This window comes from Zingiber officinale, chromosome 11A, assembly GCF_018446385.1.
Source record: "Zingiber officinale cultivar Zhangliang chromosome 11A, Zo_v1.1, whole genome shotgun sequence".
In the NCBI taxonomy this organism is placed as follows: domain Eukaryota; kingdom Viridiplantae; phylum Streptophyta; class Magnoliopsida; order Zingiberales; family Zingiberaceae; genus Zingiber; species Zingiber officinale.
The window spans coordinates 3053405-3119446 of NC_056006.1; the positions used below are offsets into that span (position 1 = coordinate 3053405).

General features: G+C 39.2%; 3 protein-coding genes across 3 annotated transcripts; 2 read left to right on the top strand and 1 right to left on the bottom strand.

Annotated features, from left to right (window-relative positions):
* The first annotated feature begins 15695 nt into the window (after positions 1-15695).
* On the top strand, positions 15696-16850 carry LOC122031737 (23 kDa jasmonate-induced protein-like). The gene is made up of 2 exons (XM_042590836.1): positions 15696-16215; positions 16295-16850. Exons 1-2 carry the CDS (start codon positions 15772-15774, stop codon positions 16583-16585), a joined length of 735 nt encoding a protein of 244 aa, XP_042446770.1. The 5' UTR covers positions 15696-15771; the 3' UTR covers positions 16586-16850.
* A 19825-nt stretch (positions 16851-36675) lies between these two features.
* LOC122032088 lies at positions 36676-38224 on the bottom strand. The gene is made up of 2 exons (XM_042591339.1): positions 37622-38224; positions 36676-37454 (listed from the first exon to the last, which is right to left on the bottom strand). The coding sequence occupies exons 1-2, from the start codon at positions 38155-38157 to the stop codon at positions 37334-37336; spliced, it is 657 nt and encodes a 218-aa protein (XP_042447273.1). The 5' UTR covers positions 38158-38224; the 3' UTR covers positions 36676-37333.
* A 1275-nt stretch (positions 38225-39499) lies between these two features.
* LOC122031954 (23 kDa jasmonate-induced protein-like) lies at positions 39500-40662 on the top strand. The gene is made up of 2 exons (XM_042591184.1): positions 39500-40017; positions 40099-40662. Exons 1-2 carry the CDS (start codon positions 39574-39576, stop codon positions 40387-40389), a joined length of 735 nt encoding a protein of 244 aa, XP_042447118.1. The 5' UTR covers positions 39500-39573; the 3' UTR covers positions 40390-40662.
* Positions 40663-66042: the final 25380 nt, after the last annotated feature.

Consider the following 66042-nt stretch of genomic DNA (forward strand, 5'->3'; position numbering starts at 1 on the left):
AGAAGGACGGCATGAGAGAGAGCCGACGGGCTCAGTGCTTTTGAGGGATGAGGTGCTGCGGAAGAGTACACTGGTGAATGAGAAGGGAGCGTGCAGTTTTTTTGAGGGAGAGAAGCTGGAGCAGAAGATTGCTCGAGGAACAAAAGATGCAGCTAGCGAGAAAGTCAACATGGGAGAAAGCCGACGGGCTCTGTGCGTCTGAGGGATGAAAAGCTATGGAAGAGTATGCTGGTGGACGAGAAGGAAGCACGCGAAAATTCTGAGGGACTAGAAGCCGGAGCGGAAGATTGCTCAAGAAGAAGGCCGGAAGTTAGGTTCTAGTGAGCCATATTCTGGATGGCTGAAATCACCCAAGAGAGCGGAGCCAAAGTGGAAGACCCAGACCGATGCAAGTATTACCGGAGCAGGAGACCAGGACCAAAAGTCAACAGAATGTTAACATTCAGGTTTGGGACGCCCGGACCAGGCCGGGGCGCCCGGACCTGGTCGGGGCTCTTGGAATTGGTCTGGGGCGCCTGGACTCCGGGCGCCCAGAACCGAGAAATTAACTGTTCACGACATGGCACATCCCGTTGCGACAGGGATAGAACTCTATCCCCTTCCAGGTGCCTGGAACCATTCCAGGCACCCCGAGCAGGGCTATATAAGCAGCTCTGCTCCCAGAAGCTAAACAACAACAAGAGAGATAGAAACAACACTTGTAAACACTTCATTTTCTGTTTATCTTTGTCATTGTGAGCTTTCATTATTGTAAAGAGGCTTCTCCGCCTAAAGGAGAGATTAGTCTGCGTTAACTTCCTTGGATTAACAACCTCCCCGGTTGTATCCAAGTAAAATCTCGGTGCCTCTTTTCTTTTAGTCTTTTTATTATTCTTATGCAAGTGTTTGATTTAATCGAGTTGTAAAGTCGAGGAAGGTATTTTTGTGTAAGGCTATTCACCCCCCCCTCTAGCCGGCTGCCAAGGGTCTTAACAAGTGGTATCAAAGCCTAACAGTTTCAGGAGGACTAACTGTCGAACGAAACACATGAGATGGTCGGACCGAGCATTTACCCACCGAAGTTCAGGGGAATTCATGAGCTGGAAAATGAAAATAGAGGTATTCTTTAAAAATAATTTTGAATTACTATTAATAATGAAATTCGATTTTGCAGCACCCAAAGGTAAAGAAGAATGCCAATGGATAAAGAAAGAACAAGTTGACTTCGTGACAAACGACAAAGTAGAATTCCACCTGCTGAGCATCTTACCGCCACAAGAAGTCAACCGGATCGGTGTCTACGAATCAGCAAAGGAGCTTTGGGAGAAGTTCCTTATGCTACACGAAGGGACATTCGAAGCGAAGCTCGTGAGATAGGATCTGCTAAGGAACTAGTTAAGTAACATAAAATTGGAAGCAGAAGAAACCTTTGCACATCTTCACTCGAGAATGACGGAACTCATCACTGGACTTACGAATCTCGGAGAAAAGGTAAGCAACTGAGATTTGCTAAGGTACGCGCTTAATGTTTTTCCTAGAACTATCAGACTTGGGTCCAGTCAGTCGACTATCAGCCTCTTTTGACTAGACTTGAAGGGGAGGTTAGTGATACAGAGTGTCACAAATGTACCCAGATATGATGTGGTAATCAAAGTCAAGGTGATGTAGTAGTCAAAGTCAAGGCGAGGTGGAATTCCAAGTCAAGGGGAGGTAGCAGTTAAAGGGTCACTCTCAACAAGGCATGGCTCCTCGCCCAACGCTAAAGCCCTCAGAATAAGGATGGTCGGCCCAGCGGCCGGTCGAACCAAAGGGGGACCTAATGCTCTCCTCCTGCATTATGACACCTAGTATATATTTGACCAGCCATTATCCGATCGAGTTTAAGGGATAGCTGGTCTACCATAAGGATGGTCGTCTAGACGATAGGCTGGATTTAGAGGACCCAACTCTTCGCTTAGTATGTCTTGTTGGTGCAGGGAGCACCAGACGATCGAACCTAGGTTTTGATTATGGCAAAGGGTCCAAAGTTAAGTTGTCTTGTGATCTAACAAGATTAATTGAGTTTGTAGGAAAAATCCTAAGTATTCTTAAGCATAAGTCCTAGTGGATTCTAGGCAGGTGGAAACCCTAGGGGGTGGTAACCCTAGGTGATGAAAAGTCCTAGCTGTGGTTAGGCAGGTGGAAACCCCTAGGGGGTGGTAACCCTAGGTCCTAGGGGGTGGTAATCCTAGGCGAAAAGTTATGGCGGGTCGAGCGCTTCGTGCAAAATCCTAGAGTCAGGGACTCTAGGTTGAAATCCTGGTGGTTGCGGACTCGGTGGAAGTTTGGACGGGTCATGGAGCGGACGTCCAGCATGAAGACCGGAAGCCTTGGGCGCTGAGCAAAAGTCCAGTCAGTCTGGAGGACCGATCTGGCAACACGTAACTTCTCCTGAGAGGAGTAGGTGATGATGCATTCCCCAAAGAGGAAACAGTAAGCGTCAGTTCGACCTAGAGTTTCGACGAAACTTAAAGTCAGAACCGGACAGTCAAAGGATGTCAAATCTCATATTATATATATAGTTTTATGCCTGAACTAACTTTATTTTACAGAAAATAAAGGGTTGGAAAGCTGGTCCGGGCGCCGGGAGATGGTCCGGGCTCTCGGAGTCGGTCCAGGCGCTCAGAACTCAAAAGTTATTGCCAAGCTGATGTGGAGCACATGGAGTGGCCAAGCCACGTAGTCCGGGCACCTGAAACAGCCTATAAAAGCAGCTTCAACTAGGAGCTTAAAAACAACATTCAGAACGACTTCTGCTCTTGTGCGCTGATCAGAAAATGCCTCCTTGACGCCCTAACACTGCTCCAACGGCCTAGAACAAGAATCTTCAGATCTGTAGTTGTCGGTATTCTTTATTTTACAGTCGTTTTAATATTGTAAGTTCATTCTTGTACTTATTTGGAACTGATAGTGGATTTCCCATCGAACGCACTCTCACGTGCAGGCCTTGGAGTAGGAGTCGCCACAGGCTCCAAACCAAGTAACTCTTGGTGTTTGCGATTGTTTAGTTGTTTTCATTTTCCGCTGCATTTTTACTCGAAACGAACGAATTAGCCACGAGCGCTATTCACTCCCCCTCTAGCGCTTTACGATCCTACATGTATTTCTACATATGGTTGGTTGACCCAACAATTGACCAAACTTATGGTTCTTCTTATATACCAATTCTACCTCATGAGCCTGTTAGGAATAAAGTCGGTCAGGCATAATTTCAGGCCAGCATATTGTTGATCGAGTATGCAAAGTAGCTCTTCACTATGCTCTCCTTCATAATAGCCGGTCAGGAATATCCCAGGTGGATTTACATAATTTAACATTCTTATCTCCTAATTTTACGTGGGGTAGCCCGTGCAGCTCTCATTGCATATCCGACTGGATATAAGCACTGACTAGAATTTTTAGGATAGTTCCCCATCAAAATCAAATATCCCAAGAGTTGGTCAGGAATAATGTTGGTCAGGCATAAAGCCGATCGAGCATAATTTCAGACAGGCATATAAGTAGTTGAATATGTGAAGCAACTCTCCACTATGCTCTCCTTCATAACAGCCAGTCAGGAATATCCCAGGCAGATTTTGACATCGAGCAGAATATATATATTATTCTAGGGTGTGAAGTTACAGAAGGATTAACAAGAAAATAAGAGGGATTATAAGAGAGAAGTAACACAAAAAAAGGAATAGTTGAAATTATGCTTAAACCTATTATGAAATCAAGAGCGCAAAGAAAAAGAAATATAGCTATAACGTGGCTTAAGTGAATTAAACCCATTAATTCAATATCTAAATAACTTATCCTAAATATCATCTAAGCATAGGTTTATATAGCTCTCAAAACACTCAAAAATATTTAAACAGAAAAAATAATCAACTAGACTTATTCCCTAAGATTTAGGATAAATTAACTAACAAGACTTATTTTCTAAAATTTAGGATAAATTAATTAACAAGACTTGTTTCTCTAAGATTTAGGATAAAATTAAATATAATTTTAAAAACAAACTAAACTTAATTAATGGATAACTATTTTAAAAAAATCTAATTTGGATCCCCTCTTGCATCAGTCTCTTGGAGTTGAAGAGAACTCGTCCTCGAGTTTAAGGTGGGTGTATTCGGCTCCAAAGCATAATGACTTAGGTGTTTTACATTAAAAACATCAGAAGTTTTTAAATGACTAAGAAGTCACAACCTGTAGATATTGTCATTAATCTTTTCTAGTATCTCACAAGTTCCAATCTTCCGATCTTTGACCTTATTGTATTCATCAATAGGGAAACTATCACGAGTTAATGCAACCCAAACCATATCACCAACATCAAAAAGAACCTAATGTCTATATCGATCTGCCCTGATCTTGTACTCGATGTTGCTTTCCTGAATAGTCTGCTTAACCTGCTCATGAATAACCCGAAGATGCTCGTCCATCTCCTCAACCCTAGGTTAGCTTGTCCTGGACACGAAATATGGACTAAATCTAGTACCCCAGATGAGTTTCATCCATAAACAACTTTGAAAGGACTCAAACAGTGATCCTCTTCTTTGATCTATTGTATGCAAATTTTGCTTGAGGTAAAACCAGATCTCATTACTTCGGTTTGGTTCTTGTGAGACATCTCAGATGATTTTCTAAGCTTTGGTCTGACCATCTATTTGAGGGTGATAGACGTTGCTGAAGTTTAGATTTATCCCTAGCTTTCCATAAAGTCTTCCAAAATTGACTGACAAATTTAGTATCACGATCTGAAGTAATAGTTTGAGGAATACCATATAAAAGCACAATCTCTTTGAAGAAGAGGGTGGTAATCCAAATAGCATCCATAGTTTTTCTGCACGCCACAAAGTGAGCCATCTTGTAGAATTGGTCCACCACCACTAGAATAGAATCTACGGTCTGTTTTGTGTGGGGTAATCACAATATGAAATCCATGCTAACCTTGCACCAAGGAGCTTTGGGAATTAGTAAGAGAGAATACAAACCAACATTAGTTAGGGTTCCCTTAGATTGATAACAGACAAAGCAACAGTCCATGAAATGAGCTACGTCAGTAGTTAGCTTGGTCCAATAGAAGTCGGCAGAGATGAGGGCTAATGTCTTATCTCGACTGAAGTGTCCTTCGTTATACAATTCATTGATAATGTGATACCTTAAGGAACATTCCAGAATATATAATTGTAGTCCACGAAATAGATAACCATTGTACAGAATAAAATCATTGCGAAGCCCATTAGTTAGCCCGTGATATATCTTGTTTAAGGAGGGATTAGCAACATACATCTCTGAGAAACATCCAAAGCCATTAAACCTAATGCTCATGGTAGTAAGTAGGGAGGAACGACGGCTTAGAGCATCTACAACACGATTGAGACTCCCGGCTTGATGTTTTAGCATGAAGGTGAACTCCTACAAGTATTTTACCCACTTGGTGTGTTGACTACTCAACTTGTGTTGGTCGTTGATGTACTTCAAAGCATCATGATTAGTGAACAAGATCAATTCCTTCTGTACAAGATAATGATGTTAATGTTTCAAGGATTGCATAATAGCGTAGAATTCCAGGTCATAAGTAGAGTAATTTTTCTTGGCACCAGATAGTTTCTTGCTAAAAAAGGCAATAGGGTGTCCCAAGTGACTTAGAACACCACCAATGCCAATACTAGATGTGTCACAGTTTACTTCGAATAATTTGTTGAAATCTGAAAGTACTAGAATGGGTGCTTCGGTCATCTCTTGCTTCTCCAATTGAAAACTAATCGTAGCCGCTTCAGTCAACTTGAACTCGCGCCCCTTGAGACACTCGGTGATAGGAGCAATTAAGGCTCTAAAATTCCTGACAAATTGGCAGTAGAAAGAGGCCAATCCATGAAAACTTTGGACGTCGTTAATAGTTTTTAGCTATGGTCACTCTAAGATTGTGTCTATCTTTGATGGATCTACACAAACACCATCGGTAGACACTATAAATCCAAGAAACAAAATTGAGGTCATGAAGAAAGAACACTTCCTATTGTTGATGAGTAAGTGTTCATCCTTTAGCTTCTTAAAAATAGTGCGGAGGTGATCAAGGTGCAAAGGCCGTGTCAGATTATAAATGAGGATGTCGTCAAAGTATACAACCATAAATCTTCCCATGAAAGGTTTCAAGATCTGATGCATGAATCTCATGAATGTACTGGGTGCATTGGACAATTCAAAAGAAATGACCATCCACTTGTACAACCATGTTGTGTCTTGAAGGCAGTCTTCCATTCATCTACAGGCTTGATTTGAATATGGTGGTATCCACTCCTAAGATAGATCTTGAAGATCTTTGAACCAAAAAGTTGATCCAACATGTCATCTAAGTGAGGAATCAGAAATTTATACTTCACCGTGATTTTATTGATGGCTCTGCTATCAATATGCATGTCCCACGAACCGTCTTTCTTTGACACGAGTAGGGCAGGGACTGCACAAGAGCTCATACTCTCATGAATATGTAGGATCAAAGGCGTGCTAGAAGGGGGTTGAATAGCATGCGTTGCTTTATTTACTCGTTTATAAAAACATACAGAATACACAGTGGAATAAAGAATGAAAAGACAAGCAACGCTAACACGCTTTCTTTTACTTGGTTCGGAGTCTGTGGCAACTCCTACTCCAAGGCCCGCGATCGTTGATCGCTTTCGTTGGGAAATCACTGTAGATTCAAAAATTGAGTACAAGTACAAATATGAAGCTTACAAGTATTTCTCAAAATTAAACTTGCTACTGACGACTTGGAGAAATAGAACTTCTAGCTTGATCATCATCGGAGCAGCATTTAGACATTTTCAGAGTGCTCGCAAGAGCTCAAGTTGTTCTTCATGAATTGTTGTTTTGAAGTGCTAGTCGAGGCTCCTTTTTATAGTCGAGCTTGACCTAATCCAGATCCCCTAATCTCGGGATCAGGTTTGACCCACCGTCGATTGATCGACCGATCCTGCCTAAATTGTTCTGCCTCCCGGTTCTTCTGCTTGGATAGAGTTTCTTCATTCAATCGACCGATCTCGTCGTTCAGTTGACCGATCCCCAGCTCATCTGGTCCGATCAACTCGGCTCGACCACGTCACCGCTTATCCTCAGTTCAGTCGAGCAATCTCGAGATTCGATCGACCGATCCCCTGGTCGAACCTGGTCCATTCATTGGAACTCTGATCTTGCTGCTTGGAGGTTCGGTCGACTGAACCGAACGTTTGGTCGACTGATCCCGGTCGAATCTAACCTTGCATAATGTGTTAGTCTCCTGCAAAATAGAGTTAGCACATAGCAGATAATATGTAAATAAATAACTTTGACAGCTTTCGGACTGTCCAATTCTGACTTCGGATTTCCTCTTGAAACCTTAGGTCGAACCGACACCTACTATTCCCTCTACGGGGAACGTGTCTTCACCTACTCCTCTCAAGAGAAGTTACCTGTTACCAGACCGGTCCTCCAGATCCACTAGACTTTTGCTCAGCGCCCGATGCTTCAGGACTTTCTGCTAAACGCCCGCTCCACGATTCGTTCAGTCTTCCACCTAGTCCGCGTCCACTAAGACTTTCACCTAGAGTTCCCGACTCTAGGGTTTTACCCAAAGTGCTCGATTCACCAAGACTTTCCTCCTAGGGTTACTACCCCCTAGGGTTTTCCACCTACCTAACTGCAGCTAGTACTTTTCATCACCTAGGTTTATCGCCCCCTAAGACCTAGGGTTACCACCCCTAGGGGTTTTCCACTTACCTAGGATCCACTAGGACTTTTGCCTAAGAACACTTAGGACTTTTCCTACAAGCTCAATCAACCTTGTTAGATAACAAGACAACTTAGCTTTGGACCCTTTGACATAATCAAAACACAGGTTCGATCGTCTGGTACTCCCTGCATCAACAATCTCCCCCTTTTTGATTATGGTAACCTGGTTCAAAGTTAAGTAAAATACAACAACAATTAAAAGAATTTTAGCATGAGCATAAATGCAATAAGTTATAAAAAAAACTCCCTTATGCTCCTCCTTTCATAAAAATTATGTTTTAATTCTTAACTTTGACTTTTGTCTCCCCCTTTGACAGAAATCAAAAAGAAAATAAGTAGAGAGAAGGTTGTTTGTCAAGTAAAAATAGTAAAAATATTACTTTATTTAACTTTAAGCTCCCCCTGAAGGGTAGCACTTACTTGAAAAAAAATATTGGCAAAGTTCAAAGTTTTGAAAGTAGACTTTAATCAAGAAGAAGGACTAACTTAGCTAATTTTTAAGCTTTGAAAGTGACTTAGGGTTTACCAAAAAACTTAGCTAGATTTAAGCTTTGAAAGTGACTTAGCTTTTAAAAAAACTTAGCAAAACTTAGCTTTTAAAAGGATTTTGATAAACACTTAGGTATGAAAAAAAAAATTGATAAAAACTTAGCTTTAAAAGGAATTCCATGTAAAAATACTTAGCTAAGAAGATGATTCCTTTAAAAATAAACTTTATCAAATACTTAGCTTTATTAAAACTTAGTTAAGTACTTAGCTTCTAAAAAAGATTTTGATAAAAAGCGTAGTTAAGTACTTAGCTTAAATGATATTTTCATAAAAGCATAGTTAAGTACTTATCTTGAAAAATACTTAGCTTAAAAAAAATGATAACACTTAGCCTTTAAAAAGGTTTTTAGATAAAAAGCATAGTTAAGTATTTTTTTCACAAACTTAAAACTTTTTTAAAAGTATTTGAACTTGTTTTTTCAAATAAGGTTTATTTTCAAAAATAGATAAAAACTTAACTTCCTTTTTCAAAAAAAAACTTTGAAATTTTGAAAAACAAAAATAAAAATTAATGACTTAACCTTCCTTTCACTCCCCCTTAATTAATGCCAAAAATGTTTGAGGGTCCTAGAGTCCAAGCATGAGAGATAAACATAAAAGTTATTATCTATTATCCTAATTTTCCATCTCACTCATTCTATGTTATCAAGCATGTTCAGCTTATGAGTGTGTGTGAGACGAAGTTAAGTTAAATTGATTTTATCTTTAACTTTTAAAAATATTGAAGTATATTTCAAAAATTTGGATTTCAAAAATTCTAAATTTGAGATTTTAAAATATAAATTTGAATGAGTTTGAATTTCAAATTTTGGAATATAAGTTTGAATTTTGAATAAGTTCAAATTTCAAATTTTAAAATATAAGTTTGAAATTAAAATTTAAAGATTAATTAGCATTTGGAAATAATTAAAATTTTGAAGGTTAATTATAATTTGAAAATTAATTAGATTCTAAAAATAATTAAGATTTTGAAATTAATTAAGATTTTGAATTATGATTTTGAAATCAATTAAGATTTTGAATTATGATTTTGAAATTAAATTAATTAAGATTTTGAAATTAATTATGATTTTGAATTATGATTTTAGTTTAAAATTAATTAAATAATTAAGATTTTAAAATTACTTAAAATTTAATTGAGTTAACTTAATTAAATTAAGTTTAATTAATTTTGGTTTGGTTAACTACTTTTTTTTAAAAAAACTAGGTCCATCTCACCTTTTGCTAGATTTTTAATCAGGGAACCTTAATAGTTTTGTTAGATGGTTAATTTAATCTTCAATTTAAATTCAAATTTAAGGATTGATCAACATTTGAATTAGACTAAGGTTTAACAGTTAGCCAATTAAATATTTATTTCAATAATTGACTTTTAGCTCTGGCGAGGCACTAGACCTTCTTGGGTATTGGATCATCAACCACTTCTAGACAAAGCCTTTTAAAGAAATTAAATTTTTAATTTTCTTCCTGAAAATTCTAGGTCTAATTAGTCAAGTGTAGATCAAGCCTAAGTCCTTATCTACCCTAGTCTAAGCATGAATAAAAAGTAGTAAATCAAATATCAGATAATTATATTTTATGATAAAAATGGTCTTTTTATTAGCCCCCCTGAATCATAGCCTCGATAAGGTCTATCAAGGTAATGAATTTGATCCTTGGGGATCCAATATTGATCAAGTCCAACTTGATTAGTTAGGTTATACTTGAGGACCCATGCTTGGACTAAGTTCTATTTGAGCGTTTTACCAGAGACAAATAAGATCTGAATTTATGTTTAGTCTTATATCCAAGTCCAGTTAGATTGTATACGACCCTTTGTTTTCCAAGAATTAGGTTAAGGTTCTTAGAACCCAAAGTGAACCATTCCAACGTGTCCTTAAGTCCTTTAACTTGAGTTTTCAAGTTGAAATTTTCTTCCTCAAGTTGTTAGACATGGGTTGAACTTCCATTTTGAACTGGCTCAGTCAAAGGACTTAGGTTAGTCTCCTCCTTAAGAATTGTTACCTCCTTTTAGAGTGACTTGACTCTGAGGTTGGATTTTGCCAACTTTCTTAACTAATATGAAACTAAATTTTGTAATTCATCAATTTTAGTACCATAAATTAGAGAACTTACAATATTGTTTGGCCCTTCAGAAATGGATACGGATCTGTGGCTTCTTTCGGACTGTGTTTCCGATTTGGCTCCGATTTCTGATTTGGATTCTGTTTCGGCAATGTATGCTTATACTGGTAGAGCAAGAAAGCTTGCTTTCTCGTGTTCTTCGTCGGAATCTTCAGAGGACTCGAACCGCATTACTTTCAAGGCCTTCCTTCTTCGTTGCTTCTGGTTTGGACACTCCGGTTTGTAGTGTCCCTTCTGATTGCAGCCGTAGCAGGTAACTCTAGATTTGGCCTTCGTGTTCGATTGAGTCACCCTCTTTTTTTTGCACATTTTTTGTACTAATTTTATGAGCTCGGTAGTAATTTCATCGTCTTCTGAGTCTGATTCATCTTCGGACTTGGGTTCGGTTCGGCGCTTGATTTTTGGTTCCCGTGTTCTGCTTGTTCCTGGAATCAAAGCAATACTTTTCTCGGCTGAGCGTACATTAATCTGTTCGTGTAACTCAAAATTAGAAAATAATTCATCTAATCTAATAATTGAAAGATCCTTGGATACTTTATAAGCATCTATCATTGATGCCCACAAGGTATTCCTTGAAAAAATATTCAGCGCGTACCTGATGGCATCGCGATTCTCTAATTTTTGTTCAATCGCGTGGAGGTCGTTCAGTAGATCTTGAATCCGGGCATGTAGTTGACTTACTGATTCTTCATCTTACATTTTTATATTATATAATCTATTTAATATTAAGTCTCATTTACTTACCTTCATGTTGAAAGTGCCCTCGTGCAGCTCGATCAATTTTTCCCACAACTCCTTTGCACTGTTGAAGGGACCAACCTGGTTCAGCTCTTCTTTGGTTAGGCTGCATTAAAGAGTTGGTGTTGCTTTTGCATAGACTTCAATTTTCTTGCGAGTTGGTGCATCCCATTTGTCGCAGGGGACAAGTGCTCCGGTGTTGTCAACTGGTAGGGAGAATCCTGTTTGAATGATGATTCACATCTTTACCTTTGTCTTCTGATAGTACTTCATTCTGTCCTTCCAGTAGCCGAAGTCTTCACCAGAGAAAAGAGGCGGATGAGCTGTGTTGTAGCCTTCTTGGTGGGCCATTCAAACAGGAATCTCGCACACAAAAAAAAACCAATGTTCTAAGACTTGGTCTTGGATTAATAGTGCGGGAGAAAAAATAAAAATATTATTTCATCAATTTTTAAAAAATAAAATATTAATAAAATAAAAAATAGTATTTCAAATTTGGTTAAATGTGATATTTTGTCAATACTAATAAATGGTGAAGAGCCGAAAATAATTTTTTCAAAAACAGTTTTGGAGGAAAAAAATGAAAAGCGTAGGATCGAAGACGATATATAAAAAATGATATATAAAAAAAGACCCCCTTTGCTCGATTGGTGGTTTCACCAATTCAAAGCGGCCTGACTCTGATACCAATTGTAGGATCGAAGATGTGCTAGAGGGGGGGTGAATAGCACGCGTTGATTTTTTACTCGTTTCGAAAAACACACAGAATATGCAGTGGAATAAAGAATGAAAAGACAAGCAACGCTAACACGCTTTCTTTTACTTGGTTCAGAGCCTGTGGCGACTCCTACTCCAAGGTATGCGATCGTTGATCACTTTTGTTGGACAACCACTATAGATTAAGAAATTGAGTACAAGTACAAATATGAAGGTTACAAATATTGCTCAAAATTAAACTTGTTATTGACGACTTGGAGAAATAGAACTTCTAGCTTGATCGTTGTCAGAGCAGCGTTTAGGCATTTCTGGAGTGCGCGCAAGAGCTCAAGTTATTCTTCAAGAATTGGTGTTTTGAAGTGATGATCGAGGCTCCTTTTTATAGCCAAGCTTGACTTGATCTAGATCCCTTGATCTCGGGATCAGGTTTGACCCGCCGTCGATCGGTCAACCGATCCTCCTGATCGGTCGATCGATCCCGCCTGAATCAATCTGCCTCCCGATTCTGCTGCTCTGATAGAGTTTCTTCATTCGGTCGACCAATTCCGTCGTTCAGTCGACCGATCCCTAGCTCATCTGGTCTGATCAACTGGGATCGACCACATCACCGCTTATCCTCGGTTCGGTCGACCGATCTCGAGATTGAGTCGACCAATCCCCTGGTCGAACCCGATCCATTCGTTGGAACTCTGATCTTGCTACTTGGAGATTAAGTCGACTGAACCGAACGTTGGGTCGACCAATCCCTATCGAATCTAACCCTGCACAAAGTGTTAGTCTCCTATAAAACAAAGTTAGCACATAGCAGATAATATGTAAATAAATAATTTTGACAGCCTTCGGACTGTCTGGTTCTGACTTCGGATTTCCTCCGGAAAGTGTAGGTCGAACCGAGACCTACTGTTCCCTCTAGGGGAACGCGTCCTCACCTACTCGTCTCAGGAGAAGTTACCTGTTGCTAGACCGGTCCTCCAGACCGACTGAACTTTTGCTCAGCGTCTTATGCTTCAGGACTTTCTGTTGAACTCCTGCTCCACGACCCGTTCAGTCTTCCACCTGGTCCACGACCACCAGGACTTTCACCTAGAGTCCCTGACTCTAAGGTGTTGCCTAAAGTGCTCGACCCGCCAAGACTTTCCGCCTAGGGTTACCACCCCCTAGGATTTTCCACCTGCCTAATCACAGCTGGGACTTTTCATCACATAGGCTTACCGCCCCTAGGACCTAGAGTTACACCCCCAAGGGTTTTCCACTTGCCAAGGATCCATTAAAAATTTTTCCTAAAAACACTTAGGATTTTTTCTGCAAGCTCAATTAACCTTGTTAGATAACAAAACAATTTAACTTTGGACCTTTTGACATTATCAAAACACAGGTTCAATCGTCTGGTGCTCCTTGCACCAACAGAATATAGCCTCATCTCAATAGCTCCATAACTTGTCATTGTAGTTCTTCAACATCCTTAGGGCTAAGACGGTATGCTGGTCGGTTGGGTCTTAATGAGATCTAATACCAACTAACCCTGAACAGAATATGTATATTATTCTAGAGCGTGAAGTTACAAAGGGATTAACAAGAAAACAAGAGAGAAGTAACACGCCAAAAAAAAAAAGAATAACTAAAATTAGGCTTAAACCTATTATGAAATCAAGAGTGCAAAGAAAAAGAGATATAGTCATAACCTGACTTAACGGAAATTAATTGATTCAATATCAAAATAACTTATCCTAAACATCATCTAAGCATAGGTTTATATAGCTCTCAAAATCCTCAACAAAATCTAAAAGGAAAAAATAACCAACTAGACTTATTCCCTAAGATTTAAGATAAATTAACTAACATGACTTATTCTCTAAAATTTAGAATAAATTAACTAACAAGACTTGGTTCGTTAAGATTTAGGATAAAATTAAATATAATTAAAAAATAACTAAACTTAATTAACGGATAACTACTTTTAAAAAAAATCAAATTTGAATCCCCTCCTACATCATATTTACATAACAGCTCTCCACTATGCTCTTTCGTTACTCGTGTGCATCCTTTTTCATAACTAATGTCATTAATGAGACGGTTAAAGGAATATGCAATCAGAATGTGTCAGTTAAGGAAAATTATAGAGTTACTTTCGAGGGAGATAACATTGAATGCCTTCACAAGAGCCTAAGAATATTCTCTGACAAACTGTTGCTATTCTCTGACAAGTTGTTGTGATTCTCTCACAGTGTTGTCTCCTGAGTATATCCTGACTGGGCACTTAGCCGATAGATCACATCTTGCATAAGCAGAATATTGAGTATAGTAAGGTGTTCGACCTTAAGGTTGCTCGGGTATATGTCGAATGATATAGATATGATTATATAAATAGGGAACCGAGCCCCCTAGGTCCGAGCGGTTTTATGATCGACAGACCTTGAGCGGGGATGCTCGCTTATGAAGAATGGGGAACTGAGCCCCGAGAGGTTTGATCGATGCCTTCAACTTGTCATCCTTGTATTCAGAAGCTTGTCCTTGAAGTGATATCTTGAGCTCTAGGAATTTGATCGGACCTCTTCTGAGAGCTTCCTTGTATATGTGTACCTTGCAGAGGTAAGGAGGCTGAGCCCTGTAACCTTGGTCAGCTTTATACCTAGCCGCCATATATATGAGGGCAGGAGAACGAATGGACAATGAAAACCCACACGTCAGACCGATTGTATATGGAGCTGTACTATGAAAGTGGAAAACCGATTTCCTAAGGTTTAGACGAATATATCCTTGGCCCGACCGGTCTTATGACAGGTCGGTCCTTTCTTCAACTCGAGCGGATTGAATCTGAGCGGAGGGTGGACTGTCGAATATACATTGAGTGTTGGCAGCGAAGTAAGACACTGGGTCCCCATGCCCAACTGGCTCTAGGGCCAGTCGTCCTCCGATCGGGAGTCATAATTTTGGGCGAGGAGGCAAGTCCTATTGAGAGTGACCCTTTGACTGCCACCTCCCCTTAACTTAACCGTCATCTCACCTAAATTTTGACTGCCACGTCATATCTGGATCCGTTCGTAACATCTGGTATCATTGGGTTTCTGGACGGCCAGCCGTATGTGCTTCCCGATTTATTCTGTTAGTCAGTGAAAAACCTCCGTGGAACCAAATTGATCATCTAAGACTTAACGTTACCCCGCCTTGTTATTATTATTTTTTATTCACGACATTGCACGTTTATTTTGTTTCTTTCCATTATTATTTTCCCGTTCAATTATTTGTCCTCCATTTCATTTATTTATCAGCCGGTGGTTCGATCCTTGGCAGTTTCTTAATTTGTCACGTATCATAATTATTGGAGCATAAGATTAATTAAGTTTGTTTCGCTATCAGCTAGCTAGTAGCCTACGGTTCCTCTATAATTAATGATGAAAACATTGTACTTTATTTTATATCCAAGAAAGAATAATATTTAAGAAAATTAGCCAGCTTTTACTTCTATGGCTAAGTTTTGGATTCAATATACTTTTTTTTTATATATATATCAATATGGGATTTTATAAGTCTTATCTTGTTAATTGTCGGCGGTCTTTGGTCTACATTATTGGTAGAAGTTGTTTCCTTTTTCAATTCTTTATCAGTAAGTGATCTCACGTTTTTCCCATGTTAATTATTTATCAGTAAATGGTCCTTCCATTTCAATTGTTTTTGAAGTTGCCGCGTTTAATTATATTATATTTGATTATATTACCCATTATCAAATATATCCTAATTAATTGAGCATCCAAGGAGTTTAGCTAAGTTATGATCTGATTCCTCTATAAATACACGATCGATCGATGTTGCATACAAACTATAACAGAAAAAAAAACATTTTCTCTATCTTATTGTTGAGATATAGAATTAAGCATGGCGACCAACGTGTTTGGGAATCCAGTGACGGACGACACGGTGAGACTAATTTTTCCGAATATCACTGAAATCACCGCCCGACACAGAGCAGAAGTGGCTTTGCAGTATATGAACGCAGAGGAGAAAGCGACGAACGTGAGTCGCTTTGTGCACAACCTGAAGGAGGCTTACGGTACGGGAACCTCGACGCTTGGCATGATTTACAATGCCACCGGAGGTAACCTATCATTCGTTCTCAATCACACTTGGGAAGGTGCTGTCTGGCGATCCCCTTACCCTCAAGTCATTCAAAATGGGCAATGGGCTGGATTTCTTCACGTCCGCGGTAGGCTCATGGGTCCTTCCAAAGAAGCTATTGTGTACAGAGGGGTGAACAACGACGGAGCCGGCCGTGATTGGATGCTGGCTTGGAACACATCCCGCATGAATTATCAGAATCGCGTGAGTATATATATATATATAAGCGATAAATTTTCAACTAATTAAGATTAATATTCATTCTTAATGATCGTTAATGCAGGTGTACGCTGAAATCCATACGGCCGGTGGTTTTGGTTCGGCGAACTGGAACGCCATTGATAGTAAGATGGATAGTCAAACGAATAATTACTCTACCACCGCGCTCGGAGGCTTCGCCAGTGCGTCAATTGGCGCAGGCAGCTCACCGGAATTTGTGGGAATCTTGTCCCTGGAAGGTTTGGGATCTGATTTTATGGCGATGGCCAGTGATGTTAGCGTCGTCTCGCAGTCGCTTGATTCCAAGTATGTGGATGATGTTGAAGGAGCCGATGATGAAGCTTCTGCTGAATAATGAAGTTACCACCTTGTGGCTGGCTGGCTGATTACAAGCACTACTATATTCCTAAGAAAATAAAATAATAAGAATGATAATAATCATAAAGCACTTGAGCAGTACTGTTAATTAATTAATTATGTGTGTTGTGTTTGGAAGGAGATGATAGTGTGGTGTGTATCCGAATAATTAACATGCTTCTTCTTGTTGCATGTACCTTTCGATTCTTATATTAGTAAAATGAAAACACCTCCGATCCTCTGATCTGTGTGAATTTTTTCAATGGGCAGTATTAAATTGGTCAATTTTCAAAAAAAAAAAAAAAATTCTTTCTAAAATATTTTGCTTAATCAAGCTAAATATGTAAGTTTAATTACATTATAAATTTAATAAACAAAAACTATATAAATTAACCTGCAAGTTTTAATTAATTACTTGCTACCATGCATGTTGTTTAGGCTAACGAACGGTACCTGATAAAAGTAATTAAGAAAATTATATATACACTCTCTTTAATTTCTAGATTAAGGCAATGGATAATTAAAGACTGTTTCATTTTATAGTTAGTGTCCACGACTATGTGTTTTATATATGTAACGTTTATTACATCTCAATCTATGATATATGTTTGAAATATAAATGATTAAGGATATTAGAAAGGCTTATGAATGTTTAATAATGTTTCATATAAGAATTAGGCCAGAGTATGCCGTTTTTTCAAAGAAAAAACCTGTATGGTTAGTGGCTCTCCTGAATGAGTTAGTATGTCATTTTCCCAAGAGAGACAAGGGGACAAACTACCAAAGCATTATCATTATCTAACGATCGGGAAATATGCAGGGTCAACTAACCTAGAAGATCACGTCCTCAAGTTTGATAATGCCGTCCTCCTTCACCAATATACATATGGCATAAAATGTCGAGTGTTTCTTACTACACTTTTTAGCTTGGCATAGAGGTGGTTAGACGATTGTCGACTAAATCCATTGGTTGTTTTAAGGATTTCTACAAGACTTTTCTTCATCACTTCTCCAGAAGTTGATGGTACCATAAAACTGCCTTAAGCCTCTTTTTGCTCAAACAGGGGCCTAAAGAGACGCTTAGGGTCTACATTAAGAAGTTCAATCAGGTAGCCATGGATGTCCCTTTGGTTATCCCAGAAATTTTGGTGAGCGTATTTTCTCAGGACCTCACCGACGGTGATTTTTTTCGTTCCGTGATCAGGAAGCCCCCCAGAGACCTTGACCATCTACTCGACCAAGCAACCGAGTATATTAATGTAGAAGTAGCACAGTTTGCTTGGAACAAGGAGGTCACTGCACCTGCTCGCTCTCAACTCCAAAGCGTCGAGCGCTGCCTCCTCCTCTCCCTCATAAGGGGCCTCGAGCGGGTCCTCCCCCAAGTCACCCAAAGCCACGACCTCAAGATGTGCAACATGTGGAGGCCGACCGGGTGGAATGCCCCGAGCCCCTTAGATGGGCTCCAACTAAAATTTGTACATATCACCGCTCAACGATCCACGATACCCAGGATTATTATCATTACAATCAAGGAAAATTGCCAGGCTGCTAAACAAGGATACCACCAACGTTTGCTGTCTCCCAACCATCAACAGTATCACCAGTCAAACGGTCAACACAGGAGAGAATATCAAGGAGTCAATCTGCATCAAAGGATGTCTTAGCGGTAGGAAGACCGGGCTCAGCCTCCCACCTAAGTTCAGCAGGAGTAACTCCCGACGCGATAAGAAGAAAATATTAATAACACCGCTCAGGGAGATATTGGCATGATAGTTGGATGCCCAACCGATGGAAATTCCAACCGAGTGAGGAAGTCACATGTCCACTGACTCGAGATCCATGCGGTCGGATGCAGTCAGGAGCAAGCCCAAGGACATGAAATAAGCTTCGGGCCCAAGGACTTAAAGGGGGTTGAAGTATCCCATGATGACACTATAATAATTAATGTTGTTATAGACAATTATAATATCCATCACACTTTTATTGACACAGGCAGCTCGGTTAACATCATCTTCAAATAGGCATTCGAGCAGCTACAGATATAGCCGAGCGAGTTCTAGCCCATGGTGATGCTACTATGTGGCTTCACGGGCAACAAAGTTCAGCTGCTTGGCCAAATAAAGTTAGTTATATCCTTAGGGGAGGAACCCTTAATGAGGATGCGCAAAATGACTTTTATAGTCGTAGACGCACCCTCAACCTATAATATCATTTTGGATCGACCAACCCTAAATGAATTCCGAGCAGTTGTCTCATCTTTCTACCAAAAAATAAAATTTTCCATGGACAAAAGGAAATCAACTAGTAGCACGCAAGTGCAACGTTGATATCATTAAGATGGAGGCCAACGCCGCTCGGAGGTTACACCCTTATTTCTCTTTCTCATCCAATTATTGTACTGACTAATATCACCCTAGACCCAGTGCTTGTCAACCCGGAGGCTTCAGGAGGGTTGATCAAGTGGACCATGAAGCTTAGTGAGTATTGTTGAAGCAATCCCAATGGACCTGTGTGACCATGTATTTTGGTGTTTGGGCAAAGGGTTTAAGTTAGGTTCACCCTTGTATTTGATATGTGTATTTGAGTTGTGTAGATTTGCAGGATACACATTTGACTCAGGTTGATGGCTTCAGGTCCGATGAAGAATTGAGCATCCGAGGGACCGTGGACAAGGCAGCGAGGACAAGGGCCGAGGGAAGAGACTTCGAAGCATACGCGAAGGATGACATTGGGGATGAGCCGCGGGCTTGAATGCATCCGAGGGATGAGAGCCAAAGGAAGTAGACTTGAAAGCAAGGGGGCAAGGCTGCAAAGAAGCGTGAAGTGAGTCGTAAGGGTGTGGGTCCGAGTGCCGAGTGAATGTACTCGGGTACCAGTCAACTGGTGATTTCATCAGTCGACTGGTGCAGTCGACTGAGAGTGAACAAAATACTTTTGTTTGCTCAGCCAGTGTGGAGCAGTCGATTGGTACTTTTACCAGTCGACTGGTAAATAGCCGTTGAGATATAACGGTCGAATCTTCACAAGAGGGTAGTCGACTAATGATTTTGGCAGTCGACTGGTAGGTGGGGTTTCCCAACTCGCCACCTATATAACCAATGCTTGGGAGCTTGGTTATGGCCGACGAAATTAGTGGTGGTAAACCCTAATTAGTAGTCTACTAGTTCTCAAGTGTTTGTGAGTGTTATGGTGAGGTTTCTCCACCCACAAGGAGCGACTTGAGATAGTCGGAGTTTGTTGGGGCTAATCCACCGACGGATAGGGATCATCCACCTTACAGACAATTGTGGAGTAGGAGCCCTAATCTCCGAACCACGTTAAACGAATGTGTTAGCGGTTTGCTTGTTTTTCATTCCTTTAGTGTTTAGCTTGTTTGTTTTTGTATTATTCCACTGCGCAAGCTAACAATAGTGTAGGAAGCGATTATATGGGGGGCCGTCTATCCAACCCCCCTTCAAGCCGACCACCGATTCTCCAACAAGTATGACATATAGTATCAACCTCAAGCATCCATCAAAGCTCAAGCCTTGGCTGATTTTTTAACTGAAATACAAAATCTTCAATCAGAAGAAACTTGAAAGATATATGTAGATGAATCATCCACCCAATAGGACATTGGGATAGGAATAATTATGATATCACCAGAGGACAAAATACAATTGTCCATTCGGCTAAACTACTAGGCTCACTATAAGAAAAACGCTCATAGACACTATTACGAACCGCAAGTGTTCGGTTACGTCGTCAGTAATAATAAAAGATATCGTATCCATAGGGACTGATTATAATTACTAAAGATGTCTCAAAAGAGAATTAGCTAAAAAATTGATTAAAAGATCATTCACAACTAAAGATTAGATGTAAGAGTTAAATGCATAAATTCAGTTTTGATAAGGTTCTACGAGTCTTGGTTTCTTTATGATATTCATCGATGTAAAGTAATCTACCAATTCTTGTCCTCAATTGAAATGTATTCATAAGAAGTCACTGGTTATCTTCTGCAGAAAACACTGGTCAAGGACTCACATCTAAACCCTAAGAAATCAAAGAGTCAAGATTCCTATGAAGTCCGTTAGCAGGGCAGCCTGCCACGACGCCCCTCAGTCATACGACATAGAAACACATCACTAATCAATTCACCCTAAGATATAGAATTAAGCATATCAATCTGTCCTACTTCTTTGTATGTTCTTGCTTTATCCCTAAAGGTGATCCCCTAAAAGGTCCGTTAGCGGGGCAGCCCTGTCACGACGTCCCTCGGTCATACGATTTAGTGAATTCTCGGCAAGATTCCACAAGAAATACAAACAACCAATCAAGAATGGTAATTAGGCACAAAACATAACAATCCATACAAGATTGATTGATACAAAACATAACAATATCCTCAAATCAAGAAGATGACAAATCCATGAATCTTACATCAAATTACATCACAAATACTCCCTCCTTCCTAGAATAAAGAATCTACCCCATAGAAACTGAGGAAAGAATCGAAGACAATAAGATTAAAGACATCCCGATCCAAATCAAGAAAGTAGAAGGGAATGCTTATCTCAATACGATGAGTGATCTTCGGAACCAATCCTCCTCTCTTGGAGTCGAATCTTGGATAGAAATCTCCTTCCGATGGCTGGAAATTCGCCCAAGAACAGATCTCCCCAAAGGGAGAGCTTCCCCTTTTCAAATGGGAAGAAGCTCTATATATAGAGGAGGGCATTTAGGCACCACACGACCCAGGACACGGCCGTGTGAGATCCACACAGCCAGGGCGTTTCTCCTCTCGGCCAAGGTCACACGGTCGTGTGACCCTCACACGGTCGTGCCATGTTCCATTCCTGCTTGCTTTGCACGGGCGTGTGAAACCACACGGCCTGGTCAGTTCTTGTCTCTGGAAGGGTTACACGGTCGTGTGGCACACACGACCACGCCACTCTTCGGCTCTGGAACAGCTACACTGTTATTTAATCATACACGACCAAGGCAATCTTTGTCACTGGAAAGGCTACACGTCTGTGTAACGTAACCATACACGGCCGTGCACTGGCTGGCTGGAGAAGGTAGCACGATCATGTAACTTCACACGGCCCAGACACTCTCCCTTGCTGCCGATGCTGCACGGCCCTCTCATGACCACACCGCCAGGGTCATTCCCCTTTGCAAGGCCGTGTGACACTCATTGTCAAAGTTGTTTTCCCTCCGTTTGGTTGTAGAATTAGCCAGAGACATTAATTCTTCTCCAAATTTGACTCCTGAAAACATAAAACATACAAAAACAGATCTCCGAATAAATAAAATAACATAACAAGCACTACTATATTCCTAAGAAAATAAAATAATAAGAATGATAATAATCATAAAGCACTCGGGCACTACTGTTAATTAATTAATTATGTGTGTTGTGTTTGGAAGGAGATGACAGTGTGGTGTGTATCCGAATAATTAACATGCTTCTTCTTGTTGCATGTACCTTTCGATTCTTATATTAGTAAAATGAAAACTCCTCCGATCCTCTGATCTGTGTGAATTTTTTCAATGGGCAGTATTAAATTGGTCAATTTTCAAAAAAAAAAATTCTTTCTAAAATATTTTGCTTAATCAAGCTAAATATGTACGTTAATTACATTATAAATTTAATAAACAAAAACTATATAAATTAACCTGCAAGTTTTAATTAATTACTTGCTACCATGATGGTAAAAAGACGAATACGCACGCTCTCAGGTCTCCGTCAATCCTTCTCAGGGTCAACACAAAGGAGGTAAATCACAGACGGATACTAGTCTTTGGAATAGTGACTAGCACATAAGAGAGACATTTACCTTGACTTTTGTCGAGATTCGAATCTCTGACCTCGTGATGATAATACCTCATGTGCTAATCACTAGACTCATCCGAGGGGATAATTAATTACTTGTTACCATGCATGTTGTTTAAGCTAACCAACCGTACCTGATAAAAGTAATTAAGAAAATTATATATGCAGTCCCTTTAATTTCTAGATTAAGGCAATGGATAATTAAAGAGTATTGCAGAACTCCACTAATTATGCAGATGCCACAAAAAAAAATTAAATAATTAGTTAGTTTGTTAGGCTACATTTTTGGTAGGATGTAATTCATGTTCTTAGGCTACATTTTAAAACTGTAATATAATATTAGACTAATGCAGATGCCACTGATGATTAAATTGGTCATCGGTCCATCGCTGTCGTCGATCGCCTACTGTCGACGGTCACCGGCCACCTTCGAACACCGTCAGCCACCGCCTCCGGAAGAGGTGCGACAGTGGCCTCCGACAGTGACGGATCCAGGAATTTAAGCATGGAGAAGCAATCACGATCTGAGCTGAGCATAACCAATTTTTACACGGAACAAGGGGCGATATCCTCCATCTTCACCAGTGGAACTCTATACTACTACGAGTTGTACCGTCGGCAAGGGGGGCGGTGGATCTGCCCCTGGCCTCTTATAAATGTTATAGGATATTTTTATCATTTTATAATAATACGAATTACATTCTTTATAAAAAATATTAGACATCAAATAAAAAATATAATCATAAAAAATTACATACATTACATTACTAAACGTAGTAATATAATCAAGATTACATTATATTATATTATAAAATTATATTATAAACTTGATTACATTACCCCAATCAAACGTAGTCTTAATTTAATGTCCGAACACCCCATGCACGGTCACTATATATGTGTTTTATGTTACGTTTATTACATCTCAATCTATGATATATGTTTGAAATGATTAAGGATATATATTAGAAAGGCTTATGAATGTTTAATAATGTTTTATGTAAGAATTAGGCCGGAGTATGTCGATTTCCCAAAGGAAAAGCCTCTATGATTAGTGACTCTCCTGAATGGGTTATTATGTCATTTTTCCCAAGAGATACTGAAGGACAAAATACCAAAGCACTACCATTCCCTAACGATCGGGGAATATGCAGGGTCAACTAATCCAGAGGGCCACGCCCTCAAGTTTGATAATGTCGTCCTCCTTCACGAGTATATATACATATGGCGTGAAATGTTGAGTGTTTCTCACTACACTCTCTAGCTTGGCACAGAAGTGGTTTAGATGATTATCGACGAATCCATTGGTTGTTTTAAGGATTTCCACAAGACTTTTCTTCATCACTTCTCCAGAAGCCGATGGTACCAAAAAACTGACTTGAGTCTCTTTTCTCTCAAGTTGGGGCCTAAAGAGACGCTTAGGGCCTACATTAAGAAGTTCAATCAGGTAGTCATGGATGCCCCTTCGGCTATCCCAGAAATTTTGGTGAGTGCCTTTTCTTAGGAGCTCGCCGACGGTGATTTTTTCTGTTCCGTGATCAGGAAATGTAGAAGAAGCACAATTCGCTTGGAAGAAGGAGGTCACTGCATCTTCTCGATCTCAGCTCTAGAACGCCGAGCGCCGCCTCCTCCTCTCCCTCATAAGGGGCCTCAAGTGGGTCCTCCCCCAAGTTACCCAGAGCCTCGACATCAAGCTGTGCAACATGTGGAGTGTTGGTTGCTACTCGGAATACCGTCCTACTTCCCTTGTACAAAAATTTATACAAGCATAGAACTATCTTAGCTACCCATGTGCTCTACTGAAGTTAAATTTGGATTGTAAACGATGCTTAACATTATTAATCCAAATTGTCCTTCAGAAGTTAAACTTGGATTGGAAATGATACTTAACATTTTTACTCCAAGTTTAACCGATGTGATCTTTCTAAGTTAAACCATATTACAAAAGTTAATCAAATATCTATTTCAAATATCGGCTTCCAGGTTAAACATGGCGAGGCACTAGGCCTTCTTGGGTATGGGATCATCCACCACTTCCTAGACAAAGTCTTTCAAAGAAATCGAATATTTAACTTTTACAGTAAAGTAGGTTTAACTATAGAGACCTCAATAGAAGCACAATATCGAAACATGAAATTGAACAATAAAATTGATAACATAAACGATAACCTAAAACCGATAACCTCTTGTGTTTGATTTTTTAAGATCTATACAAAAGATGAACAAGTTATAATGCGGAAACTAATAACTATTATACCTTTTGTAGCTTATATACCTCTTGATCTTCTGCTGTATTCCTCTCCTTCTCTTGGACGTCGTGTGGGTGACGATCTTCCAAGATGAAATCCACCTAAACTTCTTCCTTTGCTTCCTAGATTCGGCCACCAACTAACCTCCAAGGGATGCTAGGCAAGAGAGCTTCCTTCTCTTCTTCTTCTCCTTAAAGCAACCGGCCACCAAGAGAAAGCAATGCTTGATGCCACCAACCTCCAAGACAGAAAACAAAAGGAGAAGAGAAAAGGACAAGGGTCGGCCACCAAAGGATTAAAAGAGAGGAATAGAAGATGTGTTATCTCAAGAGGCACTCCTCCATCTCTTTTATAATCCTTGGTCTTGGCAAAAAAAAAAAAGGAAAGTTTTAAACATAATTAAAACTTCCTTATATTCCTTGCCAATGACTAAAAAGGAAAGTTTTAAAACAAAAAAATTAAAACTTCCTTTAATGCTTGTCATGGCCGGCTCTATATTTGTGCTCCAAACAAAGAAAGTTTTAAACATAAAATTAAAACTTCCTTATTTGTTTCTGGTAAGAAATTTTATTTCTCTTTTAAATCCCTTGTTGGTTATAAAAGGAAAATTTTATAAATTAAAATCTTTTTTTAAAACATGTGGATGGTTACAACAAATGAAAGTTTTATCAAAAATTAAAATATTTCTTTTAACTACAAATAAGGAAAGATATCAAACATCTTTCTTAATCCTTTGTAGATAGCTATAAAAGGAAATATTTTAAAATTTAAAAACTCTATTTTAAAACCATGGCTTCTACAAAAGGAAATATTTTAAAATTTAAAATACCCTTTTAATTTTATGTGATCGGCCACCTAGCTTGGGCTCCAAGCTTGGCCGACCACAACTTGGCTCCAATCTTTGGCTTGATCGGCCCTAGCTTGGGCTCCAAGCTTGGCTTGGCCGGCCACAACAAGATGGGTAATAAGCTTGGCTTTAAGTGGATATAAGGCTTTATAAATAAGAGTCTACAACAGGGACCCAGAGGAGAAATTGGTTTTGGTCTCCCGATGAGCTTGAGCTTCTCGTGTTCGTCCCGAACACCCAACTCAAGTTCATCAATAATAACTCATACCACTAAAAAGTTATTATTGCACTACCGCACCAATCCCATATTACAATATGGGCTCCTTCATATCATTAGTGTGTTAGTCTCCCTATGTTTAAAATATCGAATGCCCACTAATTAAATGAGTTACTGTCAACTCACTTAATTAATATCTAGCTCCAAGAGTAGTATCACTCAACCTTATTGTCATATCGGACTAAGTCCACCTGTAGGGTTTACATGATAATCCTTATGAGCTCCTCAAGGGGACATCATCAACCTAGATTACTATGACACAGTTCCATTCTATAATCAACAACACACCATATAAATAATATCATTTCCCAACTTATCGGGTCTATTGATTTAACGAACTAAATCTTACCCTTTGATAAATTAAAGAAATAAATATTAAGTATACGTGTTTATTATTATATCATGATTAAGAGTACGCACTTCCATAATAATAGAGGTTTTTCCTTTTATGTAGTCAGTATAAAAAGAAACTAGCTCAAATGATCCTACTCAATATACTCATAGTGTACTAGTGTAATTTTATAGTCAAGATAAACTAATACTAAATTACAATATAACAACTCCAATGGTTTGTCTCATTCCATCTTGGTTGTGAGCTACTATTTATAATTTATAAGGAACTGATAACATGATCTTCTATGTGTCACCTCACACCATGTTATCTACAATATAAATTAAATGGACAACTACACTTAGCATAAATGTAGACATTTGACCAATGTGATTCTTATTTCAAAATAAATGTTTATACAAAAAGCTAGACTTTTAATATACACTCTAACAATCTCCCACTTATACTAAAAGATTATGCTGCCATAAACACTGCCATACATCTGATTCACATCCCCTCAACATGTCGATCAAAAGCTTTCGCCGGAAGGACCTTAGTGAAAGGATCTGCCAGGTTATCTGCTGATGCAATCTTGGTGACAACAACTTCTCCTCGCTTTACGATGTCTCGTATCAGATGGTACTTGCGCTCAATGTGTTTACTCGCCTTATGGGCTCGTGGTTCCTTCGAGTTTGCTACTGCACCGCTATTATCACAATAAATTGTGATGATTTTGGGCAAACCAGGAATCACATCTAAGTCCATCAAAAAGTTCCTGAGCCATACAGCTTCTTTAGCTGCCTCAGAGGCTGCCACATACTCAGCTTCATGGTTGAGTCTGAAACACATTTCTGCTTAACACTCCTCCATGCTATGACTCCACCTCCTAAAGTAAACACATAACCTGAGGTAGACTTACTATTGTCCCTATCTGATTGGAAGTCAGAATCCGTGTAACCCATAGGGAGCAAATCATCTGCTTGGTAAACCAACATATAATCTCTAGTCCTTCTCAGGTACTTTAATATATGCTTTACGGCAGTCCAATGTCCCTGTCCTGGATTACTTTGATATCTATTAACCATGCACACGGCAAAACAGATATCCGGTCTCGTGCATAACATTGCATACATTAGACTTCCTACAACTGAAGCATAAGGATCTGCCTTCATTTCCTCTATCTCTTTTTGTTGGTTGCTACTCGGAAAACCTAGAAGTTCCACTGTACAAAAATTTTGTACAAAGGTCTGAACCTTTTCCTAGCTACCATGTGTTCTTTTAAATTAAATTTTGGATCGCCTGCGGAACTTAACACGTTTGATCCAAAACTTAATCTATTCGTTTTTTTAGGTTTTGACTTGGGTCTCCTGCGGAACTTAACACGTTCGACTCAAATCACCTTAAGTTATTAATTCCATTAAATATTAATTTCCATAATTGGTTCCCAGTACTGACGTGGCGAGGCACACGGCCTTCTTGGATATAGGAGCAACCACCACCGATTAGACAAAACCTTTTATGGAAAGATAATATTTAATTTCCTAAAATAACTTTAGGTTAATCGAAAAGAACAATCAAATCACAAGGGAAAGAAAAACAAAAGAACACTATATCGAAAACAAATTCGAAACTCTAGAATCGTATGCCTCTTGTATTTAGTATTATTTCCAAAAATAACTAGTATGATGCGGAAACAAAAATTACTAGTTATACCTTTTAGAAAGACCTCTTGATCTTCTACCGTATTCCTCTTCTAACCTCGGACGTTGTGTGGGCAACGATCTTCCGAGATGAGAACCACCAAGTACCTTCTTCTTCCTTGCAAGTTTTGGCCATCAAAACTTCTTCTAGGATGAAGAGGTTCGGCCACCACCACCATGCTCCAAGGGATACTAGAAACGAGGCTTGCTTTCTCTCCTTCTTCTCCTTCCTTGATCCGACCACAAACAAAAGCTCCACCAAGAGATAAGTTTCGGCCAACAAGAGGAGAGGAGAGTAATAGGGCCGGCCACCAAAACCAAAGAGGAGAGGAAGGAAAAGAATAGAGATCATTAACCATAAAGTCTTCTCTATCCCCTCTTTTATAATCCTTGGTCTTGGCAAATAAGGAAAATTTAATAAAAATTTCCTTAATTTTTTTCCCATTGAAAAGGAAAAATTATTTAATTAAAAATAATTTTCTTTTTCAAATACAATGGTCGGCCACCTCAAGCCCCAAATCAAGGAAAGTTTTAATTAAAACAAGAATTAAAACTTCCTAATTTGTTTCCGGAAATTTATAAAAATTTCTCCAATAATTTAATCCCTTCATGATTGGTTAATAAAAAGGAAATTTTATAAATTAAAATCTTTCTTTTAAACATGTGGATAAAAAGAAAGTTATCTCTAAAAATTAAAATCTCTTTTAATCTACAAATAAGAAAATATATCAAATCTTTTCTTAATCTCTTGTAGAAACTTATAAAAGAGAATATTTAATTTTTAAACTTTCTTTTAAATCATGAACATGGTTAAAAAGGAAAGTTTTTCTTAAAATTTAAAATCCTCCTTTAATCAACAAATAAGGAAAGATTTCAAATTTTAAACTTTCTTTTAAACATGTAGATGATTTACAAATAAGAAAAGTTTTTACCAAAAATTAAAATCATCCTTTTAAACTACAAATAAGGAAAGAGATTAATCTCTTCTCTTAATCTTTTGTAAAAAGCTATAAAAAGAAATTTTTAATTTTTAAACTCTCTTTTAAAATCATGATATCCACATAAGAAATAATTTTAATAAAAATCCTTTTTAATATTCTAGTGGCCGGCCACCTAAGCTTGGGACCCATGCTTTGGCCGGCCACCTACATGGCTCATCCACTTGGTCTTGGCCGGCCCTAGCTTGGGTTCCAAGCTAGCTTGGCTGGCCCCATTGGATGGGTAAGAAGGTGAGTATGCGGTGGGTATAAATCTCTATATACTAGAGGCTACGATAGGGACCGAGAGGAGGAATTGGTTTTGGTCTCCCGATGAAAATAAGCATCCCGTGTTCGCCCCGAACACACAACTTAATTTCATCAATAATAATTCATTCCACTAAAGAACTATTATTGAACTACCGCACTAATCCCAAATTACATTTTGGGCTCCTTCTTATTATGAGTGTGTTAGTCTCCCTGTGTTTAAGATAACAAATGTCCACTAATTAAGTAAGTTACTGACAACTCACTTAATTAATATCTAGCTCCAAGAGTAGTACCACTCAACTTCATCGTCATGTCGGACTAAGTCCACTTGCAGGGTTTAACATGACAATCCTTATGAGCTCCTCTTGAGGACATTCTCAACCTAGATCACTAGGACACAGTTTCCTTCTATAATCAACAATACACACTATAAGTGATATCATTTCCCAACTTATCGGGCTTATTGATTCATCAAACTAAATCTCACCCATTGATAAATTAAAGAAATAAATATCAAATATATGTGCTTGTTATTATATTAGGATTAAGAGCACACACTTCCATAATAACTGAGGTCTTTGTTTCTTTATAAAGTCAGTATAAAAGAAACGACCTCTAATGATCCTACTCAATACACTCTAAGTGTACTAGTGTAATTATATAGTTAAGATAAACTAATACCTAATTGCACTACGACCTTCCAATGGTTTGTTCCTTTCCATTATGGTCGTGAGCTACTATTTATAATTTATAAGGTACTGATAACATGATCCTCTGTGTGTGATACCACACACCATATTATCTACAATATAAATTAATTAAACAACTACATTTATCATAAATGTAGTCATTTGACCAATGTGATTCTTATTTCTAGATAAATGTTTATACCAAAAGCTAGGCTTTTAGTATACACTTTAACACTTTTGATGTCTTAGGAGACATCTCTTTAGATAAAGATACTCCATGCCAAAAAGGTAGAAAACCTTTCTTAGAGTTTTGCATGCTAAAATGAGCTAGGATAGTATTGATATATGAAGATTGGGATAAGCACAACATTCTTTTCTTGCGATCCCTTATTACTTTGATCCCAAAAATATGTCTGCATTCTCCCAAGTCCTTCATATCGAACTGCTTGGACATATCAAATATGCCCACATTCTCCCAAATCCGCATTAAGAAAATGTCATCTACGTATAGTACAAGAAATACCACCATGTTTCCGTCATACTTCTTGTATACACAAGACTCATCCGGACACTGAATAAATCCATAAGACTAGATTACTTCATTAAACCGGACGTTCCAAGATCTTGAAGCTTGCTTCAGTCCATAACTAGATCGATTGAGCTTATATACAAGATGCTCTTTGCCCTTTGTAACAAACCCCTCTGATTGCTTCATATGGATGTTTTCTTCAAAACTTTCGTTAAGGAAAGCTGTCTTGACATCCATTTGCCAAACCTCATAATCCATATGAGCAGCAATAGATAAGAGTATCCGGATAAACTTAAACATAGCTACTGGCAAAAAGGTTTTCTCATAATCGATTCCCTCTTTCTGAGTATACCCCTTCGCAACAAGTCTTGCTTTGAAGGTTTCCACCTTCCCGTTTGTCCCTCTTTTTCTTTTGTAGATTCATTTACATCCAATAGATTTTACACCATTTGATGGTTCTACTAGCTCTCAGACTTTGTTAGAATACATAGATTCTATTTCTGAATTCATTGCTCTTTGCCAAGATGCTGCATCTTTATCTTGGAGTGCTTCGTCATATGTTCGGGGATCAGGTTCATGTTTACCTAGGATCAAGTCTGAAGACTCTCCCAAAAATATGAATCTTTCAGGTTGCCTAACAACCCTCCCACTACGACGAGGCACTGTCTGCAGTTGTGTATCATTTGTGATACGTGTTGCAGTTTCTTGTGATATTTCACCTTGCACTGTTGGTACTAAAGTAGACGTGTCCTCTCTCATTTCTTCTAGAATAATTTCACTCATGGACTTATGGTTCATTACATAGTCCTTTTCTAAAAATTGAGCATTAGTGCTAACAATGACCTTCTGATCTTTAGGACTATAAAACAAACCAAGTTTCGTTCCTTTAGGATAACTTATAAACCGGAAAACTTCTGTACGAGATTTCAACTTATCAGCATCTCCCTTCAGCACATATGCTGGACTATCCCAAATCCGAACATGATTCAGACTAGGCTTGCGCCCATTCCATAATTCTATGGGAGTAAAGGGTACTGATTTAGAATGTACCAAGTTCAGAATGTACACAACCGTTTCTAAAGCATATCCCCAGAACGAATTTGGTAATTCTGAATAACACATCATCAATCTAACCATTTCCATAAAAGTCATATTCCTCCATTCTGCTACACCATTCTGTTGAGGTGTACCAGGTGCAGACAATTGGGATTGAATCCCGACCTCTGATAAGTAACTTCTAAACTCTCCTAAGAGGTACTCTCCACCACGATCAGACCGTAGTGTCTTGATACTTTTACCATGACGTTTCCCCACATCAGCCTTGTATTCTTTGAACTTATCAAAGCACTCAGACTTGCGGTGCATCAAGTAAATGTACCCGTATCTTGAATAGTCGTCTATAAAAGAGATGAAATATTTGAAACCACCTCTTTCATGGATAGTCATAGGTCCACACAAATCAGAATGAACCAATTCCAACATATTTTTGGCTTTATACCCCTTAACCTTAAAAGGTCTCTTGGTCAATTTTCCTTCCAAGCAAGACTCGCAGGTTGGAAAGTTTTCTACCACCAATGAACCCAAAAGTCCATCGGCTATTAACCTTTGAATCCTACTCAAGTTAATATGACCTAGCCTTAGATGCCAAAGATATATTTGGTTCATTTTCGAAGGTTGCTTTCTCTTATTAGAATTAGAAAATGTGTTATTAATTTTCTTTTGTTGCATCGTGAGAGTTATTGGATTTAGAGTTTTCAAATTGCCAACCAATGTACCAGAACAGATAATCTTCCTATTTTTCTTGACAACCACTTTGTCATAAAAAAATAGAATATCCATCCTTAAACAATTTAGAAACTGAAATCAAGTTCTTTCTAAAACTTGGTACATAAAGATAATTTCTCAAAATCAATATTTTATTCCTAAATAAACATCTCCCACTACAACGGTCGCCACTTTCGTAGCATTGCCCATGTAGACGGTGATTTCCCCTTCATGTAGTTGTCGGGTTTCCTAGAACCCCTGTAATGAATTACAGATATGATCAGTGGCTCCCGTATCTACACACCAGGTACCGATAGATAACACCACTAAACATGTTTCAACAACTAATGAATAGAATACACATTTATTGTTCTCAATATTGTGAGGACAGTCTACTTTTTGTTTCCAATTAATATAATTGGGACTTGTAAGTGTATTCTCTAATATAATAGCTAGGGGATTGAAAACTATTTGAAATCCTAAGAATCACAAAATATTTGATCTAGACCTTAAAATAATATTGATTCCTCAATATCATTTAAATTTACCAACACCTCAAAACACCGTGAATTTTGTATACCACGTTAGTGTGGACATATACAAATTTAAACATTAATTTTATTATCTTGTCAACCTAACTTTATGATAAATAAAATTAATAGTTGATCTGTCTTCGATCAAATATTTGGTCAAAACTTTAGAATTTAAAATAATATTGATTCCTCAAACAATATTATTTAAATTCACCAACACCTCAAACACCGTGAATTTTGTATGCCATGATAGTGTAGACGTATACAAATTCAAACATTTGTAAGAGGAGAGTTTTACCCATTAATTATCTTGTCAACCTAAAATTACCTCAAACACCGTGAATTTTGTATGCCACGATGGTGTGGACGTATACAAATTCGATCATATGTAAGAGGAGGGATTTCCCATTAATTTTATTTTGTCAACCTAACTTTATGTCAAATAAAATTACCTCAAATACCATGAATTTTGTATGTCATGATAGTGTGGACGTATACAAATTCAATAATTTATAAGAGGGGGGTTTTCCTAGCTTTATGGCAAATTAATAGTTGATTTTTCTTCGGTCACACAAATAATATCAGTGACTTCGATGGGGAGGATACTATTAAATGTGCCTAAGTGTATACCATTACTTGATACTAAGTCCAATAAATAGGATTGTGCCCCTTCAGATGGAGAAGATCACACACATCCTAAATAATTTCCTATAATCATTCATTAAGGAAGTTTGATTAGTGATCTGCAAACAAACTCATTCGATGTGGAGGAAGGCACTCAGAGCCAACGCACAAGATTGAATGCATCACTTAGAAACCAGTAATGGAGACCGTGGAATTTAATTAAATTCCTCTCCCACTTAGTTATTTAGAACGAGGAATTTTAACATGCACACAAGCACACACAGCATAAAAGACAATAAATAAGAAAAAAAATTCAACTATTATGGCCTTTATCCATAGTTATCCTCCGTGTGCCACCAGCCCTAGCAGTCATCAAAAGTAGCCGCCAACCCTAGGGTTCATGTCGTCGCGTCCATCTAGCTTCCTTTTCTGCTGCGCCTCTGGTCCTCAAATAGCACCACGCCTCGCAAGGATACGATCTGCGATAAAAATAAAATTTTACATATATCGTTCCTATATTTCACAAAGGAATGTACATAAAGTCTAGATCGAACAAAATGTAAAATCCTAAAACTAATACAGCTCCTGCTGTATTTAATAAATTAAATACAATCATGCACACACATAAAATGCCCTCGACATGTCTTAGGGTCCAATCACACATAATCACAATAGGCCATAATAGTTGGAGCCTGCAACCACAGAGTTAATCTATTTGCATATCCTACTATTATCCTGCCTAAAATATGTATGACATGTGCATAATTAAACTAAAAATCGAACACATAGAGGCTAAAAACCTTGCTCTGATACCAATTGTTGGTTGTTACTCAAAATACCGTCCTAGTTCCCCTGTACAAAAATTTGTACAAGCATAGAACTATCCTAGCTACTCATGTGCTCTACTGAAGTTAAATTTGGATTGCAAATGATGCTTAACATTATTAATCCAAATTATCCTTCAAAAGTTAAACTTGGATTGGAAACGATACTTAACATTTTTACTCCAAGTTTAACCGATGTGATCTTCCTAATTTAAACCATATTACAGAAGTTAATCAAATATCTATTTCAAAGATCGGCTTCCAGGTTAAACATGGCGAGGCACTAGGCCTTCTTGGGTATGGGATCATTCACCACTTCATAGATAAAACTTTTCAAAGAAATCAGATATTTAACTTCTTACAGTAAACTAGGTTTAACTATAAAGACCTCAATAGAAGCACAATATCGAAACATGAAATTGAACAATAAAATTGATAACATAAACGATAACCTAAAACCGATAACCTCTTGTGTTTGGTTTTTCAAGATCTATACAAAAAATGAACTAATTATGATACAGAAACTAATAACTGGTTATACCTTTTGTAGCTTATAGACATCTAGTTCTTCTGCTGTATTCCTCTCCTTCTCTTGGACGTCGTGTGGGCGACGATCTTCCAAGATGAAATCCACCCAAACTTCTTCCTTTCCTTCCTAGATTCGACCACCAACTAACCTTCAAGGGATGCTAGACAAGAGAGCTTCCTTTTCTTCTTCTCCTTCAAGCAACCGGCCACCAAGAGAAAGCAATGCTTGATGTCGCCGGCCTCCAAGAGAGAAAACAAAAGGAGAAGAGAAAAGGGCAAGGATCGGCCACCAAAGGATTGGAAGAGAGGAATAAAAGATATGCTATCTCGTGAGGCACCCCTCCATCTCTTTTATAATCCTTGGTCTTGGCAAAAAAAAAGAAAAGTTTTAAACATAATTAAAACTTCCTTATATTCCTTGCCAATGACTAAAAAGGAAAGTTTTAAAATAAAAAATTAAAACTTCCTTTAATGCTTGTCATGACAGGCCATATACTTGTACTCCAAATAAGGAAAGTTTTAAACATAAAATTAAAACTTCCTTATTGTTTCCTGTAAGAAATTTTAATAAAAATTTCTCTTTTAAATCCCTTGTTAGTTATAAAAGAAAAATTTTATAAATTAAAATCTCTCTTTTATAACATGTGGATGGTTATAAAAAAGGAAAGTTTTATAAAAAATTAAAATATTTCTTTTAACTACAAATAAGGAAAGATATCAAATCTCTTTCTTAATCTTTTGTAAATAGCTATAAAAGAAAATATTTTAAAATTTTAAAATTCTCTTTTAAAACCATGGCTTCCACAAAAGAAAAGATTTTAAAATTTAAAATACCCTTTTAATTTTATGTGGTCGGCCACCTAGCTTGGGCTTCAAGCTTGGCCGGCCACAACTTGGCTCCAATCTTTGGCTTGGCCGACCCTAGCTTGGGCTCCAAGCTTGGCCTGGCAAGCCACAACAAGATGGTAAAGAAGTTTGACTTTAAGTGGATATAAGGCTTTATAAATAAGAGGCTACAACAGGGACCGAGAGGTGATTTTGGTCTCCCGATGAGCTTAAGCTTCCCGTGTTCGCCCCGAACACCCAACTCAAGTTCATCAATAATAACTCATACCACTAAAGAGTTATTATTGCACTACCACACTAATCCCATATTACAATATGGGCTCCTTCATATCATGAGTGCGTTAGTCTCCCTATGTTTAAGATATCGAATGCCCACTAATTAAATGAGTTACTGACAACTCACTTAATTAATATCTAGCTCCAAGAATAATATCACTCAACCTTATTGTCATGTCGAACTAAGTCCACTTGGAGGGTTTACATGACAATCCTTATGAGCTCCTCAAGGGGACATCATCAACTTAGATTACTAGGACACAATTTCATTGTATAATCAATAACACACCATATAAATAATATCATTTCTCAACTTATCGTGCCTATTGATTTAACGAACTAAATCTTACCCTTTGATAAATTAAAGAAATAAATATTAGTATACGTGCTTGTTATTATATCATGATTAAGAGTACGCACTTCCATAATAACAGAGGTTTTGTTCTTTTATGTAGTCAGTATAAAAAGAAACTACCTCAAATGGTCCTACTCAATACACCCATAGTGTACTAGTGTAATTTTATAGTCAAGATAAACTAATACCAAATTACACTACAACCACTCTAATGATTTTTCTCATTCCATCTTGGTTGTGAGCTACTATTTATAATTTATAAGGAATTGATAATATGATCTTCTGTGTGTCACCTCACACTATGTTATCTACAATATAAATTAAATGGACAACTACACTTAGCATAAATGTAGACATTTGACCAATGTAATTCTTCTGTGTGCAACATGTGGAGGTCGAGCGGGTGAAATGCCCCGAGCCCCTTAGATGGACTCCAACTAAATTTATTACATATCACCACTCAACGACCCACGATACCCAAGATTATTATCATTACAATCGAGGAAAAATTGTCAGGCTGCTAAACAAGGATACCATAAACGTTCGTTGTCTCCCAACCGTCGATAGTATCACCGGCAGAACGGTCGACATAGGAAAGAATATCAAGGAGTTGACCGACATCAAAGGGCGTCTCAGCGGCAAGAGTTGATCGACATCAAACTAATATATATTTGAAATGCAATATTACAATATTTTCCTAAAAGCTCAGGCAGTAGAGCCTTTGGATTACACACTCAACTCAAGATACATGGGAATATAATTTCTATTCCAGTCACTGAATATTTATTTTTATTTCATCACCAGCATATCATTGTATATAAAAACAGATTTATTTATTTACAATTGTCTGGTGGTATTGATTATTAACTTAAATATGGGCAATTTGTTTGGCCAAGTGGAGGCCATTAGGCATGGCAGCAACATAGAGTATAAAGCCATCAGTCGGAAGGACGGCTTGCCCACCGGAGCTGAAAACCCGATCGAACAAGAAGCCGGCAACGGCTCCAAGAATAAAACCTCCCACAAATCCTCCGATTAGTCCGACGGCCGTGACGAACAACGTAGTAGCTGCTTGACCAGTTAACTGAGTCGCTATAGCAACTCCCACAAGCTTTTCCAAAGCTGCTCCGCCTGTTTCTGCTGCCAGAACTAAGGCCTCTCTCGTAGCCGTCGTGATTGGGTGGTCCGACGAATACACGTCCCAGATTATCTGTCCCACATCTATCAGGAACATGGCTGCCGAACCAAAATTCGGTCTCTTCCTTCGATATGTTATTGACGAAGCCTTCACTGGGTCGTCTCCCTTCCCTTACTCGCCCAATAACACACTTAGCCGTCCCGATGCCTCAATTATTGCGGCATATACCTCTAGCTTTTGCTCTATTTCCAAGTCCTCAAACCGTCCCGTAAACCCAAGCCTATTTTGGTAACTGTATACATACAAACAAGGGTGAGTATTCAGTTAATTCAGTATATAAATTAATCAAATTAATCGAAAATCGATTTAGTATTAATTAACCGAATCAAATTAAAATTTTATTAAAATCGAATTAAACGAATCGATTATTTCGGTTAACACTGAATTAATTGACCTCACCTTCGAACTAGTTCGTCAAAGCCAATGCCGACGTTCCTGAGATATCTTGAGAATTCTGCTGAAGCATGAGGGTTGAGATTCAACCTCATGTAGCTCATGACCAATCGATCGTGTTCCTGAATGGATTCGGTGAAATCAAGCACAGCATCTCCACTCGAAGTGTCCAACTCCTCCAGCGCTTGGAAGAGTTGCAGTTGGTGATCCGTCATTTTGTCGAGATAGCTCCTTCGCAGCGTGTAGTTCCTGATGAGCTGAAGTGTGTTGTTGAGGCAGTGCTCTGTATAGGCAAGAATCTGTTCGGCGATGGGCCGGCGAACAGCATCGTCCTTGTACCTGATCACTATCGCATTGCAGTTGTCCAGGAGTGTGTTAACGGTTGTCATGTTATTGTTGCTCATCCTGAGGTATTCGAGTTGGTCCCCTAAGTTTTGGAAAGTTATGTGGTATAAGTTGTTAACTTCGTGGTTGCGAATCAGCTGGGCGAGCTGCCGGAGCCTCTCATCTTTCAGGAAAACAATAACTGCAGAGGAGGCCATTATGATGTATAGAAGCAAATTAAATACTCTCACTATCTCTTCTAAACTTTGTACCCCTCTTTTTCTCGATACCAAATTGCAAGAAGCTGAAGCAATATTTATAGGCCAAATATGCCGACATGTCATCCCATGTGGACGGATTTCATACAAATCATTTTCTAATTCACCGCCACAAGTATTATTGTCATGCAAAATGAAGCACCATTCTAGAACAGTGGATCCTGTCCGTGTTGGAAATAGAAATTATGAGAGAAGAAAAAAGAATTATAGAAGGAAAAATATGGAAGAGGAGAAATAACTCTATGTGGAAGAGGAGTAGATGAAAATAGAAAACTCAACTTGTTCATTCATGGAAAAGAAATACGTATTTATAGGCTTATTGGATAAGCACTAATATGAGATAATCATGATAATTTTTTTTTTTAAATTCTATCTCCACGAACTCTTATCAAAATTATCAAGTTCTATCTCTATCCTATCTCTAGTCAAGACTTGCCACCTCACCATTCTATCTCCATAAAATTTTATCAACAACTTTTATCTAAAAATCAAGTTTAATTTCCAACAGTCCGTTGAATTACATCGATTGATTTCGCTTCGTTCAGTCTCATTCCCGGCCTTTGTCCCGGGATATGGTATAACGGTAAGAGCATTCGGTTATCTTCTAATTAAATATTCATGATTCAATCCTCAGTTAGGATATACTTATAAAAAAAAATTTCTCCAAATGAGATTTACAATTAAGAGATATTTGACTTTTAGACCGTTCATCGTATGTATTTCTCGATTTATCTGGATGATCAAAAAAAAAACTCCTGTAAAATCGGATCGGTCATTCCAAACTTATCTAGTTTAATTAATTATTTTTATTATTCACAACATTGACGTTTATTTTGTTTCTTTCAATTATTATTTTCCAGTTCAATTATTCGTCCTCCATTTCATTTTTTTATCAACCGGTGGGCAGTTTCTGTAATTTGTCACGTATCATAATTATTGGAGCATAAGATTAATTAATATGGGATTTTATACTTTTTTTATATCAATATGGGATTTTATAAGTCTTATCTTGTTAATTGTCGGCGGTCTTTGGTGTACATTATTGGTAGAAGTTGTTTCCTTTTTCAATTCTTTATCAGTAAGTGATCTCACGTTTTTCCCATGTTAATTATTTATCAGTAAATGGTCCTTCCATTTCAATTGTTTTTGAAGTTGCCGCGTTTAATTATATTATATTTGATTATATTACCCATTATCAAATATATCCTAATTAATATAATTGAGCATCCAAGGAGTTTAGCTAAGTTATGATCTGATTCCTCTATAAATACACGATCGATCGATGTTGCATACAAACTATAACAGAAAAAAAAAAAAACATTTTCTCTATCTTATTGTTGAGATATAGAATTAAGCATGGCGACCAACGTGTTTGGGAATCCCGTGACGGACGACACGGTGAGACTAATTTTTCCGAATATCACTGAAATCACCGCCCGACACAGAGCAGAAGTGGCTTTGCAGTATATGAACGCAGAGGAGAAAGCGACGAACGTGAGTCGGTTTGTGCACAATCTGAAGGAGGCTTACGGTACGGGAACCTCGACGCTTGGCATGATTTACAATGCCACCGGAGGTAACCTATCATTCGTTCTCAATCACACTTGGGAAGGTGCTGTCTGGCGATCCCCTTACCCTCAAGTCATTCAAAATGGGCAATGGGCTGGATTTCTTCACGTCCGCGGTAGGCTCATGGGTCCTTCCAAAGAAGCTATTGTGTACAGAGGGGTGAACAACGACGGAGCCGGCCGTGATTGGATGCTGGCTTGGAACACATCCCGCATGAATTATCAGAATCGCGTGAGTATATATATATATATATAAGCGATAAATTTTCAACTAATTAAGATTAATATTCATTCTTAATGTTCGTTAATGCAGGTGTACGCTGAAATCCATACGGCCGGTGGTTTTGGTTCGGCGAACTGGAACGCCATTGATAGTAAGATGGATAGTCAAACGAATAATTACTCTACCACCGCGCTCGGAGGCTTCGCCAGTGCGTCGATTGGCGCAGGCAGTTCACCGGAATTTGTTGGAATCTTGTCCCTGGAAGGTTTGGGATCCAATTTTATGGCGATGGCCAGTGATGTTAGCGTCGTCTCGCAGTCGCTTGATTCCAAGTATGTGGATGATGTTGATGAAGCCGATGATGAAGCTCCTGCTGAATAATGAAGCTACCACCTTGTGGCTGGCTGGCTGGCTGGCTGATTACAAGCACTACTATATTCCTAAGAAAATAAAATAATAAGAATGATAATAATCATGAAGCACTCGAGCAGTACTGTTAATTAATTAATTAAGTGTGTTGTGTTTGGAAGGAGATGATACTGTTGTGTGTATCCGAATAATTAACATGCTTCTTCTTGTTGCATGTACCTTTCGATTCTTATATTAGTAAAATGAAAACTCCTCCGATCCTCTGATCTGTGTGAATTTTTTCAATGGGCAGTATTAAATTGGTCAATTTTCAAAAAAAAAAAAAAAATTCTTTCTAAGATATTTTGCTTAATCAAGCTAAATATGTAAGTTTAATTACATTATAAATTTAATAAACAAAAACTATATAAATTAATCTGCAAGTTTTAATTAATTACTTGCTACCATGCATGTTGTTTAGGCTAACGAACCGTACCTGATAAAAGTAATTAAGAAAATTATATATACACTCCCTTTAATTTCTAGATTAAGGCAATGGATAATTAAAGACTGTTTCATTTCTATGTGTTTTATATATGTAACGTTTATTACATCTCAATCTATGATATATGTTTGAAATGATTAAGGATATTAGAAAGGCTTATGAATGCTTAATAATGTTTCATGTAAGAATTAGGCCGGAGTCATACTTGGTATCAGATATAGCTAGCTTTTGCGTCGATTTAATGTCAATATGCCAAAGGGTCTTCTGAACGTAACTGAAAGGGACGATTTTTCAACGTAGTAAAAATATGACCTATGATAGTTTAATTTAAGTTTTGGCTCCATATATAGGATTGTTCACGAGGCTTGAAAGTATCGGAAAACCATAACGTAGCATCTCGAAACGACCCGAAACGAAAGACGAAAAATCGAGGCAACAACAAATTAAAGGTCGAGAACTCTTCCTACATGACCAAGTATGGAGTTCTATCAATATTTAACTTTAGGTTCAATTCCAAATGTTGGGTTCATTATTTAAAATATGAGTAAGAATTCGATGTAGTAATCATATTATGTGATACGGCGTGTCACGAACGAACTCAGATATGACGTGACAGTCAAAGTCAAGATGAAGAGACAATATAATCAAAGTCAAGATGAGATGACGGTCCAAGTCAATAGGAGATGACGGTCCAAGGTCACTCTTAACAGGGCATGACTCCTCGCCCAATGCTAAGGCCCTCAGAACAAGGACATCCGACCCAACGACCGATCAGACCAAAAAGACCTAGTCAAGGACGGAGCCAGGGGGCATGGCGGTGGCCGCCCCCTCCTCAATTTTTAAGTATAAGAAGTGTATAAGGTATAGGAATAAGGAATGCAAGAGAGGCAAATGGGAGGCAACAACATATATGGCCACCTCCCCTCAATATAAACACATATATTTCGCCCCCTCGATATAAAATTTCTGGTTCCGTCCCTGGACCTAGTGCTCCCCATTTGTATTAAGACACCTACTATATATTCTACTAGCCATCATCCGATCAGATTTAAGGATAACCGGTCTACCATAAGCCCGGTCGTCTATACAACAGACCGGATTTAGAGGACCTAGCTTCCCACTCAGTATGTCTTTCAACATATGGTTGGTGGACCCGACGGCTACCCAAACTTATGGATCTTCTTATATACCAATTCTACCTCACGAGTCGGTCAAGAATAAATTGCATAAAGGCGGTCCAGCATAATTTCAGGCGGGCACATAGCTGATTGCGAAGCAGCTCTCCACCATGCTCTCCGTCATAACAGTCGGTCCAGAATATCCCAGGTGGATTTACATAACTTGGCATTCTTTTCTCCCAATTATATGTGGGGAAGACTGGGCAAACCGGGCAGCTCTCATTGCATTTCTGACCGGATAAAAGCAAATGACCAGATTTTTGGGGAAAGTTCCCCATCAAAACCAAATATCCCAAGCATATGGTCAATCAATCATAGATCAAACCGGACCTAGGGGACTTTGCTCCACATTATTGCAGTATCAGAATCCTAGTATTACACAATATATATTCACCCGGTTTAATGGTCGGACAAGCCTATTATATTGGGCACTCTGCTCGTACATTACTCTGCTAATATATGACCGGTCGAGCTAAATATCCGACCGAGATATGTTTATAGAGGACAACAGTGTCAGAGAATCACACTAATCTGTTAGAGAATAACAACCGTTTGTTAGAGAATATTTCTCTATTATAACATGAGCATTCAATGGAACTTTCCTCGAAGGTGACTTTACACTCTCCATCGTCTAATACATTATGACAGTATATTCCTTCAATCGACTCATTAATGATGTCAGTTACAAAAAGGGTATACACGGATAATGGAAGATTCCTCGAATGGTGACGAGTGGAGACTGGATAAGAGTGGAGTACTAGCGGTGAAGAGTGCATTTGAATCTTCCAAGAACCGGAGGTGAAGAGTGCATTTGAATCTTCCAAGAACCGGAGGTGAAGAGTAAGAACCGGCGGTGAAGAGTAGAGAAGAAGAGTCGCATTTTAATCTTCATCGAAGCCTTCATATCTCGTAGATTAGGGCTCCCAATTGATTGTCCTTACTCTTAATCGATTGTCACGTAAGAACCGAGTGCATCCATCCGTCCAAACCTCGCAACGACTCTTTTTCCTTTTCTCCCAATCGATCATCTGATCGATTAAATACTTCTTGATAAGCTTTAGGAAATCTAAAATTTGAAGTTTGAGATTAAAAATTCAACTTTGAAACTAAATCTTCTCCTAAACTCCAAGTTAGTCTCATTTAACCAGTCCTTTCTTGGTTTCATCAAGAAAACTACCCTTAAATACTTATGCATGCATTTCTAAAAATAGAGGCTCGCGGAATCGATCAAGTGATCGATTGAGATACATCTTAATCGATCAATCAATCTTTTAAGATGTAATTTCTGTGAAATGCCCTTTAATTGATTGACCAATCAATTCATGTCTTGGTTAATCGAATGCTTGATCAATTGGGATTTCTAATTTTTATATTTCAATTTTCAGACCGAATTTCAGAAATCCACACATAATTCTATGGTCATTGAAAAATCATAAAATTTCATATAGACATTACTTGTACCATATACTATCAACAAAAAATAGTTTTCTAAGAAAATAACTTCTATTTTTAAAGATTGGCATAAAATTAGAAACCATTAAAAAAAGTTAATGTTTCACTCTACTTTGTGTTTAACTAATCAATGGTGACTCCTATCAAAAAATAGACTTCACCAAGGTTTTCCAAAGTAATTTTGAGATACTTTTTAAATCATAATTTTCAACCATGTTCTTTGGGCTAAATTCACATAACTTGTACACTAACTTTTCAAATGATTGGACTTCATATAATTTGTTATTTGGATGAACCCAAAACTCAAAAAGATGCACTAATTCAACACCTTGAGTTTTGTTCACCTTCCTAACATCTCACTTGTATCTAATGTGTCTAAAAAACACATACAAGTCAAACCTATGGTCTTTGTGAAATGTAAAATAAATTTTTCTTAAAACTAAGGGATCATGCATATCTAACTAGACACTTAAACTTTGATCATTTAACGTAGGATGTCAATTGATGTCATTGTCCTTAATTACAAGGATATTTAAAACAATACATGAAAATGATCATGTCATACATCAACTACATATTTTTTAAAAGAAAAACTATCATAGCTATATGATGTATGTATGACATGACATATAATATTTTTAATATAAGTATGAATGTAAAATATGATGTCATAACATATGATAGACATACAATCATGGAAATTTAGTATAAAGAAAATCCCTAAATTATCTACCTAAGTGTCTCTAACTAATCGCTAAATTTAAAAATAAAGCTAAGTTTGCCCTTATCTCCTAAGAAAATGTCAAAAATCTCAACTTAGAAATTCTTTGATCTCTAATCTAATTGTGCCAATTTTATAAGTAATTTTTAAAATTTTGACACATTTTACTCTTTTAAGAGTAAAAATTAATTTCTCATTTTTAAGGTGTAACAGTACCTTGATAATGCCCTAAATTATCAACTTCATCAAGGTTGAGTTAACTACCTTTTCAATTAGAGTTGACACACTCTAAACTCATCTAGGGTGTAGAGAACACATTCTTAAAAACTTAAAACCAATTGGTATTCTTTGGGTGTTCTAGGTATTCACTTGGGATAACTTCCCTTGATACCTTCCTAGGCTTCTTAGAAGCCTTGGTCACACTAGACTTCTCACAGTCAACTCTTGGGATAACTTCCCTTGTGATACTCTTAGTGGCTTTCTTAGGCTTCTTAGAAGCCTTAATCACACTAGTCTTTTTAAGGTTACATCTAAGGATAACTTCCCTTATTATATTGACTTGACTCCTAGACCTAGGGTTAGTTATATAACTATATGAAACTCCATGGTACGAGGGCGCATTCTCCTTGGCTTTAGTTTGTATCTCAAACCTCTTTTACCATTGAATGACTCTTATCTATCTATCCCTAGATTATGCTCATTTGACCTCTTAAAGATGTTTTTCATTCTTTTAAGGGTCTTTTTTAATTTATCAAGTCTTAACCTCAAGACTTAATTTTCAATTCTTAAATCCTTAAATTGTGTTTTTCTTGATTTTCTTAAGGATTTTTATTTTTAGGCATATATCTAAAGTCCTTAGATTTATTGCCTAAACCATTTTCTACCTTCTTGGTAAAAGGCGACTACTCTCGCCTCCAATGCCCCCGCCAACCCATCCTAGGATTAACACAAAGGAGGTAAATTACGGGTGACTACTAGTCCTTGGAATAGTGACTGTTGCGTGAGGGAGGTATTTATCTTGGTTATGTCAAGATTTGAATCTCATACCTCAAGTTGGCATCACCTCATGCGCTATCCACTAGACCGTCCCGAGGGGACCTTTGCTGCCTTCCTATCCGTAGGTAAGGTAGTCCTAGCATAAAATGACTTATAATTATCCTCCAATTTTTCATGCTTTCTATTTTCATGATAAATAGTATTAAAATGATAGAAATTATTTCTAGTATGTTTTTTATCATATTTAAAGAAATATCATTAACTAATGGTACCTTAGGTTTCCCTTTAGAAGCTCCCCCTTGACTTAAGCTTCCTCCTCTCTTCTTGGTAGGATTTCTTCCCTTTGGACATTGACTCCGATAATATTTTTTTATTACAAGAGAAACACACAATGTACTCCTTGTCTTTACATACCACTGGGCCGACCTCCTTTGTCTTCTCCTTCATCTTGAGAGTCATTTGAGCCTTCTCCTTAGCCAATTTTGGACACTTGCTCTTGTAGTGCCCATTTTCTTTACACTCAAAGCATATAATATGTTTTTTATTTTTTATAATTTGAAATCGATATACCTTCACAAGTTGCACTTGTAAAGGTGACACTTTCTTCTTCCCATTGACTTCAGATGATGATGATGTTTTTTCTTGTTCAGACGTTAATGGTCTATGCTTCCCCTCAATCCTTGAGGTGGATTCTTCTTAAATTTCTTCTTCAAATGTTAAATATCTTTCAACTTCTGAATCCTCTTCCTATTGATCCAATGATTCTCCCTTTTTAGATTTGTCGTGATTTGGCAAAGTGGAGGGGTCTTTATGGAACTTTGCAAGCTTACTCCATAATTCGTTTGCACTTGTGTAGGCCCCTATTTTGCACAAGATATGGTTAGGAAATAAATTAACCAAAATTTTGGTTATCTTTTTGTTTGCCTTGGATTTTCTTAATTGTTCCTCAATCTATTTGCTTTTCTTGAGAAGCTTCCCTTTGTTATTCATCGAAACTTGAAATTCCTCTATTAGAGCAAACCATTGTGAAAGCTAAAGAAACCTATACTCTTCAATGCGGCTTAACCAATGATCAAGAAGTTCCTCCATACGAGAACTGGGATGCGAACATAATCAAGAAGGTCGAGGCCAATGCTAAAGCAACCTATACTCTTCAATGCGGCTTAACCAATGAAGAGCTGAACCGCGTCGACCCCTTCTCAAGTGCAAAGGAGTTATGGGAGAAGCTGATTGAGTGTTAGTTAGAGCCCTAGAGCCAGTCATTTGATGATTGTATTATGGACTTGTTGTATCATATTCTTATATAAATAAAGGCATTTGTTTTTGGTTATTATACTTACTTGTATTAGTGCAAATAAACTAAGTATAATAGCGTTCTTGAGTAGAAGATTCTTACCTATATCAATCGGTTAGTTGAACCGATAGTGAGATGATATAGGGAACACTACTCTAAATCATTCCTAGTCGAGTATTAACATTCAGGGACAATGTTAATGCGACGAGACCAGCATGTAGGTCAACTCGATGACTTGATCTCACAAGTCATGGATATAGAGATATTAAGTTGGCACATGGGTATGCATTGGAGAATGTATACTGAATGACCCGCTATGAGAAAGTATCATGGATCGTTATATGAGTGTCATATACTTTCTCATGTGTCTATTAGTATGACTACTAGTCCTTGGACCTGAAGTCACCATGAATCCCTACATAAGGAGTTACATACTTTGGCTTCGTCAAACGTCACCCGTAACTGGGTATGTAACGAATTATGCAGAGGGATGTGAGTGATGTAGATGGGATCTATCCCTCCTATATGACGGGAGCGACATCGATATTCTTGATAGAGTGAGACCACGAAGTGCATGGTCATGCTCAAATGAGTCAATATGAGATATTGAGCTCATTTGATTGAGTGAGTCTACTTGGAGTTCAAGATTTAGATTGATTAGAGGATGACATTGTCTATGCCTCACATTGATCAATCTAGATGTCTAGGATAGAAGGACAATGTCATATTTTGTGAGGAGTCACAATTAGTAGTCACAAGGTGATGTTGGATCTCAACATTCTTGTAACTTGGGTAGTAATGATGTGTTGCTAGATACCGCTCATTACTTATGCTCCTAAATGGGTTTAGGGGCATTGTCAACGTTACAAGAACCTATAGGGTCACACACTAAGGACAATTAGATGGAGATTAGGTTCATATGATAAACCAAGAGGATTAGATTCATGTGATGAATCAAATTGGATTAAGAGTAATCCTAATTAGGCTAATTGAGTTGGACTCAAGTTGATTCATGTGTCCAATGAGTCTAATTTAGATTATGACTCATTGAATCAATTTAATTAAATGAATTAGATTCATTATATTAAATTGGTTTGAATCAAATGGTTAGATTAGATCAACCATGAGAGAGATTTGGTCAAGTTTGACTTGACTTGAGAAGGAAGATGAAAGGTCAAGTTTGACTTGACCATTTGCCACCTCATTTGTGAGTTGGCATTGTTGGTTGCTACTCGGAAAGCCTAGAGGTTCCACTGTACAAAATTTTGTACAAAGGTCTGAACCTTTTCCTAGCTACCATGTGTTCTTTTAAATTAAATTTTGGATCGCCTGCGGAACTTAACACGTTTGATCCAAAACTTAATCTATTTGTTCTTTTAGGTTTTGACTTGGATCTCCTGCGGAACTTAACACATTCGACCCAAATCACCTTAAGTTATTAATTCCATTAAATATTAATTTCCATAATTGGTTCCCAGTACTGACGTGGCGAGGCACATGACCTTCTTGGATATGAGAGCAACCACCACCGACTAGACAAAACCTTTTATAGAAATCTAATATTTAATTTCCTAAAATAACTTTAGGTTAACCGAAAAGAACAATCAAATCACAAGGAAAAATAAAACAAAAGAACACAACTCCGAAAAACATATTCGAAATACTAGAACGTAAGCCTCTTGTATTTGGTATTATTTCCATAAATAACTAGTATGATGCGGAAAAGGAAAAACTACTAGTTATACCTTCTAGAAAGACCTCTTGATCTTCTACCGTATTCCTCTTCTAACCTCGGACGTTGTGTGGGCAACGATCTTCCGAGATGAGAAACCACCAACCACCTTCTTCTCCTCCAAGCTAGGTTCGGCCACAATAAGGAAGCTTCACCAAGGAAGAAGATCAAAACATCAATCAAGCTCCAAGAGATGCTAGCTTTCTCTCCTTCTTCTTCTTCTTCTCCTTCTCCAAGTAGTATCCGGCCACCACAAGAGCTCCAAGGGGAGAGAGAGGTTCGGCCACCACAAGAGGAAGAGAGGGAGAGGATGATGATGGCCGGCCACACCAAGGATCAAAAGAGGGAGAGAAATAATAGAGGTTGTATCTCATGAAGGCACCTCCACCCCTTCTTTTATATTCCTTGGCCTAGGCAAATTAGGAAATTTAATTACAATAAAATTTTCTTAATTTCCTTGACATGATTTAATTGAGAAAAATAAAATAAAATTTCCAATTAAAACAATATTGGCCGGCAACATCAAAAGAAATAAAGTAGACAAGTTTTAATCAACAAATTAAAACTTCCTAATTTGTTTCCGGAAATTTTAAAAATAAAATTTCTCTTCAAAAATCTCTTCATGGTTGATAAAAAGAAATTTCTATAATTTTAATTTAACAACATGTGAATAATTTTTAAAGAGAAAATAAAATATCTCACCAACCTACAAATAAGGAAAGAGATCTAATCTCTTTCTTTAATCTTTTGTAGATCTTTTACAAGAGAGATATTTTAATTTTAATTCTCTTTAATAAATTATATCTTCCACATAATAAAAATTAAAATTAAAATCCTTTTTAATTTAATATGGCCGGCCCCTCTAGCTTGGGTTCAAGCTAGGGCCGGCCACACCAATTTATGCTTAGGCCGGCTCTAGCTTGGTTCCCAAGCTAGCTTGGCCGACCCCTATTAGGTGGGTATAGAAAGTGAGTATAGGTGGGTATAGAACTCTATAAATAAGAGGCTACGATAGGGACCGAGAGGAGGAATTGGTTTTGGTCTCCCGATAAAATTAAGCATGTCGTGTTCGCCCTGAACACACAACTTAATTTTATCAATAATAATTCATTCCACTAGAGAACTATTATTGAACTACCGCACTAATCCCAAATTATATTTTTGGGCTCCTTCTTATTATGAGTGTGTTAGTCTCCCTGTGTTTAAGATATCGAATGTCCACTAATTAAGTGAGTTACTGACAACTCATTTAATTAATATCTTAGTCCAAGAGTAGTACCACTCAACCTTATCATCATGTCGGACTAAGTCCACCTGTAGGGTTTAACATGACAATCCTTATGAGCTCCTCTTGAGGACATTATCAACCTAGTATTTCTAGGATACAGTTTCCTTCTATAATCAACAACACACACTATAAATGATACCATTTCCCAACTTATCGGGTTTATTGATTCATCGAACTAAATCTCACTCATTGATAAATTAAAGAAATAAATATCAAATATATGTGCTTGTTATTATATTAGGATTAAGAGGACACACTTCCATAATAACCGAGATCTTTGTTTCTTTATAAAGTCAGTATAAAAGAAACGACCTCAAATGGTCTTACTCATTACACTCTAAGTGTACTAGTGTAATTATACAGTCATAATAAACTGATACCTAATTACACTACGACCTTCTAATGATTTGTTCCTTTCCATTTTGGTCGTGAGCTACTGTTTATAATTTATAAGGTACTGATAACATCATCTTCTGCATGTGGCACCACATACTATGTTATCTACAGTATAAATTAATTGAACAACTACAACTAAATGTCGATAATTTGACCAAATGTGATTCTTTATTCATAATGAATGTTTACAAAGCTTAGGATTTCAGTATACACTCCAACAATCTCCCACTTATACTAATGACTAAGCTGCCATATCTTCTACCATACATCTGATTTTCATTCCCTCCACATGCCGATCGAAAGCATTCGCCTAAAGGGCCTTAGTGAAAGGATCTGCCAGGTTATCTGCTGATGCAATCTTGGTGATGACAACTTCTCCTCGCTTCACGATATCTCGTATCAGGTGGTACTTGTAGGTCCCTTTGCAGGCCGACAAGAGGGGAGGGGTGAATTGCCCTACAAAATAAAACTCGAACCTTTCTCGGATTTCAACTATATAATGAACACTTGTAATAAATAAATAAAAGAGACTAAGTAAAGAAAAGTAGACACCAGAGTTTTACTTGGTTTGCAATCAGGGGATTGCTAATCCAAGGAATGTAAGCGCACTATCTGATTCTCCTCTAGGCGGAGTAGCCTCTTTACAACGTTGACAGCACAAATGAAAAGAACAGAATTGAAAGCACAGAAGGAATTGATTACAAGTTCGTTGCTTTTGAATGTACGGATCATTACTTTATTTATAGTACTGGTCCGGGCGCCTGGAAGGGGTTCCGGGCGCCCCCGGGGGATAAATTTTATCCCCCAACAGTCAGCTCGCGATCAGCTTCGATCTGGTCAAAATATGAACCCCCGGGCGCCCGGAATGGTTCCGGGCGCCCGGACCTGTCAAGTCAACAAAGTTGACTCTGGTCCAGGCTCTCTGCTCCGGTTCAGCTCGTCTCAGTTCGGCTCGTCTTGGTCCAGGTCTGTTCGCTCCGGCTCCGCTAGTTTGGGTGATCTCGGCCTTCCGGAATAGGGCTCACCCGAACCCATGTTCCGGCCTTCTCTTCGAGCAGCCTTCCTTCCCGGTTTCTCGTCCCTCGAGCGTCGCGCACGCTCTTCTCGTCCACCGGTGTACTCTTCCGCGGACACCTCGTCCCTCGGATGCACCGAGCCCGTCGGCTCTCTCCCGTGCCGTCCTTCTCACTAGCCACGTCTTCCGCTCGACTTCCTGTGTTCCTAAGCTCCTGCACACTTAGACACAAGGGTTAAACAAACGTAGGACCTAACTTAGCTTGTTTGATCACATCAAAACACCTTGGGATTCTAACAATCTCCCCCTTTTTTATGTGAGCAACCCAAGTTAAGTTAGGGTAACCGTATGCAATAAAAATAATTTATATTCAAATAAGTCCAAATATTTTTCAATTAAAAAATCATAGTATTATAGTACCTCCTCCTAGACTTAACATACTTCTCCCCCTTTGATCACATAAAAATTGGGGTTATAAACAAGTCTAAGGTCAATTCAAATAAGAACTTTTAAGTGTAAAATAATTAATAATGACTAAGTAAAGACACTCTTCAGAATTTATCGTTCGAAAAAAAATATTTTTCAGATAAGAACAGTCATAAGTGTTAAAAAAAATTTAACTTTTAAAACTTATCTCAGCATTCCAAAAAAAAAATTTCTAATTAAAAAAAAATAATAAGGCAATATTATAAAAAACACTCTAAGTTAACTCTTTTAAAGCATTAAGTAATTTAAATTAATGCTTGTTCAGTTAGTCAATTAAACTTTTCATTTCGATACTTGGCTTCCAGGTCGTGGCGAGGCACTAGGCCTTCTTGGTTATTGGAGCAACAACCACTTCCTTAGACAAAGCCTCATAAAGAAATTAGTTGTTTAATTTCCTTGCTGAAAATGCTAATTCTAATTTTAATTTTAAATTAAATAGGTTTTTGGAACCCAATAGAGGTTCCTACCTACAGGATTAACCAAGTATTTCCTAGGTATATAGATTTTTGATATATTTTTAATTTGACTTTGATGAAATCTATAATACCAATTTAAACATTTATAATTTCTAAAAGTAGAAATATTTGAACCATTAGATTTTTCAATCTTTCTATTTCTCCTTTTAGTTTTTCATTTTCAATTTTCAATTTTTCAAAATCCTCTATAAGACATGATTTTGCCAAAATTCTCTTTGTTTCTAAAATTTCATTTTCTAATTTGGCATTTTTATTTTCTAATTTATACATGGATTTAGTTATAGCTTTGATACCAAAGTAAAGTTCATCAGGGGGTAAGAGGCATACCTCACTTACCATATCAGACTTGAAGCCTGAATCTCCCCCTGCTTCGCTACTTCCATCTGAGGTCGCTCCCCCTTCATCGATGCTGGGTTCTGATGTACTTTGTCCTTCGTGGCTTGCTATCAGTGCAATCCCCGCATATTCTTGAGCTTCTGATTCAGATGAAGAAGTGTCATCCCAAGTTGCTTTTAGGTTGTATTTCTTGGGTGTCTTCATTTTGACCTTCTTGAGTTCTGGGCAGTCTTCCCTTAGGTGTCCCTCCTTCTGACACTGATAGCATCGTACATTTCTTCTACCTTTTTGATTCTTTTTATTCTGCATTTTAAATTTATTAGATCTAAAAAACTTTTTAAAGTTTCTTACCATGTACGCTTCTTGATCGTCTTCGGAGTCTGACTCAGGTTCATCCTTGTTGGTTGCGTTCAGCGCCATAGTCTGGGTTGTGTCCTTTGATATCTCTGCATATCTAGTTTCGTGTAATTCAAGGGTAGAAAACAACTCTTCTAAAGTACTTACCTCCAGGTCTTTTGAGATGTAGTAAGCATCGACGATTGATGTCCACTCCGGAGTTCTTGGAAACGTGTTGAGCGCGTAGCGTATAGTGTCCTGGTTTGTTACCGTTTCACCAAGGTTTAATAATGTTTAATAATGTTTCATATAAGAATTAGGCCAGAGTATGCCATTTTTTCAAAGAAAAAACCTCTATGGTTAGTGGCTCTCCTAAATGAGTTAGTATGTCATTTTTCCAAGAGAGACAAGGGGACAAACTACCAAAGCATTATCATTCCCTAACGATCGGGGAATATGCAGGGTCAACTAACCTAGAAGATCACGTCCTCAAGTTTGATAATGTCGTCCTCCTTCACCAATATACATATGGCGTGAAATGTCGAGTGTTTCTCACTACACTCTCTAGCTTGGCATAGAGGTGGTTAGACGATTGTCGACTAAATCCATTGGTTGTTTTAAGGATTTCTACAAGGCTTTTCTTCATCACTTCTCCAGAAGCCGATGGTACCATAAAACTGCCTTGAGCCTCTTTTTGCTCAAGCAGGGGCCTAAAAAGACGCTTAGGGTCTACATTAAGAAGTTCAATCAGGTAGCCATGGATGTCCCTTTGGTTATCCCGGAAATTTTGGTGAGCGCCTTTTCTCAGGACCTCACCGACGGTGATTTTTTTTCGTTCCGTGATCAGGAAGCCCCCCAGAGACCTTGACCATCTACTCGACCGAGCAACCGAGTATATTAATGTAGAAGAAGCACAGTTCGCTTGGAAGAAGGAGGTCACTGCACCTGCTCGCTCTCAACTCCAAAGCGTCGAGCACTGCCTCCTCCTCTCCCTCATAAGGGGCATCGAGCGGGTCCTCCCCCAAGTCACCCAGAGCCTCGACCTCAAGATGTGCAACATGTGGAGGTCGACCGGGTGGAATGCCCTGAGCCCCTTAGATGGGCTCCAACTAAATTTTGTACATATCACCGTTCAACGATCCACGATACCCAGGATTATTATCATTACAATCAAGGAAAATTGCCAGGCTGCTAAACAAGGATACCACCAACGTTTGTTGTCTCCCAACCATCAACAGTATCACCAGTCAAACGGTCAACACAGGAGAGAATATCAAGGAGTCAATCTGCATCAAAGGATGTCTTAGCGGTAGGAAGACCGGGCTCAGCCTCCCGCCTAAGTTCAGCAGGAGTAACTCTCGACGCGATAAGAAGAAAATCTTAATAACACCGCTCAGGGAGATATTGGCATGATAGTTGGATGCCCAACCGATGGAAATTCCAACCGAGTGAGGAATTCACATGTCCACTGACTCGAGATCCATGCGGTCGGATACAGTTAGGAGCAAGCCCAAGGACATGAAATAAGCTTCAGGCCCAAGGACTTAAAGGGGGTTGAAGTTGTAACGACCCGCCTTCTACTAACTAGGCTGTAAGGCCGATCATTACGTAATGCTGTGCTAAACTACTATTGTGGAAATCTGAGCTAATTAAAATTTTACTAAACTGATTACTATAAAACCTGAACTTAATGTTATAGGTGTACCTAGGAGTTGTACACATGCTGGGAAGATAATCTATGCCTCTCGGTGGTCCTGCTAGCTGTACCCAGGCATTCCAATCGATCCATGAATAGATTGGGTTGTCGGATCGATCCCGTGATCGATCCAGCTTGATACTGGCACGGAGAAAAACTCTGGATCGGTCGGCTGACCGATCCATAAACTATTTTGCTTCTGTATGCGGCTGGATCGGTCTACCGACCGATCCAGGAGTACACTGATCGGTTGGCTGACCGATCAGTGAGCTTTATACTTCCCTGATCGCATCTGGATCGGTCGGCTGACAGATCCATAAACTCTCTGTTCGCAACTGGATCGATCAGCTGACCGATCCAGTGGCACAACCCACTTCTGATCGATCTGTAGATCGATCTGGGTTTCTGATTTCGAATCAGAACCCCTGATTTCAGCACTTGTTCGTGCCAAAATCTCACATTTCACACATACTATGCATAGAATGTATCCTAATAACAAAAAGCTAGCATTCTAAACTTGATATAAAACAGGGTTTACTAGTTCGTGGCATTTAACAAATCGAAAGTGCATGGAAAAAGAAATACTGAGAGTTCAATTGTTAGAATTTGCTAAATCCCCTAAGAATCTTTTATTCCAAGTTCCTGCCACACACACCATCTCTGCATTGTCCTCCAGATTCCTTTGCTAGTCCATCTTTCCTTTACCTTTATCTGCAGTATAAGGAAAGTAGAATCTGTAAGCTTAAAGCTTAGTAAGAAACCATCTACCTCACAAAAACATGCATACGATGTTGGTAATGCTTTTTAAAACATGCTATTTAAAACATATGCTGAATATGTAAAAGATGGCATGGCATACAATCATCCAAACATGTAAATCAAACTGAACATGGAGTTATCATGCATATTCACAGGGAAAAACTAAGCTGGAGCATGATACTGAGCTAAGCTATTACTGATCTGATACTAAAACTGTACTGAATTCATATAACTATTTTATGAACTTTTGAAAACTATATACATAGTAGATCAAAATAATAATCATGCTGTTGTTTGGGCCCGGCAACTGTACTTGCTGTGCGCGCATCCCTAACTAGACCCGGGGTTGCAAATTTCGAATCTAGTAGGGTTTACTAGGTTAGCTAAACCTAGGGACGACTGTGGGAGCCCAACCCAATGAATATCTAATCCAGTACAGTGCCACTGAAAATAAAATACTGAATATAGCTACTAATTGCCTATTTTGCTGTTTCTAGGTTATCTAAACCTAGAGCTAGGTTATCTAAACCTAGAGGCGACTGTGGGAGCCCACCCATTGGACCATAGTCCCATGTAAGCTGAAACTAGACTAATATACTGATTTAAATGCTACTAATGCATTTAACTGAGCTGTTAAAAATATCTGAAGTAGTATTTAGCTACACTAGTCATTTTATCGGAACACTTGGTGGGCTCCAACTCTCCCCTCTAATAGGGAGACCACCTCTAGGCACCCGACAACGTCTAGAGCCTCCAACTGAAGGAGAACAACGTGTCTGGCCCATCTAGAGGTGCTCAACTAGATCCCTAATCTGCGAGGAGGGTTTAAACACACCCTGAGTGCCGAAAAATCTGCATATAGCTAAACTAAAGGCATGCAATCAAACGAAAGATACTTATACTGCAGGTGAGGGGTTTCTTACCTCCTGTTCGTAATTTCTTATGATTCTAATCGCTAGGTTTCACGGAGGAGAGATCTCTTCGACGATCTTCTCGCGTCTATGCGTTCCTCTCGCGGAGGGGAGCGTCCTCGTGCCCTTGGAACCCTTGGGACAGAACCCTTGCTTGTTCTTGTGGTTGGCGCCGAGAGGAAGAGAGGAGAAGGGAGGGTTGCGGCGTGGCTAGGGTGAGGAAAAGAGAGGTTGCCGATTAAAAACAAAACCCTCACTTAATAATTTCTATTTATATTAAGTGGGTAACTTCAGCCCAACTCTAATATAAATCTAATTGCCTCCCTTTCCTTTCAGCACGGCCCTGCTGGGTTCAACTGGTTACTAACATTATCCGTAAACCGTAGGTCTCGGGTTCCATCCCCGCTTAGGCCGTTTTTGTTTTCTATTTATTTTTGCTACTTCCGTTACTCTAAAAATTCTGTAAAAATATTCTAAAATTCCATAAAAATCATAGAATATTTCTAAAATAGTTTTGAGAATTTTCGGGCGTTACAATCCCCCATACCTTATAAAAAGTTCGTCCTCGAACTTAGAATAATTCTGGGTACTTCTGTCTCATGCTGGCTTCTGTCTCCCATGTTGCCTCTTCTGCTGTGTGACTGTGCCAAATGACTTTGACTAATGGTACTTCCTTGTTCCGCAATTTCTTAACTGCTCGGTCTATTATCTGAATAGGCCGACTGTCATAGCTGAGGTCTTCGCGGATCTGTACCGACTGGGGCTCAATCACCTGGGTGGCATCTGGGATATGCTTCTTCAGCATAGAGACATGAAATACATTGTGGACAGCTGACATTTCCTGGGGTAGCTCTAGCTCATATGCTACCTTGCCCACTCTTCTGCTGATAAGGTATGGTCCCACATATCTGGGACTTAGCTTGCCCTTCTTCCCGAAACGCATTACTCCCTTCATGGGAGCTACTCTGAGGAACACTGAATCCCCAACTGGTCTGCGCCGTGTATCAGCATAGCTTTTCTGGCGGCTCTGAGCTGTCTCTATCCTCTGGCGGATCTGCTGTATAGCTGCTGTGGTATCTGCCACTAGATCTGTCTGAAGTTCTAGTTCTTTCTGTTCACCACTCTCATACCAGCAGATTGGAGATCTACACCTCCGCCCATAGAGAGCCTCGTAAGGTGCCATACCGATAGTGGCCTGATAGCTATTGTTATATGCAAATTCTGCTAGACTCAGATATTTGCACCAACTTCCTTTGAAATCTAGGGCACATGCTAGGAGCATATCCTCGAATACCTGATTTACTCGCTCCGTCTGTCCATCTGTCTGCGGATGGAAGGCTATGCTAAACTTCAACTTTGTGCCCAAAGCTGACTGTACACACTCCCAGAAGTGTGATGTGAATCTGCTATCTCTGTCTGAAATAATGGTTCGTGGGACTCCATGTAATCTAATGATCTCCTTGAGATATAACTGTGCTAGCTGTTCCATAGAGTAGGATATCCTGATAGCTAAGAAGTGGGCTGATTCGGTCAATCTGTCGACTATTACCCAGATGGTATCAAAACCATTCGTGGTTCTGGGTAATCCCACTATGAAATCCATAGAAATATCTTCCCACTTCCATTCTGGTATTTGTATGGGCTGCAAAACTCCCCCTGATCTCTAATGTTCTGTCTTAACCCTCTGACAGGTTAGGCAGGTGCTGACATATCGGGCGACGTCTCTCTTCATCCCAGGCCACCAAAAACGTTTCTTCAAGTCCTGATACATTTTGGTGGATCCAGGATGCATCGCATAGGGAGTCTTGTGAGCCTCATCTAAAATCTTTCTTCGTAGTTCCTCCTTATCTGGAACGCATAATCTGTCACCAAAATATAATACCCCGCTATCTGATATTCTGAACTCTCCACCTTCTGATTCTGCTAAACCTTGCTTGATTCTCTGAATTTCAGGATCCTGCTACTGAGCTGTCTGGATGTCACCGAGCAAGGTAGACTCTAATGTCATAGTAGAGAGTTGTCCGACTATGAGCTCGAGACCGAAATCTGAGATCTCCTTCTGTAGGGGCGGTAACATGGCTGCTAGAGATAATAGAGTAGAGCTGGACTTTCTGCTGAGGGCGTCTGCTACCCTATTCGCTTTTCCTGGATGGTAGAGGATATCTATGTCGTAGTCTTTGACCAGTTCTAGCCATCTACGCTGTCGCATATTCAGATCCTTCTGAGTGAAGAAGTACTTCAGACTCTGATCATCTGAATACACTCTGCACTGAGCTCCATACAAGTAATGTCTCCAAATCTTGAGAGCGAACACCACTGCTGCAAGCTCAAGGTCATGAGTAGGATAGTTCTTCTCATAATCCTTAAGTTGTCTGGAGGCATAGGCAATCACCTTGCCATCTTGCATCAGCACTGCTCCTAGTCCCAACTTCGAGGCATCACTATATATGTCAAAGCTATTTGCGTTCTCTGGTAGAGTCAGAATAGGTGCACTGGTCAATCTCCTTTTCAGCTCGCTGAAACTGTTCTCACAGTCCTCTGTCCACTGAAATTTTCTGTTCTTTCTGGTAAGAGCTGTCAGTGGGGAGGCTATCCTGGAGAAGTCCTCTATGAATTTCCTGTAGTAACCTGCTAATCCCAGAAAGCTTATGATCTCACTGTCGTTCTTGGGTCTTTTCCAGTTGCTCACAGCTTCTATCTTACTGGGGTCTACCATGATACCATCCTTTGAGATGATGTAACCCAGGAAGGACACCTGATCTAACCAAAATTCACATTTCGTGAACTTGGCATATAGCTGATTCTGCTGAAGGGTCTGTAACACTATTCTCAGGTGCTCTGCGTGTTCTTCCTGAGTTCTCGAATAGATAAGGATGTCATCAATGAATACGATAACAAACTTATCTAAGTATTCTCTGAATACTCTGTTCATAAGGTCCATGAAAGTAGCTGGAGCATTTGTCACACCGAAGGGCATGACTACGAACTCGTAGTGTCCGTATCTGGTCCTGAAAGCTGTCTTAGGTATATCCCCTTCTTTAACCTTCACCTGATGATAACCTGATCTGAGGTCTATTTTAGAGAACACTGCTGCCCCCTTTAGCTGATCAAACAGGTCATCTATTCTGGGAAGAGGATACCTGTTCTTGATTGTGACTTAGTTCAGTGCCCGGTAGTCTATACACAGGCGCATGCTCCCGTCTTTCTTATTCACGAACAATACAGGTGCTCCCCATGGTGAGTGACTAGGACGTATGAAGCCCTTGTCAAGCAGCTCCTGTAATTGCTCATGAAGTTCCTTCAGTTCTGCTGGAGCCATGCGGTAAGGTGCTTTGGAGATAGGATTTGTACCGGGAATGAGCTCTATCTCAAATTCGATCTCCATGTCTGGTGCTAGGCCTGGTAACTCTTCAGAGAAGACTGCTGGGTAGTCACATACGACTCGGACCTCTGCTAGCTGTTGGTCCTTGTCCTGACTGGTACTGACTACGTGTGCTAAGAACCCCGTACATCCTGAATCCATCAACCTCTGTGCCTTCATAGCTGAGAGAAACTTCTCGGCTTTTCTCTTAGGTTCTCTGGCAAATTTGAACTGTGCTTCTGCTTCGGGTTGGAATATGACTCTCTGTTTACGGCACTCGATGGAAGCACCGTATCTGATCAAGAAGTCCATTCCAAAAATAACATCGTAGTCAGTTATATTTAGCACGATCAGATCACAGAAGAGTTCTCTGTCTGCTATAATGACTGGCACTGCTCTGAGCCAGTGCGTGGATGCCATAATTTCTCCAGTAGGTAGTGTCGTCAGAAACTGACTACTGAGTACCTCTGGAGGTATTGCTAACTTCTCGGCAAATGCCCTGGATATATATGAATTGGTTGCCCCAGTATCGAATAAGACAGTTGCTATTTGCTGGAAAATATTAATCTGACCTGTAACAACTGTCGAGGCATTTGCTACGTCCTCTCTGGTGAGTGAGTAGATCCTCGCATTGGTCATAGATGGAGGGGCTTCTAATCTGCCCTGGCTGGTGTGGACCATCTAAAGCAGCCTGCATCTGATGTAACTGAGCTGGCTGGCCTCCGTACTGAATCGGCTGTAGCTGAGGAAGACTGGTCTTGTTTGGGCACTGCTTAGCCATGTGCCCTTCTTGTCCACATTCAAAGCATCCTCGTGTGCCCTTATGACAAACTCCAGGTTGGAATTTCCCACAAGTAGCACACTTTGCTTGCTGGCTGGTCCTCCTTTTGGGTAACTCCCTGGTTTGCGCTTGTTGCTGGAGTTCCCTTTCCAGTTAGAGCTGTGGCCCTGGTGTTTCTGAGTACCTGAGCCTCCTTGACCTTTAGCTTTTGAGAGGACTTGCTTCTGCTGCCTGATGCTATTCTGGTAATGCTCAGTGATTAGAGCACTGCTCACTAATTCTTCTGTGGTTTGTGGCCTATGAACGCCACCAGCCACGTTCATTGCTATTTCCGGCCTCAGCATCTTGAGCATCAACAGGATCCGTTCCCTTTCTGTGCTGACTAATTCTGGGCATAGAAGAGCCAACTTGTTGAATTTCTTCATGGCTTCCTCAACTGATAGGTTGCCCTGACGAAACTCTGTGAACTCGTCATAGTGGCGGTTCGTGACCCGCATGTGAAAGAATTCCTCAAAGAACTCCTTCTCGAAGTCAGCCCACAACATCTGGTTCACTGGGCGCTTCGCTCTGATTCTCTCCCACCACATGCGTGCATCCCCTGTCAGGCAGAAGGAGGCACACTTCACCTTCTCGTGTTCTGGCTAGTCCAGAAGCTCCATCGTACTCTCCAGTGTTTTGAACCAGGCTTGTGCATCCCATGGTTCACTGGTGCCTGAGAAGTTCTCAGGCTTGACTCTCTGCCACTGGATCAGATAGGCTTCTCTCTGCGCTCCTGCTGCTGGAGCTACTGGTGCCGTAGGCTGGACTGGTGGAACCTCTAAGACTACTGGTGTTGCCAAGTTTGGCTCCAGGGTGACAGTGAGAGTATTCTGCTGACTAGCCTTTAAGGTTGCTATTTCCTGTTGCTGTTCAGCTAGCTGCTGTTGTAACTGAGCCACTAGTGTTGTAAGGTCTGGGGGAGGCACTGAACTGCCTGCCTCATGCTGGGGCTCAGTAGCTGGTGCCCTCTTAACTGGGCGTCCTCGTGCCATTCTAAAGACATAGAGGATACATATGACTAATACAATCATAATAGGGTAACTACTGTTATCATGTTAACTACTATCATAACAAGCATTCCTCAGTTATATATATAAACAAAACATGAAACGAGCACATAAGAAAAGTGAGGGATGCTCTTACTTGGAAGCTGCAGGTACAATGCTGATGTGTGTGTAGGAAGTATGAAACTGCTCTGATACCACTCTGTAACGACCCGCCTTCTACTGACTAGGCTGTAAGGCCAATCGTTACGTAATGCTGTGCTAAACTACTATTGCGAAAATCTGAGCTAATTAAAATTTTACTAAACTGATTACTATAAAACCTGAACTTAATGTTCTAGGTGTACCTAGGAGTTGTACACATGCTGGGAAGATAATCTATGCCTCTCGGTGGTCCTGCTAGCTGTACCCAGGCATTCCAATCGATCCATGAATCGATTGGGCTGTCGGATCGATCTCGTGATCGATCCAGCTTGATACTGGCACGGAGAAAAACTCTGGATCGGTCGGCTGACCGATCCATAAACTATTTTGCTTCTGTATGCGGCTGGATCGGTCTACCGACCGATCCAGGAGTACACTGATCGGTTGGCTGACCGATCAGTGAGCTTTATACTTCCCTGATCGCATCTGGATCGGTCGGCTGACCGATCCATAAACTCGCTGTTCGCGACTGGATCGATCAGCTGACCGATCCAGTGGCACAACCCACTTTTGATCGATCTGTAGATCGATCTGGGTTTCTTATTTCGAATCAGAACCCCTGATTTCAACACTTGTTCGTGCCAAAATCTCACATTTCACTCATACTATGCATAGAATGTATCCTAATAACAAAAAGCTAGCATTCTAAACTTGATATAAAACAGGGTTTACTAGTTCGTGGCATTTAACAAATCGAAAGTGCATGGAAAAAGAAATACTGAGAGTTCAATTGTTAGAATTTGCTAAATCCCCTAAGAATCTTTTATTCCAAGTTCCTGCCACACACACCATCTCTGCATTGTCCTCCAGCTTCCTTTGCTAGTCCATCTTTCCTTTACCTTTATCTGTAGTATAAGGAAAGTAGAATCTGCAAGCTTAAAGCTTAGTAAGAAACCATCTACCTCACAAAAACATGCATACGATGCTAGTAATGCTTTTTAAAACATGTTATTTAAAACATATGCTGAACATGTAAAAGATGGCATGGCATATAATCATCCAAGCATGTAAATCAAACTGAACATGGAGTTATCACGCATATTCACAGGGAAAAACTAAGCTGGAGCATGATACTGAGCTAAGCTATTACTGATCTGATACTAAAACTGTACTGAATTCATATAACTATTTTATGAACTTTTGAAAACTATATACATAGTAGATCAAAATAATAATCATGCTGCTGTTTGGGCCCGACAACTGTACTTGCTGTGCGCGCATCCCTAACTAGACCCGGGGTTGCAAATTCTGAATCTAGTAGGGTTTACTAGGTTAGCTAAACCTAGGGACGACTGTGGGAGCCCAACCCAATGGATATCTAATCCAGTACAGTGCCACTGAAAATAAAATACTGAATATAGCTACTAATTGCCTATTTTGCTGTTTCTAGGTTATCTGAACCTAGAGCTAGGTTATCTAAAAATAGAGGCGACTGTGGGAGCCCACCCATTGGACCGTAGTCCCATGTAAGCTGAAACTAGACTAATATACTGATTTAAATGCTACTAATGCATTTAACTGAGCTGTTAAAAATATCTGAAGTAGTATTTAGCTACACTAGTCATTTTGTCGGAACACTTGGTGTGCTCCAACTCTCCCCTCTAATAGGGAGACCACCTCTAGGCACCCGACAACGTCTAGAGCCTCCAACTGAAGGAGAACAACGTGTCTGGCCCATCTAGAGGTGCTCAACTAGATCCCTAATCTGCGAGGAGGGTTTAAACCCACCCTGAGTGCCGAAAAATCTGCATATAGCTAAACTAAAGGCATGCAATCAAACGAAAGTTACTTATACTGCAGGTGAGGGGTTTCTTACCTCCTGTTCGTAATTTCTTACGATTCTAATCGCTAGGTTTCACGGAGGAGAGATCTCTTCGACGATCTTCTCGCGTCTATGCGTTCCTCTCGCGGAGGGGAGCGTCCTCGTGCCCTTGGAACCCTTGGGACAGAACCCTTGCTTGTTCTTGTGGTTGGCGCTGAGAGGAAGAGAGGAGAAGGGAGGGTTGCGGCGTGGCTAGGGTGAGGAAAAGAGAGGTTGCCGATTAAAAACAAAACCCTCACGTAATAATTTCTATTTATATTAAGTGGGTAACTTCAGCCCAACTCTAATATAAATCTAATTGCCTCCCTTTCCTTTCAGCACGGCCCTGCTGGGTTCAACTGGTTACTAACATTATCCGTAAACCGTAGGTCTCGGGTTCCATTCCCGCTTAGGTCGTTTTTGTTTTCTATTTATTTTTGCCACTTCCGTTACTCTAAAAATTCTGTAAAAATATCCTAAAATTCCAGAAAAATCATAGAATATTTCTAAAATAGTTTTGAGAATTTTCGGGTGTTACAGAAGTATCCCATGATGACACTTTAATAATTAATATTGTTATAGACAATTATAATATCCATCACACTTTTATTGACACAGGCAGCTCGGTTAACATCATCTTCAAATAGGCATTCGAGCAGCTACAGATATAGCCGAGCGAGTTCTAGCCCATGGTGATGCTACTATGTGGCTTCACGGGCAACAAAGTTCAGCTGCTTAGCCAAATAAAGTTAGTTATATCCTTAGGGGAGAAACCCTTAATGAGGATGCACAAAATGACTTTTATAGTCGTAGACGCACCCTCAACCTATAATATCATTTTGGGTCGACCAACCCTAAATGAATTCCGAGCAGTTGTCTCAACTTTCTACCAAAAAATAAAATTTTCCATGGACAACCAGGTCAGGGAAGTCAAAGGAAATCAACTAGTAGCACGCAAGTGCAACGTTGATATCATTAAGATGGAGGCCAACGCCGCTCGGAGGTTACACCCTTATTTCTCTTTCTCATCCAATTATTGTACTGACTAATATCACCCTAGACCCAGTGCTTGTCAACCAGGAGGCTTCAGGAGGGTTAATCAAGTGGACCATGGAGCTTAGTGAGTATTGTTGAAGCAATCCCAATGGACCTGTGTGACCATGTATTTTGGTGTTTGGGCAAAGAGTTTAAGTTAGGTTCACCCTTGTATTTGATATATGTATTTGAGTTGTGCAGGTTTGCAGGATACACATTTGACTCAGGTTGATGGCTTCGGGTCCGATGAAGAATGGAGCATCCGAGGGATCGTGGACAAGGCAGCGAGGACAAGGGCCGAGGGAAGAGACTTCGAAGCATACGCGAAAGATGACATTGGGGATGAGCTGCGGGCTTGAATGCATCCGAGGGATGAGAGCCAAAGGAAGTAGATTTGAAAGCAAGGGGCAAGGCTACAAAGAAGCGTGAAGTGAGTCGTAAGAGTATGGGTCTGAGTGCCGAGTGAATGTACTCGGGTACCAGTCAACTGGTGATTTCATCAATCGACTGGTGCAGTCGATTGAGAGTGAACAAAATACTTTTGTTCGCTCAACCAGTGTGGAGCAGTCGATTGGTACTTTTACCAGTCGACTGGTAAATAGCCGTTGAGATGTAACGGTCGAATCTTCACAAGAGTGTAGTCGACTGATGGTTTTGGCAGTCGACTAGTAGGTGGGGTTTTCCAACTCGCGGCCTATATAACCAAGACTTGGGAGCTTGGTTATGGCCGACGAAATTAGTGGTGGTAAACCCTAATTAGTAGTCTACTAGTTCTCAAGTGTTTGTGAGTGTTGTGGTGAGGTTTCTCCACCCACAAGGAGCGACTTGAGATAGTCGGAGTTTGTTGGGGGCTAATCCACCGACGGATAGTGATCGTCCACCTTATGGACAATTGTGGAGTAGGAGCCCTAATCTCCGAACCACGTTAAACGAATGTGTTAGCGGTTTGCTTGTTTTTCATTCTTTTAGTGTTTAGCTTGTTTGTTTTTGTATTATTCCACTGCGCAGGCTAACAATAGTGTAGGAAGCGATTATTTGGGGGGCCGTCTATCCAACCCCCTTCAAGCCGACCACCGATCCTCCAACAAGTATGACATATAGTATCAACCTCAAGCATCCATCAAAGCTCAAGCCTTGGCTGATTTTTTAACCGAAATACAAAACCCTGAGTCAGATGAAACTTGAAAGATATATGTAGATGAATCATCCACCCAATAGGACATTGGGATAGGAATAATTATGATATCACCAGAGGACAAAATACAATTGTCCACTCGGCTAAACTACTAGGCTCGCTACAAGAAAAACGCTCATAGACACTGTTACGAACCACAAGTGTTCGGTTACGTCGTCAGTAATAATAAAAGATATCGTATCCATAGGGACTGATTATAATCACTAAAGATGTCTCAAAAGCGAACTAGCTAAAAAATTGATTAAAAGATCATTCACAACTAAAGATTAGATGTAAGAGTTAAATGCATAAATTCAGTTTTGATAAGGTTCTACGAGTCTTGATTTCTTTATGATATTCATCAATGTAAAGTAATCTACCAATTCTTGTCCTCAATTGAAATGTATTCATAAGAAGTCACCGGTTATCTTCTGCAGAAAACACCGGTCAAGGACTCACATCTAAACCCTAAGAAATCAAAGAGTCAAGATTCCTAAGAAGTCCGTTAGCGGGGCAGCCCTGCCAAGACGCCCCTCGGTCATACAACATAGAAACGCATCACTAATAAATTCACCTTAAGATATAGAATTAAGCATATCAATCTGTCCTACTTCTTTGTATGTTCTTGCTTTATCCCTAAAGGTGATCCCCTAAAAGGTCCGTTAGCGGGGCAGCCCTATCATGACGTCCCTCGGTCATACGATTTAGTG

What these genes read in the sequence shown, in the direction of transcription:
- LOC122031737 (XM_042590836.1), top strand. Translation starts at nt 15,772, where the DNA reads ATGGCGACCAACGTGTTTGGGAATCCAGTGACGGACGACACGGTGAGA. An exon ending in GCATGAATTATCAGAATCGC is followed by an intron (nt 16,216 to 16,294) that starts GTGAGTATATAT and finishes TCGTTAATGCAG; the next exon opens with GTGTACGCTGAAATCCATAC.
- LOC122032088 (XM_042591339.1), bottom strand. Translation starts at nt 38,157, where the DNA reads ATGGCCTCCTCTGCAGTTATTGTTTTCCTGAAAGATGAGAGGCTCCGG. An exon ending in TTTGACGAACTAGTTCGAAG is followed by an intron (nt 37,455 to 37,621) that starts GTGAGGTCAATT and finishes GTATGTATACAG; the next exon opens with TTACCAAAATAGGCTTGGGT.
- LOC122031954 (XM_042591184.1), top strand. Translation starts at nt 39,574, where the DNA reads ATGGCGACCAACGTGTTTGGGAATCCCGTGACGGACGACACGGTGAGA. An exon ending in GCATGAATTATCAGAATCGC is followed by an intron (nt 40,018 to 40,098) that starts GTGAGTATATAT and finishes TCGTTAATGCAG; the next exon opens with GTGTACGCTGAAATCCATAC.